The following is a 72,089-nucleotide window of genomic DNA, read 5'->3' as shown; positions in this document are numbered from 1 at the left end:
TCTCCTCTGGATGTGAAAATATTTTATTGTCACCAGCCCACATAGGGAGAAACGATCATAATAATAAAATGAGAGAAATCACAGCTCGTACAGAAACATTTAAATGTTCATTTTTCCTACGTGCTGTTAGAGAGTGAAACGGTAGAGAAATAGTCTGAGGGTAGCTCGAAGAACCCTCTGCCAAGCGTTTAAGTGTGAATTGCAGAGTAGTCATGTAGATGCAGAAATGGAGACCAAGTTGAAGTATCAAATTTGTTGCGTGATGTTTACGTATGAGTGGTATTTCTTTGGCCTTCAGTCAAATTTGATACAAAACTCTTGCTTTAGCGCTTATTATGTTTCTTCTGCACTTTATTACTTGTAGTATTTGCAGGATTTATATGATTCTTTTTGGAGAGAAATGCAATGTTTAACACAGGCCACCTACCCGCAGTAACTTCTTCAGAAAAGGAATAGGTTTCTTATTCTCGTTTTTCCACTAGCTCACACATCTTGTGCAACTGCGGTAGCTGTGTGCCTTGGCAACAGCCACTAAGCGACGGCCAGCGATCACGAAAGATGTTCCTTTCGGAATACAGCCGCGTGGCGTAGATAACGTGGAGGAACGGTGCTCCGTTGACGGAGCATTCCCAGAACTTTCCACAGTGTAACGTTTTTCGCCTTCAAAATTTGATTACAGACGAGCACCGGTACCTGTGATATACGCTCCGAGACAGAGGGTCCTTACACAATCTACCTGTTCCTGGCTCCCAATCCCAAGTCAGTTTTTGTTATAATGAGTCAGCTTTGCTCCTCGTATAGTGAAATACCAACAAATAAATTACTTGCTACCTCACAAACCCTGTTAGGAGCAGACTTCCGAGTAAGTACTTTCTGATCATGATTCGTCAGATACGTCATTACCATTAACATGTGTTCTCCTGTTAGCTACGGATAACAATATTTTCGTCGTGTAGTCTTGATAGCCCTTGAACTTGCCTAAAATAGGTCACGGAAATATCACCAAAGTCTAGAAATGACGCTTCGTTGCACATTCAACGATGCTGAGAGTGCAGTCAGTGTCTGCATTGTTTCCAGGTAAGAGCAACTACGCGAACTCGTCCACAGGTGTATCGCTAGCATGTTGTAGGAGGTTCTTAGAAATACTGTACTCGCAACAGGAAACGTAAGCTATTACTTTACTGGCACTGGAATCACTTGCGGGAATCTGCAAAACTACACCAATAGGCTCGGCTTTGCTCGCAACGAAATTACCAAACGACTGACGCATTATGAGCTTATACATTAGCTTCCCTGCCTTTGTATCACGTCTGTATTCTAAGCACAGTCGCTTACCAGTTTCCTGTTTTTCCGATTATGCTTAACACTAGTGTATCTGAATATATATGCTTCTTACGGTTGCACTATATTCGTATGTACGAGAGTTTTTTTCACATACGTTAGGACATGGTCGCGAATGAACACAGCAGATCCCGTGTAGAATTTGTTTCTTTTATTCCAGTCCATGATGACAAAAATAATCTCAAGACTATCGATTTCTTAGGATCTGTTTGAAACGTATCCTAGCTTCGCTTTTACACAGATCTATAGTTGGTTGGCACTAACCGATGTTCAAATGTTCAAATGTGTGTGAAATCTTATGGGACTTAACTGCTAAGGTCATCAGTCCCTAAGCTTACACACCACTTAACCTAAATTATCCTAAGGACAAACACACACACCCGTGCCCGAGGGAGGACTCGCACCTCCGCCACGACCAGCCGCACAGTCCACGACTTCAGCGCCTGAGACCGCTCGGCTAATGCCGCGCGGCGCACTAACCGAAATCGATAGTCTGAGGACAGTTTTTGTCACAAAAGAATGGAATAAAAGAAACAAAATTTTTAACTAAGTTCCAATTCTAAATATGGCCACTGTAATGCTGTCATTAGTAATCAGCACTTGAGTGCTGAATACCTGTATCTGTCGGCTGACCACGGCCGTTATGACGCAGTCATTTTCTCGTGCTCGGTTTTCTTTGTACTCATTTCAAATGCCTCCGGTAATTATAAATTCCAGCGCATGTGAAAGATATGTAATGATTCATTTTCTTTGTACAAAGGACGCGAAAGCGGTTTAAATTGATTCATTTATTTCTTATATTTTTTTTACTACACAATCCTACGAGCGTTCCATACTCCGGGACGTCAGCATGCACCTCGAATTCATTTTCACTGACGAACATAAATGTAACAAATTATTTTTCCCCTTTTTCTATATCACTTTGCACCCGTGGTCAAGCGGTAGAGTCTTTGATAAGCAATCAAAACGTCCTCGAAACGGGTTCGAACCCTACCACTACCTAATCATCAGTAATGGTGGCCGAAGACTTCAGGCGTAAGAAGACACCCTCATTCTAACGAAGGCTTTGTCAAAGAAGACGGAGGAACGTACAGAGATTAGGGCACTCTCTTGCCCTTGGGGTGGAAACTACCCCAGAAAAGCGAAAGAATCGGCAATGATCAACGACATGGGGACGCAGAAGGCAATGGGAACCACTGCATTAGAGACACATAACCTGTATCCACAGGAGATGTGGCCTGTAACTGAAAAAGTGTCGTGATGATCTCTTCACTGGCAAAAGATTCCGGAATAATCCCCCATTCGGATCTCCGAGAGGGGACTGCCATGAGGGAGGTGACCATGAGAAAAAGAATGAATAACCAACGAAAGGATAACGTTCTACAAGTCGGGACGTGGAATTTCAGAAGCTTGAACGTGATAGGGAAGCTAGAAAATCTCAAAAGGGAAATGCAAAGGCTGAATCTAGATATAATAGGTGCCAGTGAAGTAAAATGGAAAGAAGACAAGGATTTTTGGTCAGAATCAGCAGCAGTAGAAAATGGTATAACGGGAGTAGGATTAGTTATGAGCAGGAAGGTGGGACAGAAAGTGAGCTACTGCGAACACTTCAGTGACATAGTTATTGGCTGAAATGGCTCTAAGCACTATGGGACTTTGACATCTGAGGTCATCAGTTGCCTAGAACTTAGAACTACGTAAACCTAACTAACCTAGGGACATCACACACATCCATGCCCGAGGCAGGATTCCAACCTGCGACCGTAGCGGTCGCAGGGTTCCAGACTGAAGCGCCTAGCACCGCTCGGCCACATCAGCCGGCGATATAGTTATTCTCGTCAGAATCGACAGTAGGCCGACACCGATAGCAATAGTTCAGATACACATGCCGACGTCGCAGGCAGCAGATGAAGAGAAAGAGAAACTATGTGAGAATACTGAATAGGTAATTCAGTACGTAAAGGGAGATGAAAATCTAATGGTCATGGGGAACTGGAATGCGGTAGTTGGAGGAAGGAGTACACGAAAGGGTTGCGGGAAAATATGAGCTTGGTACTAGTAATGAGAGATAAGGAAGAGTAATAGAGTTTTGAAATAAATTTCAGCTAGTAACAGGTAATAATCTGTTGAAGAGGAAGAGATATAGTTGAAAAAGACCGCGAAGAAAGGGAAAATTTCAGTGAGATTACATTATGGTCAGGCAGAGATTTCGAAATCATATATTGGAGTGTTTGGCGTACCCAGAAACGCATGTAGACTTAGATCACAAATTAGTAATAATGAAGAGTGGGCTCAAGTTTAAGAGACTAGCCAGAAGAATCATTCCGCAAAGAAGTGGGATACGGAGATACGCTTGAAGTTGCCTGAAGTTATAGATACTGCGATAATTAATAGCTCAGCAGACAGTACAGTTGGAGAGGGATCGATAGCTCTAAAAAGTGCAAACCCAGAACTTGGAACGAAAAACATAGGTACTAGGAAGGTAACTACGAAGAAACCATGGATAACATAAGAAATACTTCAGTTGATTGGCGAAAGAAGGAAATGCAAAAATGTTCAGGAAAATCCATGAATACAAAAATGCAAGTACTTAGGAATGAAATAAATAGGAAGTCCAGGGAAAGCACGGTGATATGGCTACACGAAAAATGTGTAGAAATTGAAAAAGAAATGATTGTCATAAACACTGACTCAGCATCTAGAAAAGTAAAATCAACCTTCTGAGCAATTAAGAGTAAGGATTAAAACATTAAGAGCGCAGAGGAGAAAGCAAATAGGTAGAAGAAGTACATCGAAGGTTTCTATGATGGGGAGGATTTGTCTGATGACACGGTAGAAGACGAAACAAGAATCGATAGGGAAGAAATAGGGGTTCCAGTATTACAATCAGAATTTAAAATAGCTTTGGAAGGCTTGAGATCAAATAAGGCAGAAGGAATAGATAACATTCCATTGGCAATATAGTATCAGACTTTCGGAGAAACCATCATCCATCGACATGTGTGAAAATTATCACATAATCGGCTTAATACAGCCAAGTTCCTGACAAAAATAATATACAGAAGAATGGCAAAGAAAACAGAGTATCTGTTAGATGACGATAAGATTTGTGTTAGGAAAGGTAAAGGCATCAGATAGGTATTTCTGACGTTGATGTTGATACTGGAAGCAAGACTGAAAAAATATGAAGACACGCTCATAGGATTTGTCGGCCTGGAAAAAGTGTTCGACAATGTAAAATGAAGCAAGATATTTGAACTCCTAGGCGAAACAGGAGTAAGCTATAGGTAAAGTTAGGTGATTTATAACACGTACGAGAATCAAGTGGGAACAATAAGAGTGAAAGACCAAGAACGAAGTGCTCGAATTAAAAAGAGTGGATTACTGGGCTGTAGTCAAAAATGTCTGTGGTAATGATCGTGATGAACTGCGATGTGCACGTCTATCTCTCGTCACTGAAGACGTAGTACTGAAAGTTGTTGCAAAGGGTCGCACGGAGTGGCCGCGTGGTCTGAGGCATCATGTCACGGATTGCATGGTCCCTCCTGCAGGAGGTTTGAGTCCTCCCTTGGGCATGGGTGTGTGTGTTGTTCTTAGCATAAGTTAGTTAAAGTAGTGTGTAATTCTAGGGACCGACGACATCAGTAGTTTGGTCCCTTAGGAATTCACACACACACAGTTGATGCAAAAGTTCAAGAAAACAGATGCTTTCCGATTTCATTCTTACCTAATGAATTTCATGGCATGTTGTTTAAGAAACTGTTAGAAAATGTTCGTTCTGCAGAGGTTGGCAAAACAGGAGGGTGATTTTTTTGAGAATGGAATCCAGAAATTAGTTGTTACTTACGACAATGCTGCATATTAAAATAGATCATTTAATAATAAAGTTGTTTTAAAAATTGCTTGTTTGTTACATACAAGGCTTGGAACTTAAATAGTGGAAACTATTTATTCACAACCGATTCAAAAGAGTTACAAGTTTGTCCTTCAAAGTAGTCACCAGCGTTGTGTGGAACCCGCTGCCAGCGATGAGGAAGGCACAGCATACCGTTAGCAGAGCCTCTTCTGTTCAAAGTGCGAATGGAGCGGTCTACTGCCTGTCGAATCTCTGGAACAGTTCTGAAGCGAACGCCACGAAGTGGTTCCTTCATCTTCCGAATCAAATCAAGTCACAAGGACTTAAGTCCGGGGAGCATGGTGGATGATACAGCACTTCCCAGTCCCATCGACCGAACAGAGCAGCCACAGCTTGCGCTGTATGCGCCCACGCATTGTCGTGTAAAATGATGTGTGGGTTGCGCAGAAAGTGTCGCCGCTTCTTTCGCAAAGCTGGTCGCAGGTGATGCAGTAATTCTGTGTATTGACAGTCTGCCATGGAGGAACGTAATGCGTAAGGATAACACCATCACAGTTGTACTCGAGAATTACCACAACTTTAGACCGCTCCATTCGCACCATCAACAGAACAGGCTCTGCTAACGGTATACTACTTCCACATCGCTGGAAACGGGTTCCAAACAATGCTGGTGACTACTTTGAAGGACATTAACAGGTGAAAGCATGTAACTCTTTTGTATCGGTTGTGAATAAATAGTTGCCACTATTTAAGTTCCAACCCTCGTATAAAAACAGCACTTATAGTTAAAGAATCTCGTTCCCTAATTATTACTAATTGTATCTTAGCTGTAAGCATAGGCGTCCTAGCTTGCATTCTGTATTGCAGAGTTTTATCCATTACAGAATTCTCATACACTTGACAAGTGATTTCTCATCAGTCTGCACAATCTCTCGTTTAGCCAACGATAGCATTACATGGCTGATTGCAACGAGATAATACTACTGCTTTAGCATATCCTGTATAAATTATGCTTGTATAGTGCTGGCCCCCTACCCCTCCGATAAATTTCCGTCCGCGCCCGTTGCTGAGGGTTCATTATTCTATACACTACCGAGCGAGTGAAACATGTCCACGTATTATAATTGCCGTTTGCTCTTACGTACTGGTACGCGGTCGATAGACGTTCATTGAGGTGACTCTTATTAAAATTATTGTTTTCACTATGCTACTCTGCAGCTAGGTTCCACAGATAAAAAATGAGTTGTGTGAAATGTGTGCTCTATTGTAAAAGGAGATGCCCCTAAGGCCATGCATCGGAAGAAAATAAAAAGTAACAAAAATTCTTTTTTATCTCAATAAATATTATTTATTAATTTTATATTATATTAGCTGAGTACACGGCGTTACCTGGGCATGTACTTATTCCAATTCTATTAATCCATTTCCTCCTTCCTCTCTCTCAATTCATCACCTCCTCTCTCATCTCTGTCCATCTCCCCCTCCCCCCCCCCCCCCACGCTCTCTCCATCTCTCCTCCTGTCCCTCTCTGTCCATCTCCACCTACCCCCTCTCTCTGTCCCACTTTTCTCGCTCCCTCTGTCCATCTGCACCTTGCCCTCTGTTCATATGCTCCATCCCCTCAGTCCACTGCCCCTTCCCCCTCTAATTCCTTCTCCATCTACCCCTCTGTCTGCCCGACTTCTCCTACCCTTCTCTCTATCCATCTTGTCCTCCCCCTCTCAGTGCTAAGCTCCTGCTCTCCTCCACTTCCCTTTCTTTGTCCATCCTCTCCTCCCTCCCCTCTCTATGTTCATCTGCTCTACAATTCTCTCTGCCCATCTCCTCATGTCCCTCTCTCTGTCCATCACCTCCTGTCCCTCCCTCTGTTCATCTCCTCCCACCATTTTCTCTCTCCATTTCCTCATTCCCTTCTCTCTGTCTATCTCCTCCTCCCCCTCGCTGTTCCTCCTCAATTTCTCTGTCCGCCTCCTTCCTTTCTCTCTTCATCTCCTTCTCTCCCCTCTGTCTGTCCTTTTGCTCCTCCCCCATCTGTGTTCATCTCCTCCTTATTTTTTGTCTGTGCATATCCTCACTTACTTCACTCTCCACGTTATCAACGCACCCCAATAAGAGGCTGGTGATTTTTACCTCCATATCATTTCTTTCCAGATCGTAAATAATATGTGTACCAAATTCGAATGAAATCGTTCCAGAGCTGAAGAATGAGCTTTTTACTCGTGGCTTTGCCAGCGTACATACACGTTAAATATACACAGAAGAGGCAAAGAAACTGGTACATCTCCTAATATCGTGTAGAGCCCCCGCGAGCACGCGAAAGTGGCGCTAAACGACATGGCATGGACTCGACCAATGTCTGAAGTAGTGCTGGAGGGAACTGACACCATGAATCCTGCAGGACTGTCCATAAATCCGTAAGAGGTCTCTTCTGAACAGCACGTTCCAAGGTATCCCAGCTAGGGTCAATAATGTCCAAGTCTGGGGAGTTTGATGGCCAGAGGAGTTGTTTAAACTCAGAGGAGTGTTCCTTGAGCCACTCTGTAGCAACTTTGAATGTGTAGGGTGTCGCATTGTCCTGCTCGATTTTCCCTAGTCCGTCGGAATGCACAATGGTTGCAGGTGATCAGACAGGATGCTTACATACGTGTCATCCGTCAGAGTCGTATCTAGACGCATCAGGGGTCCCATATCACTCCAACTGCACAACTCACACACCATTACAGAGCCCAGAATGAATAGTCCCCTGCTGACGTGCAGGGTCCATGGATTCATGAGGGTGTATCCGGACTCGTCCATCCGCTAGATACTTTTTGAAACGAGACTTGTCTGACTAGGCAACATGTTTCCAGTCCTCAACAGTGCAATGTCGGTGTCGACGGGCACAGGCGATGCGTAAGGCTGTGTGTTGTGCAGTCATTAACGGTACACGAGTGGACCTTCGGCTCCAAAAGCCGTTATCCTGATGTTTAGTTGAATGGTTCGCACGTTGACAATTGTGATGGCCCAGAAATTTGCGGAAGCGTTACACTTGAGTCACGTTAAACGAATCTCCTCAGTCGTCGTTCGTTCCGTTCTTGCAGGATCTTTTTCCAGACGTAGTAATGTCGAAGATTTGATGTTTTACCGGATTCCTGACATTCACGGTACACTCGTGAAATGGTCGTACGGCAAAATGCCCACTTCGCTACCCCGGAGATTCTGTGTCCCATTGCTCGTGTGCCGACTATAACACCACGTTCAAAGTCACTTAAATCCTTATAACCACCCACTGTAGCAGCAGTAATCGATCCAACAACTGCGCCAGACACTTGTTGTCTTATATAGACGTTGCAGCGCTGTATTCTGCCCGTTTACATATCTCTGTATTTGAATACACATGCCTGTACCAGTGCTTTGGCGCTTCAGTGTATATTTCTCATATGTTTAACAATTTTCACACGTATTTTTTCACGTATTTCCCCTGCATCTCTAGCGAATTTCACCCTGCAGGTTCATTATCATGCTGCTCAACGTTTGTGACATCGTATCTCCTGTACTCTGTGCTGTACAATGACATATTTTCGTAGGTTGATTCATCGGCATATGTGGATATGTGTGCGAAATGTGTTACGAAAGGTGTTAGTAGTAAAGAAGTCATAAATTTAAAATGTCATTTATGATCGGGCAGTTTTTCACGCATCTCCATGTTTATGACGCCATATATGGTAAGCTAAGCGTCGTATAATGATATAACTTTTGTGGTGCATTTCGTGGTATATGTGAATGATGTCTGCAAAATGTATAGTAATAAAGAAGTAGTAGATTTGAACGTCATGCCTCAGGAGGCAGTTTTACTGCACGAACAGTGATAATGCAATGAGCGATAAACTTTTTCCTTTCACATTCTTTTTTTGGGGGGAGGGGCGGGGGCAGGGGGGGAGTGGTTGTTGGTTGTCAGGAAGAAAAGTTTCGTGAAGGTTTGAAAGTATGTGTAAAGTTTGTTGGAAGTCATTAAGTGGTCTCATTCTCAAATAATGGATGAATTCGCACGTGGTGGCGTACGCTGCTTTATCATCCCCCTCTAATCCCTTTTATAGTACGGTACGCGGTTCTTACACCCATAGAGATTCTTTCCAGGCAATAAGGGATATGTGTGCTAGATTTGGTTTAAATCGGTCCTGTGATTTAGGAGGAGATGTGGGATACACACATATATACATATATTTTTATAATGTTTATTGCTTAAGCTACCATGTAAAATTTCTAGTGAGCAAATGTAGCGCGTAAACGCCATTATCTTTTAAAAATATTGATTACTTGATTAAGGCTCCTTTTACTCTCTGGAAACTTGTAGCTTTACTCAAATTCAAACTGAAGCAGATACTGCTTCTGTTTCACTTTTTTGTAAATGATTTATCACTTTCAGTGTAATTATCGATCATATTCCATATTAACGCTACTCGCAACATTACCATTATTATGTCTTCAATTTTCAAAACAAATTCTGTTCCTTTTCGCTTATGAGTCTCCGACGAGCATTTGTAGCTGTCTCCATCACTGATACAAAGCTTCTACTTTTAGTGTGCAATAACTCAGTTCCACCTGTGGGAACGTGCTTTTTCATAATAAATGACAGTTAGTGTTGCACTTTAACTCATAATTAGATTGCACTCGTGTAAACTGGGGCAAGGAAATCATTAACATTTGTCTGACAGATCGCATTCTGCTTCCAGTTATTTCGTGTGTCTAACACCCGAGCTAACAAATGAAACGAACGGAAGATGAAGTCATTGATTGTACTTGCCACAGTTGGTGTCTTCCCTCATAGGGTCAAAAAATGGTTCAAATGGCTCTGAGCACTATGGGACTTAACGTCTGAGGTCATCAGTCCCCTAGAACTTAGAACTACTTAAACCTAGCTAACCTAAGGACATCACACACATCCATGCTCGAGGCAGGATTCGAACCTGCGACCGTAGCGCTCGCGCGGCTCCAGACTGTAGCGCCTAGAACCGCTCGGCCACTCCGGCCGGCTCCCTCGTAGGTGAAAGACGAATGACGTGGTGCGGAAGAGTAAGGATTGAACTCGCTCTACACCGATTTTGGGGTCATTAACCCGTAAGTCACAAGACCAATGTTATCTGCGAGATGAGAACCCATTCAGCTAAGGAGACTAAAGCAAGCAAGCTGTCAATGTTACGTATGTAGTGAACGATTTTTCTATGCACAAGTAAACCACACTAAGATAAAAAAATTCTCTCTTGTATATTTTCATTTTATTGCATTTTGTACAAGTTGTATAGTTGTGTAGACCTATAGTAGCGACACCTAACGAGTCATTGATTGTACTTGCCACAGTTGGTGTCTTCCCTCATAGGGTCAAAAAATGGTTCAAATGGCTCTGAGCACTATGGGACTTAACGTCTGAGGTCATCAGTCCCCTAGAACTTAGAACTACTTAAACCTAGCTAACCTAAGGACATCACACACATCCATGCTCGAGGCAGGATTCGAACCTGCGACCGTAGCGCTCGCGCGGCTCCAGACTGTAGCGCCTAGAACCGCTCGGCCACTCCGGCCGGCTCCCTCGTAGGTGAAAGACGAATGACGTGGTGCGGAAGAGTAAGGATTGAACTCGCTCTACACCGATTTTGGGGTCATTAACCCGTAAGTCACAAGACCAATGTTATCTGCGAGATGAGAACCCATTCAGCTAAGGAGACTAAAGCAAGCAAGCTGTCAATGTTACGTATGTAGTGAACGATTTTTCTATGCACAAGTAAACCACACTAAGATAAAAAAATTCTCTCTTGTATATTTTCATTTTATTGCATTTTGTACAAGTTGTATAGTTGTGTAGACCTATAGTAGCGACACCTAACGAGTTTGCTACACAAACATATTTTGTGGCTGCTGTACCTGAGTTTGTTATGAACAGTAGCGCTGTTAACACGACGACTCTGCCGGTACTGTGGCCTTGTGTACGCCATATTTCGAATATGTGCGACGATGTTAAGCTGACTTTGTGTGCATTTTTTGCCAACGGCTTTCATTTTATTAGAACATTTTTTTTAAAGTATGCATCATCGTTTGGAAGGTAGGAGACTAGGTACTGGCAGAAATAAAGCTGTCAGGATGGGGCGTGAGTCGTGCTTGGGTAGCTCAGATGCTAGAGCACTTGCCCATGAAAGGCAAAGTTCCCAAGTTCGAGTCTCGGTCAGGCAGAGAGTTTTACTCTGCCAGAAAGTTTCATGCGCCATCGTATTTTAAGCGTGTCTTTTCCACATGTACTGGGTCGTGATGAAAAGTAATACTTCCGAATTATTTATATGGAGACGCTTAAAGCTTTTTTTAAAAAAATGTTATTAACATTCTGCATTTCTGTCCATCATGTCGACATATTTGCAGCCCTCTGCCGCTAGAGGTTTCAGAATTGTAGCGTTATGAATTACCTGGAAGACAACGGTGTATTGACACACAGTCAACATAGGTTTAGAAAACATCGTTGCTGTGAAACACAACTACCTCTTTATTCGCATGAAGTGTTGAGTGCTATTGACAAGAAATTTCAGATCAAATCCGTATTTCTGGACTTCCGGAAATCTTTTGACACTGTATCACACAAGCGGCACGTAGTGAAATTGCGTGCTAATGGAATATCGTCTCAGTTATGTGATCATGGAATATCGTCTCAGTTATGTGATTGGATTTGTGGTTTCCTCTCAGAGAGGACACAGTTCGTAGTAATTGACAGAAAGTCATCGAGTAAAACAGAAGTGATTTCTGGCGTTCCCCAAGGTAGTGTTATAGGCCCTTTGCCGTTCCTGATCTATATAAACGATTTGGGAGACAATCTGAGCAGCCGTCTTAAGTTGTTTGCGGATGACACTGTCGTTTATCGACTAATAAAGTCATCAGAAGATCAAAACCAACTGCAAAACGATTTAGAAAAGATATCTGAATGGCGCGAAAAGTGGCAGTTGACCCTAAACAACGAAAAGTGTGAGGTCATCCACACGATAAATCAGGCTAATCTAAAAGCCGTAAATTCAACTAAATACCTAGTAATTACAATTACGAAAAACTTGGATTGGAAGGAACACATAGAAAATGTTGTGGGGAAGGCTAACCAAAGACTGCGTTTTATTGGCAGGACACTTAGAAAATGTAACAGACCTACTATGCCTACACTATGCTTGTCCGTCCTCTTTTAGAATACTGCTGCGCGGTGTGGGATCCCTACCGGACGTCACTGACGGAGGACATCGAAAAAGTTCAAAGAAAGGCAGCACGTTTTGTATTATCGCGAAATGTGGGAGAGAGTGTTACAGAAATGATCCTGGATTTGGGCTGGACATCATTAAAAGAAAGGCGTTTTTCGTTGCGACGGAATCTTCTCATGAAATTCCAATCACCAACTTTTTCCTCCGAATGCGAAAATATTTTGTTGACACCGACTTGCATAGGGAGGAACTAGCACCACGATAAAATAAAGGAAATCAGAGATCGTACGGAAAGATATAGGTGTTCATTCTTTCCAAGCGATATACGAGATTGGAATAATAGGGAATTCTGAAGGTGGTTCGATGAACCCTCTGCCAGGCACTTAAATGTGATTTTCAGAGTATCCATGTAGATTTAGATGTCTTATGTTCAAATGCGTGTAAATTCCTAAGGGGTCAAACTGCTGAAGTTAACGGTCCCTAGACTTACACACTATTTAAACTAAACCTAACTTATGCTAAAAACACCACACACAGTACACACACACACACACACACACACACACACACACACACACACACACACACGTACACACACACACGCCCGAGGGAGGACTCGAACCTCCGGCGGAAGAGACCATGCAATCCATGATGTGGCGCCTCTAACCGCGTGGCCACTCCGCGCGGCAGCCTCATATGTAGCGGTGTGTAACGTAACTATGATGCTGCGTCTGCGAAGCAGCCCAATGTAATCGAGTTTCGAATTCGAAGAGTTCGTCTACACACGCTCCTTCAGCACGACAATGCCAGACCACTCACAGCAACAACCCGACACTGTCATCGATCATCCTCCATACTGCCCCGGCCCGGCAACATCCGATTTTCATCTGTCCCAAAATTAAAGAACGTCTTCGAGGATTTCACATTGATAGTGATGAAGCGGGGCAAGCAGAAGTGAGGAGGTGGCTTGGTCGAAAGTCAAACATTCTACAGTGACGGTATCAACAAATTGGCTTGTAGTGGGGAGAAATGTGTTCGTCGCCAGGGTGACAATGTTACGAGATGCAGTCAAACACCGTTAAAAGCCAAGATTGCATATAAAATTTATTTTAGGAGACCGATTTCAACAGTCATTGATGTCATCTTCAGGCCTTTAACATTTATTTGTTGTAAAACACGTCCATTGTATGCTGATCCTACGCAGAAGATTTCCAATGGATAATACTCAGCACATTTTAAACGTTTCATATCCACTTTAAATGGCATATAAGGCACCTTACGCGACATTTGAAGTGTATTTGCACTGCGATGACAAACGTTCATAAATCTCTCTATGTCCTTCTTTTCAGAGATGGTTGCGGGATCTCGGCTGTTCAGAACAGAATGTCAAACCAAATACCTTTTATGCGTCTAATTTCCAAACTGTTATTTTACTGTGCTATCAATAAATAAACAGTTTGGAAATTCTGTTGTAAACGCTTGCAATGTACTGAGTTTTATCCGCTTGACATATTGTGCTTGAGGTTCAGTAGAATGAACATGTTTTACAACAAAAAGATGTAAAAGACCTGAAGATGACAGCAATGACTGTTGATACCGGTGGTCTTAAATAAAAAAAAATTACGCGGTCTTGGCTTTTGAATGGTTTTTAACAATTAAAACAGATCGCCCTTCAATACGCTGAAAATGAGGAAACTCATAAATGTGTAGACAAGAAGAATAAATATGTAGAATGTTAATACCGTTTGTTTCATTTAAAAACCTTTAAAAGTTTTCACACAAAAAATCGGAGGCATTACTTTTCAGCACGCCCTCATATAAAAGTAATATTTTTCACATTCGCAGATTTCATTAATTTAAGATATAGACTGCCCACCAGTCGTACGAGGGCTATTCGGAAAGTAAAGTTCGATCGATCATGAAATGGGAACCAAACTGAAAAATCCGGAGAAGCTTTGCATAGATGTGTTGGACAGTGTCTCTAGTATACCTGTCAATCGCGCCACGCCTCTCTTCTCAGTTCTGAGCACGTGAAGATGCTTAGGAAATACTGTCTCCCCCAAGTATGAGTGCCTGTGAGAGATTTCCCCTGATTCCATGCAGCTCACACAATGTAACTACAGGCATTTCCTTCTTCATCACAATTCTCGGCCGCACACTGCAGGGGCAATGACGATGCCGCTACAGCGATTTCGATGGAAAGTGTTTGATCCTCAACTAGGACTAGGCTCCCCCTGATTTTCACCTCTGCTCACAAGAACCGCTGGCTATGAAGACAACAGTCTGGTACAGACAACAAGCTGCAGATTAGAGTAGATGCTGCTGCTGATGATGATGATGATGATGTTTGGTTTGTGAGGCGCTCAACTGCGCGGTTATCAGCCCCCGTACAAATTCCCAGCCTTTGCTCATTCCAAACTCGCCATGTTTATGAATGATAATGATGTGATGAGGACAACACAAACACCCAGTCATCTCGAGGCAGGTGAAAATCCCTGACCCCGTCGGGAATCGAGCCCGGGACCCCGTGCTCGGGAAGCGAGAATCCGACCGCAAGACCACGAGCTGCGGACAGATTAGCGTAGAGAATATGCGGAAAACACAGGCGGCTGCCTTCTATAAAGAGGGTATTGGAAAGCTGGTACAACGCTACGACAAATGTCTTAGTCGGAATGGCGACTATGTAGAAAATGAACTTGAAGTTGCAGATAGCAAGACATGTTCATTGGCTTTACCGACCTATAAACAGCGTTCGATAATGTAAAATGGTGCGAGATGTTCGACATTTTGAGAAAAATAGGAGTTATCTGTAGGGAAAGACGGATAATATACAATATATACAAGAGCCAAGAAGGAACAATAGGAGTAGAAGACCAAGAACGAAATACTCGGATTAAAAAGGGCGGAATGTAAGTGTGTAGACTTTCGCCCCGACCGTTCAATCCATGACGGAATTAAAAGAAAGGTTCAAGAGTGGGGTTAATCTCAAGGCGAAAGTATATCAATGACATGATTCACTGATAGCACTGCTGTTGAGTGAAAATGAAGAAGAATTACATAATCTACGGAATGGGATGGTCTAATGAGCACAGAATACAGATTGAGAGTAAATAGAAGAACTACGAAAATAATGAGAGGTAGCAGAAGTGATAACAGCTATTAACTTAACATCAGGATTGGTGATCACAAAGTACATGAAGTTAAGGAATTTGCGACTTAGGTAGCAAAATGGGCCATGGGGACGGAGCAAGGAGGAAATCAAAAGCAGACCAGCACTGCCGAAAAGGGTATACCAGGCAAGGAGAAGTCTACTAGCATCAAACATAGTCCTTAATTTGGGGAAGAAATGGTTGAGAATGTAGCTTTGGAGCACAGAATTGTATGGCACTGAGACATGGACTGTGGGAAAACCAGAACAGAAGAGAATAGAAACATTTGAAATGTGGTGCTATAGAAGAATGTTCACAATTGGGTGGACTTATAAGGTAAGGAATGAAGAATCGGAGAGGAAAGAAATATGTGGGAAACACTGACAAGCAGAAAGGACAGGATGATAGGACTTGTTTAAGACATCAGGGAATGACTTCCATCGTACCAGAGGGAGTTGTGGAGGGCAAAAACTCTAGAGGAAGACACAGATTGGAATACATCCAGCAAATAATTGAGACGTAGGTTGCAAATGCTATTCGGAGATGAAGAGGTTTGCACAGAAGAGAAATTCGTGGCGGGTCACATCAGACCATCAGGAGACTGCTGAAGAGAAAAATAAATGTGTTAAGATGTAGATTGTTGATTACTCGTATTTGGTTTGTCGGTGTTTTGCTGTGTATCTGGACATGGTCCTCATGGGTGACCGAAACAGGTAGTGTAAGGACTACCGGTGTGAATCATATTGTGTCCGGTTCTGTGTAACGGAGCTTCCAGCCAGGATAAATACACTACTGGCCATTAAAATTGCTACACCAAGAAGAAATGCAGATCATAAACGGGTATTCATTGGACAAATATATTATACTAGAACTGACATGTGATTACATTTTCACCCAATTACGGTGCATAGATCCTGAGAAATCAGAACCGAGAACAACCACCTCTCGCCGTAATAACGGCCTTGATACGCCTGGGCATTGAGTCAAACAGAGCTTGGATGGCGTGCCCATGCAGCTTCAACACGATACCACAGTTCATCCATAGTAGTGACTGGCGTATTGTGACGAGCCAGTTGCTCGGCCACCATTGACCAGACTTTTCAGTTGGTGAGAAATGTGGAGAATGTGCTGGCCAGGGCAGCAGTCGAACATTTTATGTATCCAGAAAGGCCCGTACAGAACCTACAACATGCGGTCGTGTATTATCCTGCTGAATTGTAGGATTTCGTAGGGATCGAATGAAGGGTAGAGCCACGGGTCGTAACACATCTGAAATGTAACGTCCACTGATCAAAGTGCCGTCAATGCGAACAAGAGATGACCGAGACGTGTAACCAATGGCACCCCATACCACCACGCCTGGTGATACGCCAGTATGGCGATGACGAATACACGCTTCCAATGTGCGTTCACCGCGGTGTCGCCAAACACGGATGCGACCATCATGATGCTGTAAACAGAACATGAATTCATCCGAAAAAATGACGTTTTGCCATTCGTGCACCCAGGTTCGTCGTTGAGTACACCATCGCAGGCGCTCCTGTCTGTGATGCAGCGTCAAGGGTAACACAGCCATGGTCTCCGAGCTGATAGTCCATGCTGCTGCAAACGTCATCGAACTGTTAGTGCAGATGGTTATTGTCTTGCAAATGTCCCCATCTGTTGACTCAGGGATCGAGACGTGGTTGCGCGATCCGTTACAGCCATGTCGATAAGATGCCTGTCATCTCGACTGCTAGTGATACGAGGCCGTTGGAATCTAGCACGGCGTTCCGTATTACCCTCGTGAACCCACCGATTCCATATTCTGCTAACAGTCATTGGATGTCGACCAAAGCGAGCAGCAATGTCGCGATACGATAAACCGCAATAGCGATAGGCTACAATCCGACATTTATCAAAGTCGGAAACGTGATGGTACGCATTTCTCCTCCTTAAACGAGGCGTCACAACAACGTCTGACCAGGCAACGTCGGTCAACTTCTGTTTGTGTATGAGAAATCGGTTGGAAACGATCCTCTTGTCAGCACGTTGTAGGTGTCGCCATCGGCACCCACCTTGTGTGGATGCTCTGAAATGCTAATCATTTGCATATCACAGCATCTTCTTCCTGTCGGTTAAATTTCGCATCTGTAGCACGTCATCTTCGTGGTGTAGCAATTTTAATGGGCAGTAGCGTATAACCAAACGAACAGCGTTCGTGAAACATTGGTAGCGTCCTCGTGCCGTAGCACAGCGTGGAAGGCGAATTAAGCCGAGAAGGGCGACAGATGCAGTGGGCAGGAGACGGAGGGTGGTCCCTCGGCGACAGCCCAGCTGTGCCGGCTGCTGGCCGGGTCAGCGACCGCACGCCGTGCGGCGGCATGGCCGACGCCTCGAGCCGGTCCGGGCAGCGCTGGTGCTGGGCGCGTGAGGGGAAGGCCCCCAGGTGACACGCGCGACCCCGCTCCCGCAGATAGCGACACGGGCGGCTATAAGAGCGGGCCGCGCCGCCTCCGCGCCAGGACTCGCACTCCAGCCCTCCAGGAGACATGAGGACCGCCGCCGCCTTGGCTCTGCTCGCTCTAGCGGCCGCCGTCGCAGCCGTGCCCGCTCGGCTGGTCGCCAAAGAGGGTGAGTCTGTCGCTAGTAACACAACTGTTTTCGAACTTCCGGCACACTGGAGTAGCTTCGGTCAGCAGCTTCTGTTAACCAGTAGAACAAAACTTTAATCCAAGTTGCAAATTTTTACTTTTTATTCATGACTACTTTCGGCCCGAGAACCATTTTCAAATCATCATAACAAAACGGAAAACTTCCGAAGATTTCAGAAATGCACTATGAACATAACGTACATTTACCTGTATGCACTGTAAATGCTCATTGCACATTTTGACATCATCGGAAAGGCCATTTTCGACTTTATTATCTACATCTACATCTACATGATTACTCTGCAATTCACATTTAAGTGCTTGGCAGAGGGTTCATCGAACCACAATCATACTATCTCTCTACCATTCCACTCCCGATCAGCGCGCGGGAAAAACGAACACCTAAACCTTTCTGTTCGAGCTCTGATTTCTCTTATTTTATTTTGATGATCATTCCTACCTATGTAGGTTGGGCTCAACAAAATATTTTCGCATTCGGAAGAGAAAGTTGGTGACTGAAATTTCATAAATAGATCTCGCCGCGACGAAAAACGTCTTTGCTTGAATGACTTCCATCAACTCGCGTATCATATCTGCCACACTCTCTCCCCTATTACGTGATAATACAAAACGACCTGCCCTTTTCTGCACCCTTTCGATGTCCTCCGTCAATCCCACCTGGTAAGGATCCCACACCGCGCAGCAATATGCTAACAGAGGACGAACGAGTGTAGTGTAAGCTGTCTCTTTAGTGGACTTGTTGCGTCATCTAAGTGTCCTGCCAATGAAACGCAACCTTTGGCTCGCCTTCCGCACAATATTATCTATGTGGTCTTTCCAACTGAAGTTGTTCGTAATTTTAACACCCAGGTACTTAGTTGAATTGACAGCCTTGAGAATTGTACTATTTATCGAGTAATCGAATTCCAACGGATTTCTTTTGGAACTCATGTGGATCACCTCACACTTTTCGTTATTTAACGTCAACTGCCACCTGCCACACCATACAGCAATCATTTCTAAATCGCTTTGCAACTGATACTGGTCTTCGGATGACCTTACTAGACGGTAAATTACAGCATCATCTGCGAACAATCTAAGAGAACTGCTCAGATTGTCACCCAGGTCATTTATATAGATCAGAAACAGCAGAGGTCCCAGGACGCTTCCCTGGGGAACAACTGATATCACTTCAGTGTTACTCGATGATTTGCCGTCTATTACTACGAACTGCGACCTTCCTGACGGGAAATCACGAATCCAGTCGCACAACTGAAACAATATCCCATAGACCCGCATCTTGATTAGAAGTCACTTGTGAGGAACGGTGTCAAAAGCTTTCCGGAAATCTAGAAATACGGAATCAACTTGAGATCCCCTGTCGATAGCGGCCATTACTTCGTGCGAATAAAGAGCTAGCTGCGTTGCACAAGAACGATGTTTTCTGAAACCATGCTGTTTCCGTATCAATATATCGTTCCCTTCGAGGTGATTCATAACGTTTGATGCTTAGAAAAGGGTCTCGGCCCGAAGCTAGTTATCGAATGAATGAGAAGTAGAAATTTGCAACTAGCACTGGTTTTTCCTTCTACTGACAAGTGTTTTCGTACGGACTTCATATGCTTCTAGAGTAAAGGGCGAACAAAGACCAGATGTCAGCAAAGTACCAGTGGATTTCTATTGATAGTTCCAAAGTTTTATGCTAATTACTTCCTTCTAATACTCTTTGTACGCTGTGCGTTCCTCCCAGTCCCTATTCTACTGTACTAGAGTCTCATAATCGTAAACCATTAAAGTAGTGCTTCCAGGTGACCTGCCAAGTTATTGTTTCCTTTTTATGCACAATTATTCGACGTATAAATAACTCAAAAGCCAAGATCGATTAAACACTGTTTACTAGATGACCGGTTTCAACACACTAAAGGTGCCATCATCGGATCTGTGAAGATATAACATGACAGGTTTGAGGGAGGGCTTACATGACTTACACTATATACGTTACTACTAGTACAGCACCACACACCTGAATGTACCTTAACATGCATAAATCATTTGGATATAACGATACACGAGGCAGGCCAGCAGATTTAAAAGCATTGTCGCATAAATATGGTTACTTCGGTTTTATATATCTGATGGAATAGTATGACCGTGAGAGCAGTTGTTTTTTAATTTTTATTTCTGCGACAATGATTTTATATCAGCTGGTCTGTGTCATGTATCGTTATATCCAAATTATTTATGCATGTTAAGCTACAGTCAGGTATGTTGTGCTGTACTAATAGTAACGTATATAGTGTAACTTATGTACGCCCTCCCTCAGACCTGTCATGTTATATCTTCACAGATCCGATAATGGTACCTTTAGTGTGTTGAAACCGGTCATCTAGTAAACAGTGTTTAAGCGATCTTGGCTTTTGAATTATTTATACAACAGAGTGATCGCCCCACAACACACTATGTGTTCACTGCAAAATCATTCAACGACCGACCCAGGCGCTGCCCGTTCTGCCGTTACGTGAACTCGCTGCCTAGATCCCATTGCCCAGCGAGCGGGCATACCATGGTTCGACTCAAGCCCATAATAAGGTCGAAAGATCAATTTAGGATTATCCCTTCCGTCATGTGTGTAAGTGGAATGAATATGATTTCAGAACCAGAATTGGCGACTTATAATCTTGGACTGATTGGTTCTAGGTTATCTTGCTGATATTGTCGTCTAGGCAGGATATCAGCTGGTAGGGAGAGGAGGCTGATCTGCTGAAAGAGGGGCTTTAGTATGGATATAAGGAAGATGGGCAGAATATTATTATCGTGAATACTATGATTTATTACATATCATGGAGAACAGGTTATGATTCGTACAGCTTCACTTTGAGTGATTTGAATTCAATGGAAGTTTCTATCCGAGGTAGTGCCCCAGGATTCCGACCCGTAGGTTGACTCGTAAGCCATGTTTTTTACCAGAGCATAAATTTGGTATGTATTGCTAATCCACGTCCTTTCAGCACTGGCTTGAGTTGAAGGAGGCGATCGGATGCTATTGTGGACTGACGTTTGACATGCGGTTTCTAAAAAAAAAAAAAATGGTTCAAATGGCTCTAAGCACTATGGGACTTAACATCTGAGATCATCTGTCCCCTAGACTTAGAACTACTTAAACCGAGCTAACCTAAGAACTTCACACACATCCATGCCCGAGGCAGGATTCGATCCTGCGACCGTAGCAGCAGCGCGGTTCCGGACTGAAGCGCATAGAACCATTCGGCTGCGGTTTCCACGTAAGATGCGTGTCGAGTATGTGACGGTACTTTTCCAGGGAAGTGGGTTATTGTCCAATTAGATTTACCGCACTTGTTGACATTGTTGATATATGAATTTGAAAGCCTTTGTTTTAGTAGGACTTTTTTTTATTTAAAAGTTGCACCGCTGTGTGTTCTTTTCTAGCTGTCGAATCGGATTCGACGCGATATATTTGAGATTGTTTTGTGAGTTGAATATCGCGCTATCATGTCCAAATAATGCTACTTGATTGTTTGGTCTGGTTGGAATATCGTTAATATGATACAGGATAGGGGCTAGCAGGAAGCCATGCGGAACTGCGGCTTCTATTCTTTTTAGGATACTTTTGAATTTATGTACCTGAACGTAAAATTTAGGGGTTGATAGAAATATTGATACGTTTTGGCTTACGTGCAGCACACATCCATGACTGTAGCATTTGTGTAGCAATCCGCTATGCAATTCGATGTCTTTTTCTATATATAGTAATTCTAGACCCGTACTCTCTCTATCGGTTATTGCTATGGAATGATCGGAAAACAAATTTTTCAGGACTGCTTATATTAGTGTCTTGAAGAAAGGATGGAAGAAAGCTCAGGATAGTTTTTTCGAGAATTTTGCTTAGGAAATTTAAAAGAGCTATCGGTCTATCATTCCGAGGAAATACAGTATCTTCGTAAGTTTTGTCGGTGAAAAAAATGTTCAAATGTGTGTGAATTCCTAAGGGACCAAACTGCTGAGGTCATCGATTACTAGACTTACACACTACTGAAACAAACATATGCTAAGAACAACACACACACACCGATGTCCGAGGGAGGACTCGAGCCTCCGGCGGGAGGGGCCTCGCAGTCCGTGACATGGCGCCTCAAACCACGCGGCCACTCCGCGCTGCAGGTCGGGGAAAGCAGTTTAACTTAAGAATTGAAAATGCTGCTGAGATAGTTTGCTCCTATTGGATGGAAGTTGCTTTAAGTGGAGTGACTGAATGCCATCCGGGCCTGGAGACTGTGTGCTGCAGTGTCTTTTAATAATGCAGATGTCTCCGTCTGGCGATGCTACTTGTAGACGAGTTCGATCCCACCTCCCTTCACCCTTTGTTTTTCAGAGCTCGCGCTGACATTTTGCAGAAAATAAATTCTGACAGCGATTTGCTGCTCTGGTGGATATAATGGCCAGCGAGAATTTAATAAACTGTGTGCCGCACCCCAAACGTTACTAAACACGTTGCCGCCGGCGTGTACCACGAGTGGATCGCGCTACATCATCCCATAGGGCGGCGTGTACCGCCGGTGGCTCACCCTCAACTCTACAACTTATACTACCAGCAACGCAGTAAAGTATGGTGTGTTATCTATCAGCCAGTTGCAAAGAACGTTGTGAATACAATGTTGTGTAACACTTCAGCGAGAGAGCTTTCTGAATAAATGAAGTATCTCAGATTAATTTAATGAACAATTATTTTATGTGATATGTCGTTGTTTTAAAAAGAACAGACTCATGCAACTTTCAAAATAGTATCCTAGGACGTTTGAACGCGCTCGCTGCCCCACGGCGAGTAAAAGGAAACGCAGCGCCTCCAGATGAAGGAAACCATGCATATATGCGTCGCCCTACAGCGAGAAACACAATTCTCAGCGCCAGCGTGAACGTGTAAAATTGAAACCTCCGTCTCTGTTTATTAGGTTTTCTGACATCTTTATTACACAGCCTCCAAACTCGGCGTTTACACCCCGACATTGGTCTGGTCGTATTTCATTTCATGATTATATCCGAGGCAGTGCTAGGCGGCAGCTGATTTGCTTGGTTGTTTTAGTAAGGTGTTTTGGTGATGTTCATCGCATCTCTCCTCGACTGTTCTGATTGCCCCTTGTAAGACACGCCACATGCGCATGGAATGCGACACACACCCGACTTTCAGAGGTCTACACCGTCTTTAACATTATAAAGAATACTTTTTGTGTTAGTCGAAGGGAGTGGAATACGCCGAATGCCATATTTCCACAGAAGTGTTATCTTTCCCGATACTGCGCTAGCATAAGGTACATAAGCCACTTTTTACTACTTTTCCTTAGTCACAGTCTTAGCCTGTTTCCCAGAAGTTCTAGATTCTTTTCTTATGGCTTGTCCTGCTCAGCAAATGTTTCGTTTCTCATCTCCTTCCACTTCTAGGGAAAAACCCGCCCGACTTCACCATTCTCGTTTCTACTCTGCTAGATACTCGAATTCATCTACATTTTTTTTGCGTAACATTTTTTCTGCAGTTTTCTTTTGGTCTGGTTGTTGTTCGTGTGGTCTTCAGTCCGATGTCTCTTTATCTCTCTATAACTGTCGTAGAGTACATCCATTCCAAACTGCTTACCGTACTCAAGCCTTGGTCCCCCTCTCCTACTTTCACACTTCATTACCAAATTGACGGTTCCTTGATACCTCACGCTGTCTCCTACCAATCGCTCAACTCTTTTGCTCAAATTCTGGCACACATTTCTTTTTTCCCAATTCGACTCAGTGCTTCCTTTTTAGTCATTCCATTTACCTATCTAATTTTGAACATTATTCTGTAGCGTGATATTTCAAAATCTTCTTTTACTTCATGTCTGAACTTCTTATCGCCCACAGTGCACTTCCGTACATGACTACATTCCAGAAAAATATCTTCAGCGTAGACTTCCTAACAGTTAAACCTACATTCAATATTAACAAACTTATCTTTTCAGAAACAATTTTTTTTTCTATTGCCAGTCCGCATCTTATGTCCTCTCCACTTTCACTGCCGTGAGTTATTTTGGTGCCAAATTCCAAGACTCGTCAACTGCTTCTAGTGTATCATTCCCTAATCAAATTCTGTCAGCATCATCTGATTTAGTTCCACTACATTCAATTGCCATTGTTTAATGTTTTTTAATACTCAGCTTCTAACCTCTTTTCAAGGAACTATTCTCTCCTTTCAACTAGTCTTCCATGTCCTTTGCCATCTCAGACGCATGATTTTAATTCCTTCTCCTTGAACTTTAATTCCATTTCCAAATTTCTCCTTCGCTTCCTTTACTGCTTGTTCAATGCGCAGATCGAATAACATGAGTGGCAACAAACTTGTCTCACTTTCTACTCATCTACTGCTTATCCTTCATGGCTCTTCTAACTGCAGCGTGGTTTCTGTACAAGTTGCAGATTACTTTTTGCTCGCATTTTACCCCTGCGACCTTCAGAATTTCAAGATGTGTTTTCCTGTCAACGATATGAAAAGTTTTCTGTGAGTCTACAAATACTATAAAAGTAGGATTGACTTTTTCAGTCCAAGTAGTGGCCTCGCATGTTTAAATACTTCTCCGGAACTCAAAGCGATCTTCATCGAGATCGCCTTCTACTAATTTTTCAATTCTTCTGTAAATAATTCTTATCAATATTATGCAACTGCATGAGGCCTAAATGCTTTTCATGCTCTTTTTCAGACACTTAGTAACTGTAAGAGATCCTCCAAACCAGAAATTTATAAATGATTGATTGTTTCATTACATGATGCTCATTTAACACAATTTCTTTACAAAAATTTCACCGTCATATTGTTTCTGGAATACAGGCAGCTTCAATGTTCTTCGATTTCGCTCACTGTAAGCAGTAAATCCAGATCTTTTGGGAGGCAGTAATTACTTGATCTGCTGGTTTGCGCAAACCATTCTTCAATAAACCTGCCCGCTGACGGTTTAACTTCGACTATTGCTATCGTACTTCGCGAAGATTCTGATTGCTTCCCACGTGTTCCTTGAAAATTGTTTGAATCTCAGTTGAAGTATCGATTTTCTTGAGTCTTCTTTTGCGTATAGTGTCGGTCAGAGCTCAACATTTCGTCACATCGCCCCCATATCGACACTTGGACATTTCTACAAATCTCTTAACATTTGTTAAATGAAGAAAAACACAGCTTTACTGTCACGTCGATGAGATCAGAAGAAACGTGGCAGGAGCTCTGATTTTACAAGGGTGATGCGGGGAAACGGTTGATGTGCCTTGAAATAAACTACCGGCCATTCACCATAAGTGACCTAGGGAAGATCACAGCAAACGTGAGTCTGAATTACCAGGTGCTTGAAGCCCGGCCCTCCACAGTAAGAGTCCGGTCTCTTAACAAGTCCGCCATCTCCATTGGTTCACAGTTGAACAGTTCTTTGAACTAAATACTGATTACACTGTTACATATTCCTGACATACTGATGATTGGAACAGCGACCAGCACAATCAGAAAAACTTATTCGTTTTTGTGTACAGCCACAAATTCGTTATTTTGCTAATTCTTTTTTTGTTACACTACGGAAAAAATGTCGTATTCGCTGTCAGTTGATGTTACAGAGCAACAGTCCACCTTTATAAACCAATGAAAGTGTGTTATTTTGTTTTCGTTTTTAAGCGATTACTGTTTTAAATTATTCAAAGCAAACATAATATAAGATTGTGCTCCGGCTCTGTCGCTGACGGAACTTCAACCTTTAACCTTCCCTTCTGTTCCAGTCAACCCTCGCTATAAATGAATGACATTCATAATAGAAATAACCATTTCGTAATAGGCGTCGTGTAATCCGGTGACAAACGCTGCCAGAACGAACCCAACTTAACTGTAGTACGTTTTCCTGCCCGAAACTTAGCGGGGTGTCAGAAATAATTAGCAGTGCAGGCATTTTCGGTAGCAACAGGTACCTGCTGCGCCTCTTAATGGAGAACCGCTGTATGGGTGTCAGGCGCCATTAACTGCGGTAGATTCAAAACAGCGACGATACCATTGGAAACTTCCCACACAGATCAGTTTAAACACTGCAGTTACTGGGGTTACAAATGTTGTTCATCTCCAGGTGAAGAAACAAAATTCTTCGAAAGTGAAATCTTATTTTTTCTTCAAATCACCAGTACCCATCTGTCACGCCCCAAGCCACATAATAAAATCAGTTAATTACGTGTTTCATTGAACATTTGCACAATTTCTATCGAAATGATGTGGAAAGTATCAGTTTACACGCTTTGGTCTGTTGTGATTGCGGCTGCATTTACCGATTTCTAAACAGAACATTGGCTTAAATTTAATAAAAATTTACATATTAGTCTTTGTTATGTTACAAGTGAAAAACAAAGTATACGTTTCTCTCCTATTCTGCACGTGCTGCCGGTGTTTAATAAAATAGTAGTTTATGAAACAAAAGAAGCTGTCCAGCAAAATTGCTTCAGATTATATTTAAACTTTACTTTGTTAGCAATCAGACAGTTTATGTTATTGGGTAAATGATCACAGATGTTTGTGGTTGCTTATACGGGGGTGCGGCAGCGTTCATAGTAGGATATTAAAAACACACCATCAGGCAGTAACTGTAATTTATATTACCTTTTATGTCAATTAATAGGTAAAGGTATACCATTTACTAATGTGTAAGTCATTGTCCATTGCGTGGATTACTTTTTGAATATGACTCCTGTCAAATGATGCCCCCTCTGCACAACACATTCATCGAGGCAGCGTTGGGAGCTTTCCATAACTCGGCGTGGCGTAATCCCTGGGACATTGCCGACGGCAGTTCTCATGCGATCCTTCAACTCAGGAATGGTGGCACAACGTGTTCGGAACACTTCTTGCTGCAGGTAGCCCCAGAGGAAAGTCTGCACATGAAAGGTCAGGTGAGCGAGGCGGCCAGGAAATGTCACCAAAACGGGAAATTACTCTACGGGGAAATGTCTGTCGCAAGAAATCCATGAAAATTCTGGCCACCATTCCTGAGTTGAAGATCGCATCAGAACTGCTTCGGCATTATCCCAGGGAATACGTTATGCCGAGTTAACGAAAGCTTCCAACGCCGCCTACAAGAATGTGTTGGGCAGAGGGGGCCTCATTTGACAGGAGTCATATTCATAAAGTAATCCACGCAATGCACAGTGACTTACACATTAGTAAATGGCATACCTTTAACTATTATTTGACATAAGAGGTAATAAATAAATTACAGTTACTGCCTGATGGTGTATTTTTAGTATCCAACTATGAACGCTGCCGCTCTCTGTAGAACTCGTTTTTCAATCACTCACAGCTTTAGCAGTCAGAGAAGAAGCTAATTTCTTCTTCTGTTGTTGTGCACATTACCAATATTCTGAAATAGCGATGGATTATTCATGACGAATTTTCTTAGCTGATCCCGTAATGAATACGATTCTTGAAGGATGTGGAACGAATCAGTGCTTTGCTCCTTGTCGAGGGGCTTACGAAATGTCTAGCTCTACCAAATGATGTTAGGTGGCACGCTGTACACGCATTCGGCAACGTTGGGAAAACGACGGTTAGAATTCCTCTCGAGTAATCAAGATTTAGATTTCCTGGGGTATCCTTAAATCTCTTAAGGAAAATGACAGTATATTTGCATTGGCGCAGCGCCGATTTGCTTTCCCCATTCTTCCCCAATCAAAAAAATGGTTCAACTGGCTCTGAGCACTATGGGACTTAACTTCTGAGGTCATCAGTCCGCTAGAACTTAGAACTACTTAAACCTAACTAACCTAAGGACATCACACACATCCATGCCCGAGGCAGGATTTGAACCTGCGACCGTAGCAGTCGCGCGGTTCCAGACTGAGCGCCTAGAACCGCGAGACCACCGCGGCCGGCCCCAATCAAAACTTGTGCCGTCTCTCCTGTGAATTCGTCGTCCACTGAACATTAAAACCGTAATCTAAAACAATTATCATTTATTCTTTAGCCTCAGTTGCACATTTACTACATGACATGTTTCTATCTCTCTGAATCATCTTCAGTTCTATGTAGCTGTGTCAGTGACCCGTAGAGTGTGTCAGAACCTCGTATCACAGTACTTTGCCCCATATCACAGTACTGCACTCAGATTTGAGGTTGTTACTCAGGCATGACGGGTTTCTGACGCAACTACGTTGACCTGCAGATGATCCAGAGAGATCGAAACATGTCATGTAGTAAATGTGTAGCTAAGAGCGACGAATAAATGAGAATTGTTTTAAACTACAGTACAGTTGCTGTTCTCGAGCAAAGTACAAAAAGTATGAAAGTATATAAAAGCATAAAAGTATATAAAAAGTATAAAAGTGAAAACCGTAACTTCCCTCCCGTTGATTAACACCAAATACTGCTATAAGCACGAAGGCTGTAACGGCCAGTGCCAATTTAAATAAAATTCTTTTGCACATTAGGCCGCGAAATTTTAAATCTGAAACGACTTTTAAAACCGCCGTTTCGACCGTCTTTGCAGCGGTGACTAAACCGACAGCCAAGAAGAGGACCACCACAGATAAGTTAAAATGTCGGTTTTAATGGTTTTAGTTTCAAAATGACTCGACGTGATGCGCAAAAGGATTTTATAAAAACAACACACATTATTGTTACTATTCGCTTTTGCGCAATCAATGCTTCATTCTTAAGTCATGTGTTAGTGCATAAAACTTAGTCATGAGACATTAAACGATGGAAATAAGCAGATGCTGAGGGGATTAGATTATAAATGAGACAAAGTAGTAAAGGAGTTTTGCTATTTGGGGAGCAAAATTACCGATGATGGTCGAAGTAGGAAGGATATAAAATGTAGACTGGCAATGGCAAGGAAAGCCTTTCTAAAGAAGAAAAATTTGTTAACATCGAGTACAGATTTAAATGTCAGGAAGTCGTTTCTGAAAGTATTTGTATGGAGTGTAGCTATGTACGGAAGTGAAATGTGGACGATAACCAGTTTGGACAAGAAGAGAATAGAAGCTTTCGAAATGTGGTGCTACAGAAGAATCCTGAAGATTAGATGGGTAGATCACATAACTAATGAGGAGGTACTGAATAGAATTGGGGAGAAGAGGAGCTTGTGTCACAACTTGACTAGAAGAAGGGATCGGTTGGTAGGACATGTTCTGAGACATCGAGGGATCACCAATTTAGTACTGGAGGGCAGCGTGGAGGGTAAAAATCGTAGAGGGAGACCAAGAGATGAATACACTAAGCAGATTCAGAAGAATGTAGGCTGCAGTAGGTACTGGGAGATGAAGAAGCTTGCACAGGATAGAGTTGCATGGAGAGCTGCATCAAACCAGTCTCAGGACTGAATACCACAACAACAACATGTTGCAAAATGAGAATTAAATCATGTGTAACATCGTGCGAAATTCAAACTTACTTCTTTTGAAATAATTAAGCAATACCCCTGCAAAAATAGAACAGTTTGCTGTAGAATACCAATTGCGCTATCTGAGCAATTCTCACGGAGTGTCTCAACGCTTCAGTTTGATGCAGGATTCTCAAATAGTTCAAATGGCTCTGAGCACTATGGGACTTAACAGCTATGGTCATCAGTCCCCTAGAACTTAGAACTACTTAAACCTAACTAACCTAAGGACATCACACAACACCCAGTCATCACAAGTCAGAGAAAATCCCTGACTCCGCCGGGAATCGAACCCGGGAACCCGGGCGTGGGAAGCGAGAACGCTACTGCACGACCACGAGCTGCGGACAGGATTCTCATTTCTTGTAAAATTTTGCAGACACAGGGAGAGCCTGTGAGGAATTTAGAGGAAACTAGGGAAGGCGTATGGCGTACTGACACAGCCGTTCAGCGAGACGTGATTCACGGTCCGCGAAAGGCAGATATCTGGATTACTTGCGGGAAGCATACAGATTCAGCTTGCCACATGCTGCCAACTCAATGTACAGTCCGCAAAAGAGAAAAATAATTGCATCTCGCTTTCTGAATAGCTTCATGATGGTACTTGTGCCTCCACATTGCGTATTACAGATCTTGTAGCGAGTTACTAGCAAGGAACATGCTCCGGGCTCAAACTCTATAATGCATGCGTGTAGATGGGCACCCGACATGCAGACATGCAATTCGTATTCTAAGGGTGCAAGAAAGTTTCACTGCCGGTATGTGGTCTGCAAAGAGAGGAGGCAATGGCGTATTACTCATGATCACCTGACTTCCCGCCGACGTCGTGGATTAAATACCAAACCACAGAATGCCATGGAGTTATGGTATAATATTGTTAACAGAGGGTATGTCAGCCAGATTGAGACGTCACTACACTACACGCTGATTGGCCAGAACATTACGGCCACCATCCTAGTATCGACATAAAACCATCCACGCGATAGCAGTGTCACTTGGCAAGGAATGACTGCGTCAGACACACATACGGTGCATGTGGTGGCAGCGAGTGTTGTGTCACTGAGTGTTCTGTCCGTCTGTACAACGGGGAAGGCCCTAGAGGCTTGAAACTTTCAAAATAGATCAGAATTCGTTGGCGATGCAATATTAACTGACATTCTTGTTTAGTTTGTGTTGGAAGATACATTTTTTACTATTGCTACTTCCCCCTTAATCTGTTCCATTCGCTAACGTTTGGCGATAAGAGCGATTGCTGGTAAACTATCACGGTATTTTCACCACATATACGTAGCAGAAAGCAGTATGTAGTTGATCCAAAGAAACTGAAAAAATCTGAAATTTTCCATGTCTGTTGGTTGTAATCTCATCAAAATGTTTGAAAATTTCACACACCCAGGACCAAGAAGCAGAAAATAGTTATTTAAATAACACAAATTTTTAACATAACATGACGAAAAAGGATTAAATAATTTCCCCTAGCCCCATGCAGACTCCTATTCCTTTACGGACAGTCTTCGAAACTTGTGCTTCAGAATTTTCAGTAGCTACAACAACACTCGTGATGTTTAAAACGAAACACGTGCAGTGCATGCAATAGATAATAGTAAGGAGTGTAGACAGTTTCTGTCGTTGTGAAAAATCACACAACAGTGCAGTTTGCAGTACAACGAAACTGTTAATGACGCTGGTGAACTGTTCCATGCATCAATAGTCACTGCATGCGCTTCACATCTTTCGTTTTAAATTTTATAAATATTCTCACAGCTATTAAAAATTCACAAGCCTGAATTTTCAGGACTATCTGTATAGGGTTAGGATTCTCTATGTTATTAGGAGAATTTTTTTATGGTTTCTATACCGTGTTGAAAACGTGTTACATAAAAAAACTTATTTTACTTAAATAATTATTATTAACGTTGCATTGTTCTGCACAAAAATGACCAAAATTACTCCTTTGGGACATCCCAGTCAGTGGCGACAAATATTTACAATTTTGTTACCGGAAAAGATATAAAGAACCCGTTTGCACATGTAGTCCTATCTGTGTCGTCCTTCAGGAAACGAAGTCCTCCTCTGATTTTGATAAGTGGCTTTACTTTCTTTCTTTCGCAGCTGACCAGGTACAATTGACGCGCCACAAGGACATCATACGACTGCTGAAGCATTACCGCCAGTCGCCGCTATGGGAAGACATGGCTACCATCGCCAGGGACTACAAGCTACAGCCCGAAAACTACCAGGTAATGACACGGAAGGCCGGCTGTACTCGCAGCGGAGGAATTAGTAATGTGGCGGTAGGAGATTGTACTGCCGCGCGTTTCCTCTACTCACCAGCAGCTCTAACGTGAACCTAAAATTAGTGTGTCTTAAATATTCAATATGAAAATTAAAAAAGTCAAGCAAAGAAAATAATCGGAAAGGGCTTCCATTATTACCACATTTCCTCTCTCACATAGTGAAATTTTTTGCTGGAGGGACTGATGATAACTTTGACTCTGTAGTTCTCTACACAAAATTTTTAAAGTCACATTAAAAAAAGTACATCCCTCCACTTCAAAACAGCCACTGTTGCTTTACTAAGCATGTTAATAAAATATTTTTTAACCACGCCGTATAACACTTGCCCCTTTGAGTAGAATCATCTCACGAAAACCTTCCCTCCGCAGCAAACTCATCATCAATTGGTCGCTATACGTTACTCTTACTTCCCGCCTTTCTCAGCTTTTGTTAACAAACTGAAAATTTTCTGTCTTGCAAACCACAGAATTAACTGCGATAATACTACTACGGTACTGAATGAGGAAAACCGGAAGTAGGGTGTTCTTATTTTCACTTAACGGTAGATTATAAACTCATTTTTTTTTTTTTTTTTTTTTTTTTTACTGCATTTTGAGGTCGTGTCAACGATGTTTGTGGCGTAGAAGCGCAGGCTGTCAATACATTTAAGTATATGTAAGTTATAAATAATGACTGTTTCAGTACATTTTTAATACTGTTTCGAAAATTTTCCGTTTGTAAATAAAACGTCAGGATATTAGTTCTGAGGTTTAAAGTGAAGTACTACACGGAATACCATCTCTACGGATAAAACCAACTGACTTGTTACAGGTGCTGCGGAAAATCGAGAGGTAGTTACGTGTTCGAGCATTCGCCGCAGCTGTGCAAGAGTTTACGCAATTGTATTTGTTGTAGGCTCACAGTCTTAGACTTTTTAAAAGATTTCATATTCGCCGTTACTGAATATTTATCATTTTCCGATCCTGTGGTCATTTTCGAGTGGTTTGCGGCCACACGATCGCGCAGGTTGTCCATCCAGATGGTGTGCACCTGGCAGTAGACTATTGCTCTGCTTGAGGCGGCAAGACAACAACCCGCATGCGAGTTGTCCCTTCTGGTCGCTTGCCTACATCATACCTCTCATCACTTGCGATGCAGCTACGCGTGGCCAGAGAGTGAAACTTCCCGTGCAGCGCACCTGATTGACAGACTTCGTAAGCGTCCGCTAAAGTGCGTTCGACTGTAGCAGACACAATGTATTTTTCACGTGACTTCATTTTTTACACAAAGTAGCCATTGCTAGAAGTATTTCGAAGTAATTTGCTTGCACCTAATAGTGCCACGCGTCCCACTTTTGTAAGGACAATACGACTCCAGCTAGGATGCTGCTCCAAGAAACAGCGGAATTTCTTTTCCTAAGACTATGTATTAAATACAAGAGTTAAAAATAAATTATTGGAACATGAAATCATGACTATAGGTCCAGAATTTGAGTGTAACGGGATATTTTGTAATGCGTTGTCCAATAAATTATTTGTCCCATTTTCTGCGAACATGCGAATGCTTTTTTTTTTTTTTTTTTTTTTAAAGTTCCAATCGGTGGTGAAATTACGACGACAATGAAAGTCCGATGAAGCTTTACGCCGGTATGTTGTGCAGTGTCTCTACTGTGTCCGTCGATAGCGTCACGCCACAGTTAAGAGTGCACAATAGTGTCTCCAGCCAAGTGTGAATTGCGCTCCTGACATTAGATTTCTTCATGCTGAGGGGTACCGCATGGTTTCATGCAGCCCAGATAACGGACAGATGTTCATGATGTAAGCAGTCACGAAAGGAAGCGAGTGCCAACCGATGACCTTGTTCTGCGAGTGTATCAGGCAATTCCAGAAAATCGTCTACTAAGTACAATTTAGAGCAAGGGAAGAGGAATGTTGTCATCAGGAATCGTTCTTCTGCATGAAAATGGCCGGCGACAAGGTGCTGCTGCAAGAAGGACATTCCTGGAGCGTTTTCTATAAGAAGTGTATGATCATCTACCATACAGTACAGACGTGAAATTGGAAATTTGTGGTAAGGACTAAGGAAGCAAACCGCTGAGGTCATCAGTCCCTAGGCTTACGCTCTACTTTATCTAACTTACGGTAAGAACAACACATACACACCCATTCCCGAAGGAGGACTCGAACCACCGACGGGGGAAGCCGCGCGAACCGTGACAAGGCGCCATAGACCGCACGGCTACCCGCTCGGCAGTACAGACGTGACTCCCTCCGATTTTCATCTCTTTGCTCACATGAACCGCTGGCTATGAGAACAGCATCTCACCAAGCTGTAAGCCAGAGTGGAAACTGGCGAAAAGCGCAGGTGTCTACCTTCTACGACGAGGGTATTGGAAAGTCAGTACGACGCTACCACAAATGTCTGAGGCGGAGTGGAGAACATGTAGAAACGTAGCTGCAAGGTTGTAGATGAAATATTTTTCATTTTCTCTGTGGTTACCACTTCGCGACAGATCGGACCCTGAAAAAAATAGCCGTTGTATATGCATGGAAAAATGGCTTTCTATGCATTCAGTTCTTTTTTAAGCGATTATGAAGTGCTCGAACCGTTCTTTTTCATAACAATTGTCAGCAAGGGGTCTTCTTATAGAACAAACCCACGCATATTATCTGAGTATTTTGGAATAAAAGACCCTTGGTCTCCGATGGCTCATTACACGGTGATTGCATTTCGTTTGATTTATCACTCCCATTTATACTTATTCCTGCACTGCACTGAAAATATCTGCACAACAGTGCAAATGTGCAGTGCATGTGCTGACTGACTCGTCTGGACATAATCTTGTCATTAAATTCAGTGCAAGAGCGGCAAATCGGCGCTATGCTAAGCTGTTCGCGTCGCGACAGCAACCACATCACAGTGCTTTTGAGGCTTTCTGAAGTTTGTTGCATTACTCCCTGTCTTGTATGTTTTGATGATTACATATTATAGGCTTTTTCGCTGTTGTCAAGCTAATTTCACAAAGAAATGGTAACTGATGTAACAATCCGAACTAATTATAGTTACATTTTTACTCTGTAACGAGCTGTGCATGCAGTAATAATATCGGCTGTTGTCAGTTATTTCAACTCCTCACCTCCTTTCTGTCCCTGTCGTCATCTAAGTATGCCCTTTGGATCTCTTACCCAAAGCGTAATTCGTTTCACTTGATATAAGTCACATAGCTATCGAGTTTGATCGAAATCGCTCCAAGCGTTCCAACGTTGTGATCAGCTTCACAATTCACCCTCTTACCACCCACACTCCCTCATTGCGGATGTTTTGAGTTCTTTACCTCCTCTGAATTTTTTCTAGTTATTACGTCAAACGTGTACCAAGTTTGGTTGAAGTGGCTCCACGCACTCCAGAGTTCCAATCGCGCACCCCTATCCTATCCCTAGAGTTGTTATAGGTACATTAACATATTTTACGGTTCGTAGGTCCCACGTGTTCCAATCACCCCTGCTGCTCCTCTTAGGAGCGATAACGGTGCATCACACACAGATTTTTTTTTAAAGTAGGAGTACAGTGTTTAGTTGAAATAATTATATACAGTCTAAAGTTTGAACTCTTCCTCCCTTGAGATGCTAGATGTATCTTAACAACACAGCACTGTTTCCCAGACACAAACTCAAATGTGAACGAAATTCAGTTGCAATAGCTCCAGGAGTTCCACGGGTACACTGTGACATACGCACTACACACGTCAGTGTGCTCCCTGCCGCCGTTGGATAAGCAGCTGAGCAGCAAGTCGTATACTCCTAGCTCACTCATTTGTTACATAGTTTAATTCTTAATTTCTTTGCGTGTTTTTGGTACTTGCATTGTTTAATTCATAAATTTCGGGCGTATTATAGTATTTGAGAGTTGTAGCAGCGCGTTTTAGTACCTGAATAGTGTAAATTCGCGTAGTCGTTTGTCTACTGTTTTTGTTTTGAACGGCCAGTGTCGGTTGGTCGCAGTCAGTGTGCTCCCTGCCGCCGTTGGATAAGCAGCTGCAGCAGCAAGTCGTATACTCCTAGCTCACTCATTTGCTACATAGTTTAATTCTTAATTTCTTTGCGTGTTTTTGGTACTTGCATTGTTTAATTCATAAATTTCGGGCGTATTATAGTATTTGAGAGTGTAGCATCGTGTTTTAGTACCTGAATAGTGTAATTTCGCTTAGTCTCCTTCCGCCGCCGAGCAGTGTCAGCAGTGCGCAAGTAGCAGCATTACTGCATTTACTAGGTAATCTTGTATTTTAATAACCGTTTAAATTTTGTCGATTTGTTTGCGCTCTCTGTAGATTAGTTCAGACGTTCTTTGCAAAACAGTTTTTAGCATGGATAGGGACTGCAACTGCTGTGTTCGGATGCAGGCTGAGTTGGCATCCCTTCGCTCCCAGCTTCAGGCAGTGTTGGCTTCGGTCACACAGCTTGAGGCTGTTGCCAATGGGCATCACTGTGGGGGTCCGGATGGGGGTTTGTCGGGGACGGCCAGCTCGTCCCACGCATCCCCTGATCGGACTAAGACTGTGGTTGCCCGGGATACTGCCCGCATTGAGGCTGATCCCTCACCTGTGGTAGAGTGGGAGGTCGTTTCAAGGTGTGGCAGGGGGCTGAACGGAAAGCCTCTCCAGTTTGTCTGACGAACCGGTTTCAGGCTCTGTCTCAGGCTGATACTGATCTTCGGCCTGACATGGCTGCTTGTCCTGTTCCAGAGGTTGCCCCTCAGTCTGCAAGATCCGGGCAGTCGCAGAGGGTGGGCTTACTGGTAGTTGGGAGCTCCAACGTCAGGCGCGTAATGGGGCCCCTTAGGGAAATGGCAGCAAGAGAGGGGAAGAAAACCAATGTGCACTCCGTGTGCATACCGGGGGGAGTCATTCCAGATGTGGAAAGGGTCCTTCCGGATGCCATGGAGGGTACAGGGTGCACCCATCTGCAGGTGGTCGCTCATGTCGGCACCAATGATGTGTGTCGCTATGGATCGGAGGAAATCCTCTCTGGCTTCCGGCGGCTATCTGATTTGGTGAAGACTGCCAGTCTCGCTAGCGGGATGAAAGCAGAGCTCACCATCTGCAGCATCGTCGACAGGACTGACTGCGGACCTTTGGTACAGAGCCGAGTGGAGGGTCTGAATCAGAGGCTGAGACGGTTCTGCGACCGTGTGGGCTGCAGATTCCTCGACTTGCGCCATAGGGTGGTAGGGTTTCGGGTTCCGCTGGATAGGTCAGGAGTCCACTACACGCAACAAGCGGCTACACAGGTAGCAGGGGTTGTGTGGCGTGGGCTGGGCGGTTTTTTAGGTTAGATGGCCTTGGGCAAGTACAGAAAGGGCAACAGCCTCAACGGGTGTGGGGCAAAGTCAGGACATGCGGGGACCAAGCAGCAATCGGTATTGTAATTGTCAACTGTCGAAGCTGCGTTGGTAAAGTACCGGAACTTCAAGCGCTGATAGAAAGCACCGAAGCTGAAATCGTTATAGGTACAGAAAGCTGGCTTAAGCCAGAGATAAATTCTGCCGAAATTTTTACAAAGGTACAGACGGTGTTTAGAAAGGATAGATTGCATGCAACCGGTGGTGGAGTGTTCGTCGCTGTTAGTAGTAGTTTATCCTGTAGTGAAGTAGAAGTGGATAGTTCCTGTGAATTATTATGGGTGGTGGTTACACTAAACAACCGAACTAGGTTAATAATTGGCTCATTTTACCGACCTCCCGACTCAGCAGCATTAGTGGCAGAACAACTGAGAGAAAATTTGGAAGACATTTCACATAAATTTTCTCAGCATGTTATAGTCTTAGGTGGAGATTTCAATTTACCAGATATAGACTGGGACACTCAGATGTTTAGGACGGGTGGTAGGGACAGAGCGTCGAGTGACATTATACTGAGTGCACTATCCGAAAATTACCTCGAGCAATTAAACAGAGAACCGACTCGTGGAGATAACATCTTGGACCTACTGATAACAAACAGACCCGAACTTTTCGACTCTGTATGTACAGAACAGGGAATCAGTGACCATAAGGCCGTTGCAGCATCCCTGAATATGGAAGTTAATAGGAATATAAAAAAAGGGAGGAAGGTTTATCTGTTTAGCAAGAGTAATAGAAGGCAGATTTCAGACTACCTAACAGATCAAAACGAAAATTTCTGTTCCGACACTGACAATGTTGAGTGTTTATGGAAAAAGTTCAAGGCAATCGTAAAATGCGTTTTAGACAGGTACGTGCCGAGTAAAACTGTGAGGGACGGGAAAAACCCACCGTGGTACAACAACAAAGTTAGGAAACTACTGCGAAAGCAAAGAGAGCTTCACTCCAAGTTTAAACGCAGCCAAAACCTCTCAGACAAACAGAAGCTAAACGATGTCAAAGTTAGCGTAAGAAGGGCTATGCGTGAAGCGTTCATTGAATTCGAAAGTAAAATTCTGTGTACCGACTTGACAGAAAATCCTAGGAAGTTCTGGTCTTACGTTAAATCAGTAAGTGGCTCGAAACAGCATATCCAGACACTACGGGATGATGATGGCATTGAAACAGAGGATGACACGCGTAAAGCTGAAATACTAAACACCTTTTTCCAAAGCTGTTTCACAGAGGAAGACCGCACTGCAGTTCCTTCTCTAAATCCTCGCACAAACGAAAAAATGGCTGACATCGAAATAAGTGTCCAAGGAATAGAAAAGCAACTGGAATCACTCAATAGAGGAAAGTCCACTGGACCTGACGGGATACCAATTCGATTCTACACAGAGTACGCGAAAGAACTTGCCCCCCTTCTAACAGCCGTGTACCGCAAGTCTCTAGAGGAACGGAGGGTTCCAAATGATTGGAAAAGAGCACAGATAGTCCCAGTCTTCAAGAAGGGTCGTCGAGCAGATGCGCAAAACTATAGACCTATATCTCTTACGTCGATCTCTTGTAGAATTTTAGAACATGTTTTTTGCTCGCGTATCATGTCATTTCTGGAAACCCAGAATCTACTATGTAGGAATCAACATGGATTCCGGAAACAGCGATCGTGTGAGACCCAACTCGCCTTATTTGTTCATGAGACCCAGAAAATATTAGATACAGGCTCCCAGGTAGATGCTATTTTTCTTGACTTCCGGAAGGCGTTCGATACAGTTCCGCACTGTCGCCTGATAAACAAAGTAAGAGCCTACGGAATATCAGACGAGCTGTGTGGCTGGATTGAAGAGTTTTTAGCAAACAGAACACAGCATGTTGTTATCAATGGAGAGACGTCTACAGACGATAAAGTAACCTCTGGCGTGCCACAGGGGAGTGTTATGGGACCATTGCTTTTCACAATATATATAAATGACTTAGTAGATAGTGTCGGAAGTTCCATGCGGCTTTTCGTGGATGATGCTGTAGTATACAGAGAAGTTGCTGCATTAGAAAATTGTAGCGAAATACAGGAAGATCTGCAGCGGATAGGCACTTGGTGCAGGGAGTGGCAACTGACCCTTAACATAGACAAATGTAATGTATTGCGAATACATAGAAAGAAGGATCCTTTATTGTATGATTATATGATAGCGGAACAAACACTGGTAGCAGTTACTTCTGTAAAATATCTGGGAGTATGCGTACGGAATGATCTGAAGTGGAATGATCATATAAAATTAATTGTTGGTAAGGCGGGTACCAGGTTGAGATTCATTGGGAGAGTGCTTAGAAAATGTAGTCCATCAACAAAGGAGGTGGCTTACAAAACACTCGTTCGACCTATACTTGAGTATTGCTCATCAGTGTGGGATCCGTACCAGGTCGGGTTGACGGAGGAGATAGAAAAGATCCAAAGAAGAGCGGCGCGTTTCGTCACAGGGTTATTTGGTAACCGTGATAGCGTTACGGAGATGTTTAGCAAACTCAAGTGGCAGACTCTGCAAGAGAGGCGCTCTGCATCGCGGTGTAGCTTGCTGTCCAGGTTTCGAGAGGGTGCGTTTCTGGATGAGGTATCGAATATATTGCTTCCCCCTACTTATACCTCCCGAGGAGATCACGAATGTAAAATTAGAGAGATTAGAGCGCGCACGGAGGCTTTCAGACAGTCGTTCTTCCCGCGAACCATACGCGACTGGAACAGGAAAGGGAGGTAATGACAGTGGCACGTAAAGTGCCCTCCGCCACACACCGTTGGGTGGCTTGCGGAGTATCAATGTAGATGTAGATGTAGATGTAGATGTATATTATTCAATGAGCTACCTGTCCCAGCCTTAAATGAGTGGAACTGAGTATTCAGCGCTAGACGACGTAGCGGTAAATTTGTTTACAGGTCACAGCGTAGAGTTATGATTAAAATTCAGAGAACGACGTTAAGTAGTTGAATTTTAACAACGAATTCTAATATAACTTAAACGATTTAAGCAGCGCACACCAGGAAAGTTCTTAGGAGGTATAACTTACTCGGCAAGCATCATATTTCAGAAAATTTACAGGAAATATTTATGAGTTATATAGGGTGTCCCAGAAATGTTGCGATGAATTTTGAAGGAGTTAGTAAAATTTTCTCGGGCTTCCAGCCAAGTCAGGTAGTTAAAATCCCACGAGCTTTCGACCGAGCTCTCCTCAGTCATTGTCAAGTGGTAAGACTGACTGCTGTGTCGCCGTGACCGCGTCGTTATATAACCGCACTGCTGGTTGTGACGTCACTAGTGCTCTCTTCCTCGACATATACGGAATGTTTTCATCCCGCGTCCGCCCCGCCCGTTTTAACCTCGCGATGGCCGGGTCCCAGGCTGTGTTGAGCTGCAAACCGCCGTTCTTGTTGATGGTGTTTTTATTTTTATTTCGATAGTTTCTCTTATGACGCTATACCAAAATCCCTTCGGCCTCATAACGACAGATGTTTCGTCGAACAGAATTCGCTGTCCATTTTCTAAGACGTGTTCTGCCGCGGCTGATTTTTCTAGACAGCGAAACGTAAGGACCTCTCGTGTTCCATCCGGCGTTGCTCCACAGTGTGTACTGTTTGGTCGACGTAGTAACAGCCACACTGACATGGTATCTTGTACACTCCAGGCGTTCTAAGCACTTGATCTTCCTTCACAAGCCTCATGAGCTGTCGAATTTTTGCTAGGGACCTGAACACCGATGAAATGCTTTATCTCTTCAAGAGCCGGCTAATCTTCCTCGACACTGTACCACAGCAAGGCAAAAACACAAGTTTCTTGCTTTCTTCTTCGGCGATGTTCTCTTCTCTGATGGTGTGTTTCTTGCGTGTCACACCAGATATAGCCTGTGACACCTGTCCGTGGCTGTTCCCGTTTTCCCGGAAGACTTTTAGGAGGTGGCTCAGTTCTAGCGGCAGACTTTCAGAGTCTGAGACGACTTTAGCACGATGGAGTATTCAGAACGCCACGTTTTTGTGCAGGATGGTGGTGGCTGAGAGCGTGCAGGTACCGATCTGTGTGTGTAGGTTTCCTGTAGACACTGTGGCTGAGGTGCCCATTGGTTTTCTGTCGAACGAGGACGTCATGGAGTTGTAGAGGGCGCCTTGAGGAATAAATCCAGGATAGGAATCCATGTCCAGAAACATCATCCAACGACGTTGCAGAGTGTCAAAGTCATACGTTCCGGCGCCAGCCATTAGGCTACCCCTTCAGCAGCAAACGTGACTTTGTACGCTGACGAACCATAGGCGGAACGTCTGTGGTGATTTTTTTTTTTTTTTTTTTTTTTTTTTTTGTTATTCAGTGATCGCAACTGATTGCCACGATCACCAGTGGAGGGGATGGAGCTAGTTGCTGTGTAGAAATACTTTGTCCCCTATGAATGCAGTACTCTGTTGCCTTCGTGGATGACAGTTTTCGACACAGGTTTCCATCTGCAGCTTTTTTTCTACTGTATACCGAAAAACATTGGAGATTTTCAAGCTATCCAGGAGGAAAAGAAACTGTGGTTGGAAACCCATGTCCGAAACCGTCGTCCACCGATGTAACAGAGCATCGCATTCATAAGAGACAGGGTGTTTCTACTCAACATTTAGCTCCATCTTTTCGACTGGCGAGACGTTCCACCTACGTTCTATCAGCTTACAAAGACACTTTTTATGTTGAAGGACCCATAGCGTCATTGGATGATGTTTCCAGACACTAGTTCCTATACTAAATTTGTTCCTCAGGACACCCTCTACAACCCCTCGAAGTCTGTTTCAACGTTTCTGGGACACTCTGTATAAACAAACTTTCCTCGTGAGCCGGTGTGTCTGTTAGTGAAAACTTCATCAAAATATCTAGGGTAGTTCCTGGGATTATCCTTCACACACAGACAGAGAAACGCTGAGGGGGAACTTTAAATTACACATACGTATAGATTATGTCTGCTAATGATCTGGTTGAGATCAGAACATCCACTAACGTGATCTCTCAGGCGTTTTCGGCATCTACATCCATGTTGTTGTTTCCGTTTTATGCAAAAGAAATTGGACGACTGATCAGTCGTCTTCTTAGTGTGCTGTAAGCAGTGTTATGCGTACGATAATGGTCGAAGCAAACGAAATGAATTAAAATTTGTGCTGCGGCCGGGTCTCGAACCCATTACACCAGCGTAGGACGGTGGTCAATATTACTACACGAACTACCTAAGCTAAGTACCCTCCCTAACACAAACTTCAATTCATTTTTCCCTTACATATTGTCACTACAGCCAGGGCTCTCCGATATTGGCAAGCACCCCAGCATTGGACGTAATGGGACGTCCTTGTACCAGTTGGTGATCTAATAGATCTTATAATTAAATGTTTCCCTGAGATCATTATCGTAGATAATAAAAAGAGACTTAAATGCCTCAGGGAAGCATTTAATTATAAGATCTATTAGATAACCAAATGGTACAAGGACGTCCAATTACGTCCAATGCTGGGGTGCTTGCAAGTCTCGGAGAGCCCTGGCAGTAATGACAATATGTAAGGGAAAAATGAGTTGAAGCTGGGGAGGGTACTCAGCTTAGGTATTTTGTTCAGGAATGCTGGCCATCGTCCTGTGATGGTGTAGTGGTTAGCATTTCTCCCTGCTAAGCAAGAAGACTCTGCTTCGAGTCCCGGCAAAGCACAAACTTTAATTCATTTCGTTTCTTCGATCATTATAGTAGATAATAAAAAGAGACTTAAATGTCTCAGGGAAACATTTACTTATAAGGTGTGTTATGTGTATTCACTGTGTATTAAGCTTCAGTCAGCGAATATGCATAACACAGCTTACAGCACCTGAAGAAGACGACTGGGAAGTCGACATGGTCGATCGCCGAAGTATTATGCATGCAGTTAATCAACAACCCAGCTGTACACCAGAAAACACGTCATACATCCACTAATTGCCTGAACTATAGTGTAATCATTGTTCGGAGATGACACTTGGCCTATAGTGCCATTTCATCTCGGTACGGTCGTTCTGAAGAGCCTGACAATGTCGTACAATCTCAAATTCACTGATGCTGAGGACAAGGGGTATCTGACGTTTATTTACAAAGTTTATGTTTCGGTTGAAACCCTTTGTCCTTTTGCTCGCTCTCAAAGAAACAGATCTACCCCAGTAGAGCCTGTGTTTTGTAAACGAGTAACACAGCCGATTGGTATCGTATATTTGATACAATCTACGCACTGCTTACAGGTGCCAGAATTAGTGGAAGAGTTCACGCGGATGGAGCAGAGCGGTGAGTTTCTGCCCATGCAGCAGCCCAGTTCCGTGTTTGATGACCACCATTTGGATCAGATCAAGCTCTTCTTCGACTTGCTGTACCACGCCAAGGACTACGACACCTTCTACAAGGTACGTAGAGCACCATAGCATGTGTGTGGTGCCGCATTAATAATTAATGTAATGATTATTTGTACATGAGGCTAGTAACAATTTCATGTACTTGCACTGCTTAATTAGAGAGCTAGATTAATACTTCTGCTACAAACGTCTGATTTATTGGCCTTACAGATTCAAGGTTTGAAGGAAATAACAAAACGGTAATTTATAAATTTTCTTTCCTTCTCCGCTCCTTATGTTACTGGCATTCTTCATCAAGGACGTAACCTTCGGCAACAGTTGAGCAACGCAACCGTGTGAAATACTTCCCTCTGAAGCTGCCTTCTACGCGCCACATTCGTTTTTAATATAACTGATATTTTGCTATTCGCCGTGGTCTAAGATTCAGACAACCAGCTCCACCGTTATCAATTTGAAAGACGGTGCTGTCTTCTCTCAAAGAATTCCTCGACCACTATAGTGTGCTGAGTTCGTTATCAGGAATTCAGTTCGACAGCAACTGCATTAACGTCACGGTTATATTCGTTCAATTTCCTGTATAAAACTCGACAGATTATGATTATATTGTCTATCATTCAGGTGCTCCTATAGTATAAAACTGTTGCCTTTGTTTCAGAATAGCGATATTAGGGAAAAATTACTCTTATAGTAATAAATACACATCTGCATCCACATTTTGTACCACCTAGTCTTCGTTTCGGTTATAAATTTTTTCAGGCAATTTTTAGAATCACATAAATATACCCTCTCTCTCTCTCTCTCTCTCTCTCCTTCTGTGTGTGTGTGTGTGTGTGTGTGTGTGTGTGTGTGTGTGTGTGTGTGTGTGTGTGTGTGCGTGTGTGTATGTGTGTGTGTGTGTGTGTGTGTGTGTGTGTATGTGTTGTGTTGTGTTTGTGTGTGCCTGTGGTTCAAATGGCTCTGAGCACTATGGGACTTAACATCTGTGGTCATCAGTCCCCTAGAACTTAGAACTAATTAAACCTAACTAACCTAAGGACAGCACACAACACCCAGCCATCACGAGGCAGAGAAAATCCCTGACCCCGCCGGGAATCGAACCCGGGAACCCGGGCGTGTGTGCCTGTGTTTCGACTATGTGGTGCATTTGCTGTATTGATGCTGTTGATACTGATGTGTGCATATTTGTCTCTCTACGCACGTGTGTCATGTACGCTCACTTTGTCTTCGATCATTTACTGGTTTTTAAGTGACTGTCTAATACGTACGTTACCTCCAATAGCTCCAGAAACAGATAATTTCCTTGTGACAATAATATATACTGTACTTGTCGCCATTGTCTTTTCTGATACTTTTCATGACCTTTCACTTGCCTCCAAGTGTTCTATGTTCTTTGCTTTATATCGTATTATTACAGCCGAAGCTGCGCCTAAGATCATGAAGTAGCGACTACTCCAACATTACTTTACGTTTTGCAGACGGCCCTGTACCTCCGCGAGCGAGTGAACAGAGATCAGTTTATGGTAGCATTCCTCACGTCCATAAGGATGCGCCAGGACACGAAGGACTTCGTCTTGCCTCCCCTCTACGAAATATATCCGGAGCTCTTCATTACCTCTGACGTCATCCAGCAGGTCTACGACGCCAGACTGGGAGGTAAGGAGGCACTGCTTAAGGCCAGCGGCGGATCGAAAAGCGGCTTTAAGACGAAATGTACTGCATGCACTCGTACATGTATATGTTTTCCTTCCTATAAGTACTGAAGTGGCGTAAGTAAGGAATTAAACCTGATCCATGAAATCAGATATTCACATGCTTTACTGTTGTTCGCGGACAGGCATTATTCTGCCGCGCGGGATTAGCCGAGCGGTCTGAGGCACTGCAGTCGTGGACTGTGCGGCTGGTCCCGGCGGAGGTTCGAGTCCTCCCTCGGGCATGGGTGTGTGTGTTTGACCTTAGGATAATTTAGGTTAAGTAGTGTGTAAGCTTAGGGACTGATGACCTTAGCAGTTAAGTCCCATAAGATTTCACACACATTTGAACATTTTGAACAGGCATTATTTTGAGGAAAAAAGAGTGATATTCATTTAACCAACTGCTCAATTACAATGAATTCTTAAATGGACCAATGGGCACACTACCTTCCCATACATCAAAAAGGCTGTCACTCAACACCTGAATGATGGCAGAACACTGTGCCCTGATTGATGTCCATCACAGACAAACATTTCGGTGACGGACGAAGTGACTAGTGATAGCAATTTCAATTGTTAAAATAATTTCTTTACAGAATATGTTGTCCCCCAATAGTATCAATAACTATTTGGAAATCTAAATGAATTAGTTCTGTAATGGGCTCCGATGATCTCACGCTGTAGTAAGCTTCGCATTCCTACAACATTTGAACTGCGATACTCAAATCAGATTATAATTTCAGGAGGAGGAGGAGGAGATTAGTGTTTAACGTCCCGTCGACAACGAGGTCATTAGAGACGGAGCGCAAGCTCGGGTGAGGGAAGGATGGGGAAGGAAATCGGCCGTGCCCTTTCAAAGGAACCATCCCGGCATTTGCCTGAAGCGATTTAGGGAAATCACGGAAAACCTAAATCAGGATGGCCGGAGACGGGATTGAACCGTCGTCCTCCCGAATGCGAGTCCAGTGTGCTAACCACTGCGCCACCTTGCTCGGTATAATTTCAATCCACACTCCATTCAAAAGTCAAAATTCGTATAGATGGCATACATATTACTCTAGAGTGGAGCGTTACACATCCAGAAACAGCATGCCCTTCACTACTGCCACGCCACGGCTCTGAGCACTATGGGACTTAACTTCTGAGGTCATCAGTCCCCTAGAACTTAGAACTAATTAAACCTAACTAACGTAAGGACATCACACACATCCATGCCTGAGGCAGGATTCGAACATGCGACGGTATCGGTAGCGCGGTTCCAGATTGAAGCGCCTAGAACCGCTCGGCGCCCTTCACTAATGCAACATATGAGTGACCCCTTTTCATATGGAGTGTGTTCAGTTGGGAGAGCAGTGCACTAAGCACATTTCACTTAAGCCGTTGGTAGAGGAAGAAACAGCTGTCGTTCGACAACATGATATCCATGAGAAGTGATCTTGGAGTTATTAAAACACCAAAAAGGTTGGTTCAAATGGCTCTGAGCACTATGCGACTTAACTTCTGAGGTCATCAGTCCCCTAGAACTTAGAACTAATTAAACCTAACTAACGTAAGGACGTCACACACACCCATACACCCATGCCCGAGGCAGGATTCGAACCTGCGACCGTAGCGGTCGTTCGGTTCCAGACTGCAGCGCCTAGAACCGCACGGCCACTCCGGCCGGCGAACACCAAAAAGTTTCCTGTAATGAAGCACTTGTTGGGGGTTCTTGTCAGAGCGTCTTAGGTGTGTTCCAAAAACCGAAGCAGGAAACAATCATAGAGGAAATACTCCCAGTTTTTCCTACATAAACAATCCGTCCAACCACAAGGATGATTCGTTCTAGTGTTGTCGCTTAGCGCAACGAGTTGGCGTAGTGGCGAAACACTATAACCGTTTTCGGCAAGTGGTGTAACCCTGTTGGCCAAAGCCTTGCCTGCATCTAGCATTCAGTGCATTCAAGGTGTTTGCAACGATAGATGTCACAACAACACCGAAGATTAAACTTCCTGGCAGATTAAAACTACGTGCTGGACCGAGACTCGAACTCGGGACCTTTGCCTTTCGCGGGCAAGTGATTTTCCATCTGAGCTACCCAAGCACGACTCACGACCCGTCCTCGCAGTTTCAATTCTGCTAGTACCTCGTCTCATACCTTCCAAACTTCACAGAAGCTCTCCTGCGAACCTTGCAGAACTAGCACTCCTGGAAGAAAGGAGCTTCTGTGAAGTTTGGAAGGTAGGAGACGAGGTACTGGCGGAAGTAAAGCTGTGAGGTCACGGCGTGAGTGGTGGTTGGGTAGCTCAGACAGTAAAGCACTTGCCCGGGAAGGCAGAGGGCCCGTGTTCGAGTCTTGGTCCGGAACACATTTTTAATCTGCCAGGAAGTTTCGTATCAGCGCACACTAAGCTGCAGAGTGGAAATCTCATTCTGGAATCATCACCCAGGCTGTGGCTAAGCCATGCTCCGCAATATCCTTTCTTCCAGGAGTGCTAGTTCTGTAAGGTTCGCAGGAGAGCTTCTGTGCAGTTTGGAAAGTAGGAGACGAGGTACTGGCGGAAGTAAAGTTGTGAGAACGGGTCGTGAGTCGTACTTGGGTAGCTCAGTTGGTAGAGCACTTGCCTGCGAAAGGCAAAGGCCACGAGTTCGAGTCTCGGTCCGACACACAGTTTTAATCTGCCAGGAAGTTTCTTAACAGCGCACACTAAGCTGCAGAGTGGAAATCTCATTCTGAACACCAAAGATGACTCTTTGTTATATCCTTGACAACATTATAATGTTCTGCTATAACTTTACTGACAGAGCAAGTAATGTGACAAAACATGATAATGTACGTGATACAAGAAATATCTGTCAGAACCAGATAGCACTATTTCACTCTATGTACCTGGACTGCGTCACTGAAAGGTGTGGTGTCTGTTCACAGGATACGCCTCCGGCGGGAAGCCCTACTACATCCTGGCCAACTACACTGGCTATCCGACTGCCCACACACCCGACCAGAGGCTCTCGTACTACCTGGAAGATGTCGGACTCAGCGAGTTCTTCGCAGACTTCAACTACCGCTTCCCGTACTTCCTCAGCGCTGCCAACTACACCATGGACTACGGAAAAGTCCGCGGTGAGGTCTTCTACCACGTCCTGCGCCAACTGTTCGCCCGCTACTTCCACGAGAGGTTGTCGCTCGGCCTGCCAGATGTCTCCCCTATCAACGACGACAAAGTCTCACTGGTAGGCATTTCTTTACAAACTCACCTCTGACGGGCATTCACAAGATGGCTACGACTGTCTCCTCTCGTCTCGTGTTCCATGCAACATTCCTCCCTTTTCCCCATCTTCCCCCAACATAACTATTTCCATCGTCCTTACGATCTATTTGTAAGACCCCTACAAACCATGGATCTTAGCGTGATGGGGTGGCATGCATCCCTCAGCGATGCACGTGCAGCCACATGGGGAGGGGATACTTACAGAGATGTTCCTGAAGAGGGGTAACAGCTTTTTCTGTAGTTGCAGGGGCAGTCTGGATGATTGACTGATTTGGTCTTTGACGTTGACCGACATGGTCTTGTCTATGTTGGTACTGCAAATGGCTGGAAGCAAGCCATTACATTTCCCGAGGACATGGAGCTCTGCAGTGGAAAGCTGCACTGAACCAGTCTTCGTACTGAAGTCCCCGACAACAACAATTGCCTATGAATTCTTCTGTTTGTGTGTATACCAATCCTACCTACTGACACCTGCACACCTCCTCTGTACAGCTGCTGTGATTCTGCCCTGGTCTCCTACCTGATGAGATCTTGGCATTATCGCTCTAGACATTATTCAAAAAAAGCACACACTTTGCACCACCTTCTGTATTTCTTCACCCTTTTATAATTTTCATTTACATGAAATAGCTCCTTGTGTCTTATGTAACATTCTCTTGGAATACATTCTTCGTTCTCTACACACTTCACACAATATTTTCGCTTCATAATTCATTTCTTATATTCACAAGTCTCCCATCACTGGGTCGCACTGGACATATATTTAAACTGTAAGAGCTAGCCCGTAAAGGAATAAAATCTAGATAATTGAATACATCATTTTTCTGCCCTTACAAGCTTCACATTTACAGGGTGTTTATAAATGAATATTGGGGTTTTAATGCTTTATAATATTTATTACATTAAACTTACAGTTATAAATGATATGTCAAATGAAAGAGCAACGCAAACAGTTGTGTTTGGCACCAGTGCGCATGCGCAGCGTGCAATGTTTCCGCCGCAATCCGCTAGACAGCGGTAGTAGCGAAGATGGCGACTAGTGAACAGAAAGCGTTTTGTGTTTTGCAGTTTGCAAAGACAGAATCTGTAGTTACTGTGCAACGCGCGTTCCGGCTGAAGTTCGGTCGTGATCCTCCAAGTGATAATAGCATTCGTAGATGGTATCATCAATTTGAAAATACCGGCTGTCTTTGTAAAGGGAAGAGCACATGACGACCAAGAAATAGTGAAGAGACTGTTTGAGCAAGTGAGAGACTCGTTCACTCATAACCCAAAGAACTCAGTCCGGAAGGCTAGTCATGAATTACAAGTCCCCGTGTCGACTGTTTGGAAAGTTTTAAGAAAATGCGTACAACTACGTCCTTACTGTTTACAGTTATTACAGGCTTCACAAACGAAATGTTGTTTCATGACGATGAAGATTTTCTGGATCATGTTGTCTTCAGTGATGAATCGTCCTTTTACCGTAGTGGGCATGTTAACACCCACAATGTGCGCATCTGGGGCTCAGAAAATCCTCACGAGGTGGTACAAATGTAACGAGATTCCCCTAAAGTGACTGTTTTTTGTGCCGTATCCCAGCGGAAAGTTTATGGGCTTTTCTTTTTTGGTGAACCTACTGTAACTGGCACTTCCTACCTTGACACACTAGAGCAATGGCTCTTCTCTCAGTTGGAAGAAGATGAGTCAGAGAACTTCATTTTCCAGCAAGATGGTGCACCACCTCAATGGTATAGCGAAGTACACGATTGGTTGAACTTCACTGTACCCAAGCACTGGATAGGCCGCAAGGGCCCCAATGACAGGGCTTTCTTTGCATGGCCTCCACGTTCACCTGACCTAATGCCATGCGATTTTTTCCTTTGGGGCTTCATCAAGGATCGTGTGTACGAGCCTTCGCTACCAGCAGATCTCCCTGAATTAAGAAACCGGATTGAAGTAGCTGTTGCTACCATCACTGAAGACATACTTATCAACATTTGGCAACAACTCGGCTATAGACTTGATGTGTGCCGCGTGACAAATGGTGCTCACATTGAACATTTATAAGGTTCTTGGTAAAACTGTGAGTTGCTCTTTCATTTAACATATCATTTATAACTGTAAGTTTAATATAATAAATATTATAAAGCGTTAAAACCCCGATATTCATTTATAAACACCCTGTGCTTTTGTCCACTGTTGGGTCTTCAGTTCCACGAAATCTTTGCAAATGTATCATTAACCTGTCTTTAACTTTGGTAATGGTTTCTCATACACTGGCCATCTAATTGCGCGGTGTAGTCCAGTCCTTTATTTATCCCAATTTTCTTATATGGGCAAAGGGCCTATGTACAAAAATTACATCAGAGCCATTTTATTTTCATGTTTCAAAGAGAATAAGTACAGCGCACGAATTGTAAAGTAAAACCATTCAAAAACTCGTAATACAAGTAACTGAATACAAAATTTGATTATAAACCCACTATTCTGCAGGAGAGACGCTCAGTAGCTCGGTACGGGCTTTTGTCAAAGTTTCGAGAACATACCTTCACCGAAGAGTCAAGCAGTATATTGCTCCCTCCTACGTGTATCTCGCGAAGAGACCATGAGGATAAAATCAGAGAGATTAGAGCCCACACAGAGGCATACCGACAATCCTTCTTTCCACGAACAATACGAGACTGGAATAGAAGGGAGAACCGATAGAGGTACTCAAGGTACCCTCCGCCACACACCGTCAGGTGGCTTGCGGAGTATGGATGTAGATGTAGATGTAGATTCTCTTTTACTCATCCTACCTTATGTATGTGTGTATGGGGCTGAATGGTTTATCAGAAAACTGGTTTCTTGCACTTCAATTCCTTCTAGAAGGTTTTACTACCTTCATGCCCTTTGTACTTAAATGCTCTTGTACTGCATTTGTAATGCATTTGTACTTAAATGCTCTTGCGAGTGCCACCAATGAAGCTAAAGATTCTATACTAATACCATTTGTTTTTCGATAACTTTTCCATGTCATATTCTTCTCAGTCCCGCCTTCGCAGTTAACAGGTTGCTACAACTATTTTTTTCATATAGTTAGTCAAATGCGTTCCACACTCTAAACTTGGATACTAGCAAATTCTTGATTTAAGGGTAGTTTCTTCGCCCCATTCAAGAATGCTGCTTTATCTTTTCTTCATAACACGTTCACGCTGGCGCCAAGAATTATGTTTTTCGCAATGGGGTGACTCGAATATTCATGCTATCCTTCTTTTGGCAGCGCTGATTTTCACGTTTTCTCAGTGATGCGGTGGCCGTATTCAAACGCCACAAGCTACTACTGTTTTAACATACTGACTTTTTATTTTGAAAGTGGCGTAAGTTCATTTTTTCAAACAACAGCTATCACATAAAATAATGGTACATTAAATGAATCACAGATTATGAGATATATGATTTGCAGGGGAAGGTCTCTCGTTGAAGGGTCACACAAAATTTTACTCACAGTTGTTCGTTGCGCCTACGTGAAAGGCAATACACCATGCGTTAGTGTATTGCTAGTAGCATAATTGGTAGAATCGACAGTAAGCCACCGGTGGTACACGCCAGCTTGAACGAGTTAAATACACTGAAGAGCCAAAGAAACATCTGCCTCATATCGTGTAGCGCCCACGTGAGCACGCAGAAGTACCGCCAGCACGTAGCAAGGCATCCCAGATACGCTCAATAATACTCATGCCTGGGGAGGTTGCTGGCCAGCGGAAGTGTTTAAACTCAGAAGAGTGTTTCTGGAGTCACTGTGTAGCAATTCTGAACGTGTGGGGTGTCACATTGTCCTGCTGAAACTGCCCAAGTCCATCGGAATGCACAATCGACATGAATGGATGCAGGTGGTCAGACAGGATGCTTACGTACGTGTCACCTGTCAGAGTCGTATCTAGACGTATCAGGTGTCCTACATTACTCCCGATGTACACGTCCCACACCATTATAGAGCCAAGAGCAGGGTCCATGGATTCATGAGGTTGTCTCCATACCCGTACACGTCCATTCGCTCGACACAATTTGAAACGCGACTCGTTCGACCAGGCAGCATGTTTCCAGTCATGAACAATCGAACGGCGGTGTTGACTGGCCCAGGCGAGGGGTAAAAGTTTATGTCAAGCAGTCATCGAGGGTACACGAGTGGGCCTTCGGCTCCGAAAGCCCATATAGATGATGTTTCGTTGAATGGTTCGCGCGCTGACACTTGTTGATGGCCCAGCATTGAAATCTGCAATAGTCTGCGGAAGGGTTGCACTTCCGTCACGTTAAAAAAATTCTCTTCAGTCGTCGCTGGTCCCGTTCTACAAGGATTATTTTCCGGCCGCAGCGATGTTGGTGATTTGACGTTTTACCGGATTCCTGATATTTATAATATCATCGCTACCTCCGAGATGCTGTATCCCGTCGCTCGAGCGCCGACTATAACACCAGGTTCGTAATCACTTAAATCTTGATAGCGTGCCTTTGTAGCAGTAACGGATCTAACAACCACTCCAGACACTTTTTATCTTATACTCGTATTGGTGGTGCCGAGCGCAGTGGCGTATTTTGCATGTTTAGATATCTCTGTATTTGAATACGGATGCCTATACCAGTTTCGTTGGCGCTTCAGTGTATTATCACACTCTAAATAAAGCATCGAAATCTGTACTTCACACACTCTACATATACGGTCCTACTTAACGTATTACTGTCAGATTGTGGAGATATATCAAGCTAAAGAAGGGGAAAAAGGTAATTATAAAACTATGGAAACGTTAAAAGGTAAACCTGTGGCAACATACGGCTGAGTGATACTAATAATCTAATTGGTAGTTCATCAGTTACTGCTAGATGTATTTGTAATTTCCATTGAGTCGCGATAGGCACAACAAAAAGATTCACACAGTTATAGCTTTCGGCCATTAAGGCCTTTGTCAGTAGTAGACACACACACACACACACACACACACACACACACACACACACACACACACGTACACACACACACTCACGCAAACGCAACTTGCACACACGTCTGCAGTCTCAGAGAGCTGAAACCACACCTCTGAGACTGCAGACGTGTGTGCAAGTTACGTTTGCGTGAGCGTGTGTGTGTGTGGGTGTGTGTGTGTGCGCGTGTGTGCGTGTGTGTATGTGTGTCTACTACTGACAAAGGCCTTAATGGCCGAAAGCTATAATTGTTTGAATCTTTTTGTTGTGCCTATCGCGACTTAGCATCTCCGCTATATGGTGAGTAGCAACTTTCCTTCTCTGGTATTGTTATAATCCATCCTGGATTTTCCATTGTTTGATTTTTGTAAATTCCGTTATGTAGTTTAAATGTAAGAGTTGAAAGATGGTGCCACTTTCTGTGGAGAGCTGTTATGAGTTGGAGTTTGCGCGTGCTATTAAGATCGACTTCGTTTCCTTTCCAGACTGCCTACTACCCTGAGCTCAGGCTGCAGAACGGCGTCGAAATTCCCGCGCGTCCTGCAAAACTAAACATTCCGGAGGGTGACCTCACCGCCCTGCAAAGGATCTGGTTTAGCGAGTACAGAGTGCTGGAGGCTATCGACATGGGCCTCGCCATACACGTGAGTACCTGAACTCCCTTCCTCTTTTGTCTCTGTGTAACAGATTCGCAAGTCAGACTTCCTGACGAAATTCGTTTTCTGCCGCAGGCAATAGACGGCAGGTTTAGGTACAAGCCAAGCGAAGCAGTCAACATGCTGGCGAACATGGTCCAAAACAACGCCGACTCCATCCACCCCAGGTACTACGGTTCCGTCTACAACGACCTCCTGTCGTTCTTTGGCAAATACCTCGAACCCGCACAGCGATATGGAGTAAGTGTCTAAGGCATGGTCTAACAGAACCGCACAGAAATTACCAGCTTCAAACTAGACATGGAGAAAACTGTCATTCATTTCTGTTCGCAGGTCGCCGGCACAATATTTGGGAAATATGAAACCATGCTCCGTGACCCATTGTACTACCAGATTGCCAAGAGAGTGTTGAGAGTTTTCCAGGAGTACCAGAACTATCTTAAACCGTACACGAGACGAGAGGTAAGTTAGAGGTACTTCTAGAACAGTCTTACCGCATGTTCACATCCGACAGAAAATTCCCTACCGGGAGAACTATTGTTAGCCTTACCAATTTTTTTGAAAATAATACAAGTTTCAGTCTATGGCAGCAATTTTTTTATTATTTTCCCTAGTGGCCACCAGCTTCGGCACATAGTATCATCCTCAGGCCATTCTCTGGCATTCAATCGTCATTGTCGCTTCCCAAGCAGATGTGTCAAATATTTGACAGACCTACTTGGAAAGCGAGCCTGGCGACTGTGCGTGACTACGGGATTGCCTGAGGATCGTACTATGTGCCGAAACTGGTAGTCAATAGGCAAAATAATAATAAAAAAATGCGACTAAAGGCTGCTGCCTACATTTTGTAGGCACTTTGCAAAATGCCGGGGTTGAGAGGTGGACATGTCACCCAAATTCATTAAATAAATCCGTATTATTTCGGCTAATACTCTCAACCCCACTTTAATTACCACAGTTCCTATCACACAACAGACAATTTATGGGGAAAATCATGTTATGGCCCTGTTTGTGGTCAGTTGAAGAGTTGCGCCTTCGACATAAATCTGTTTGTGATCATTTAATAGCTAATCACTCGTATCGGGCAACGGGAGCTGATGATAAAGGTGAAATTCAACTTTTAAGTAACACAGAGATGTTGGTATCACAAAGTGATTTATTGCGAGAATTCCTAAAGTACTACAACACACAAATATTGAATAGAATGTAAATAAGAACAATGTAACTAGAATTAAATATTTACTCTGCAGCGACGAGTGCGCTGTTATGAAGCTTCCTGGCAGATTAAAACTGTGTGCCATACCGAGACTCGAACTCGGGACCTTTGCCTTTCGCGAGCAAGTGCTCTACCGACGAAGAGACGAGGTACTGGCGGATGTAAAGCTGTGAGGACGGGTCGTGAGTCGAGCTTGGGCAGCTCAGTCGGTAGAGCACTCGCCCGGGAAAGGCAAAGGTCCCGAGTTCGAGTCTCGGTCTGGCACTCAGTTTTAATCTGCTAGGAAGTTCCAAGAACAATGTAACTTAGATATTGAGATGTTGGCTGCATTTACAAAAAAAAAAATGGTTCAAATGGCTCTTAGCACTATGGGATTTAACATCTGAGGTCATTAGTCAGGCAGGATTCGAACCTGCGACCATAGCAGCAGCGCGCTTCCGGGCTGAAGCGCGTAGAACCGCTCGTCCACAGCGGCATTTGCATACAGGAGTGGGATCAACTATCACGTTATAGAGCCCTACAAACTTTGTGAGTAAGAGTATGCCTTAACACGTTACCCCTGACTATTATGAACAATGTTGATCGGGAATGAGAGTCCTTGGAACAGATCATACACGCAAGCAGTGTCTGTGTTTGGCGACAAGACGAAAGCGTAAGCTGGGAGGGGTCCAATTAACTAGACAACCTGCTGCGCCAATGCTGCAAATACGTTACCAATCTGCAAGACTGGCCACTTACCGACAGCTCGGAGCACGGGTATTATGTTGCGTGCAGTTGCTCTCAGTGGGGTCCGCGCCCATGGTTAATGACCCGGCCGAAACAGCGCAAGCGCGAAAGGACAAACAATCCCGACTGTTGTCACCAAATGGTAACAGATAGGCGCTTCCCGGATTACCGTAACAGTAACTCTTCTGACTATGATCACCTTCACTCTGGGTGACCAGATGTGAAGAACTTTGCGGTTCGCTTTGGCGGTCCAGAAGCGAGACACGACCGATCTCTCCAGCTGTCCATTAGCAAATGCCAGAAAACTCCTCACTTCACCCTCACACCGTAATATTAGTGCCTTGTCCCCCACTGCGCAGGAAGACCTTCAATCGTGGGACGACACAGAAACAGCTACTAATCACACTCAGATTCAGCCGCTCCTTTCCCATCCAAGCCATTACAACAAATGTTCCTCCTATCGTGGGTTGTCTCTCCAGATTTGGAGTGCGCTCTTTTGCGTCAGCACGCGTCAATCAGATGGCGTTTTTCGGTCTATACGTGGGGAAGTATAGGCCTGAAACTATATCTGGCCGATGGACGGCACTGTTCCCGTGGGCGCCGTATTGTCGACCCCTTTGGACGCAGACATTACAATTCTCCGAGCTGATGCAGGCAATGCAGCCATTTGGACGTCATCTGGTAGGCGTGCAGCGGACCCCAGTGCACTAGGGCCACATCGCAGGTGGTACCCATGTCCCAGATAACTTGCTCGTACCGCTACAAAGAAAGCTAGGCATCCACTGTGTTGCGACGAGTGAGAAGTTACACTCCTCCTGTCGCTCAGATAGCTTGCCACCTCACATCGTCCCATGCCTAACAAAGTACGCCAGCCTTGTCATCCATTTTCTGTCTTCATAAAATCATAGCTGTCATTCCAGATTTCACTACTCCAGTGACCTTAATTCGCCGTCACCACTCGGGAACTTCGCGAGAAAAAATTGATGTTTGGATTATGCGGCGCTCAACTGTGTGGTCATCAGTGTGAGAAAAAACTGAATCAGGGCAAAAAATGGAAGGGGACAACCCAGGAGAGCTTGGCGTCTTTCAACTTGTCGTAGCCTGGCACGAGGATTTGTATGCTTTCCTCATACAACGCTGCCGCCTTCGTTGTCTCACAACCATGTGGTAATATGGTCTTCGAGATCGACGTTGTTGTTGAATTTTTAACCACCAAAGAACGTTTTCAGGTGCGGAAAAGTGGAAGTGCATAGGGGCGACGTCAGAGCTGTACGAATAGCGGTCAAATCAGCTCCAGTCGAAGTCGGTTGGTTGGTTGGTTGATTTTGGGAACGGGACCAAACAGCGAGGTGTGTGAAATCTTATGTTCAAATGTGTGTGAAATCTTATGGGACTTAACTGCTAAGGTCACGAGTCCCTAAGCTTACACACTACTTAACCTAAGTTAGCCTAAGGACAAACACACACACACCCATGCCCGAGGGAGGACTCGAACCTCCGCCGGGACCAGCCGCACAGTCTATGACTGCAGCGCCTGAGACCGCTCGGCTAATCCCGCGCGGCAAAACAGCGAGGTCATCGGCCCCATCGCATTAGGGGAGGACTGGGGAGAGAAGTCTGCCGCGCCCTTTCAAAGGAACCATCCCGGAATTTGCCTGAAGCGATTTTAGTGAAATCAGGGAAAACCTAAATCAGGATGGGCGAACGCAGGTTTGAACCGTCGTCCTCCAGAATGTGAATCCAGTGTGCTGACCACTGCGCCACCTCGCTCGGTCCAGACCGAAGTACAGTGAGAGCTGTTCGCAGGGTGAGTGACGTCGGATACTGACGTTAATCAAAACAGTACTGTATGTGAGCTTTCCGCAGCGCTCATTCTCGTCTCAAAGTAAGCATTTGCAATGATTGTTCGACTCGCAGTAAAAAAAATGCAACATTAGGACGCCGCGTCTGTGCCAAAAGACTGTAAACTTGACTTTCCGAGGTGTCAAGAATTGATTAGGTTTAATCTTCACTGGTGATGCAGTGAGCCTCCATTTCATTGGTTGTTGTTACGACTGAGGGGTTTCATAACCGATCCGAGACCGAGACTCATCCCTGGTCACTGTCACTATCTTGCTTAGGAATTCATCCCCATCTTTATTGTAAAGCGCCAAAAAAGCAACTGCACTGTCCAGACTTTTTTCATGTGTGTGTGTGTGTGTGTGTGTGTGTGTGTGTGTGTGTGTGTGTGTGTTTGTGTGTGTGTGTGTGTGTGTTTCTGAATGTTGCTCTGTAAGGCTTTAGTCACCCAGCGATCGCACAGTTTTCGATAACTCACTTTTTCAGAAACAATGTTATGAAGAAGCGACCTTGAAACTTGTGTAAAATTTTTAGAAAAGTCGGGTAGTGTAGAAATAACGGTTCCCCTTTACGAGTTCTTCATTAACCTTTATATCTCAACAATTTCAAGCGACATAGCTAAAATTATGTTCTTCAGCAGGCATGGTACGAGGGAAAAATAATTAAAAAGGTCGTTGCTTTCGAGTAACACTATTTTTATTGACAAATGTGAGTGTTGCAGTTATTCTGCAACATTGCGATATCAAGCCATAATTTTTACATGTGAAAAACATAGCACTTCTGGGGTGTTAGTCGCTATGAGATCTCTTGAAACAATTGTTGTTGCAACAGAATTCAAAGCAACACTTCTCACAAGCGGTTTGCGCATAACTTGAACGTTTCAGGAATTTTCATATAATCCTCTTGTTTGTCCCTATTGTCTAATGACCAACTTGGACCTGATGTAGAGGTTTTGGCGGCACATATTGTGTGGGGCGTTTATGTTTCTTTTCTTGAATATCCTCTTCCACTGAACACTTGTGTTTAGACTGCGCAATAATTCTGCGAAATAATGTCGAAATTCCGCTAAAGTCATTGTTTTCCTTGAAAGCGCTTTCTCTTTTTACACACACTTATGTAACAAACAAGAAAATGGTAAAAAATGCATACAGGTCATTTCTTGCTCCTCTTTATCTCCCCATAATACTGTCGGTCAGATCACCCCACCAGTATGTCGATTACATTCACCAACAATCAGTGGCCTGTAAATGGAAATATACTTTTCCTGAGATTTGTCATAACGCGGCACTTGTCATTTAGGCGTTTCTCACGCAAATGTTAATGCCAGATTTTCTGTCTTACTATCCGTCCAAATAATCACAGAAACTTCTCCTCCACTGACGTCCTTTTTCCGTATTTCATTCACAACTGGTATATTACAGTTCGGAATAGAGTTTCTTCTAAGAGTACAAAGGGTAGGAACCTCCCTCGGTTCACATAACTTAACAAAGGAATTGAAATAATTATCAAAAAAAGATGATAATTCTGATATCTTGGAATGTCCTTTGCTAGGCATATATCTATATTTGAGGAAGCTCCCATATGTGGAATCTCTATCTCTTACCAAATTCTGTTTGCCTCTTTCAGCCTGTAATCAAAACCTGATACAGCATTATGTACAAACTCCTTTTTATAACCCTAATAGTATGGTTTGTCTGGCATGCGCCGGCTCATGCTGTTACGAGGGTTTGCTGAGCACATGTATTCACTAACAGCCAAGTATTGCTCAAGAGGTCCTTTACCAAATTTTTCACTGAGTTTCTTTGTCAGAGATATTTTAAACAATCTGTTCCAGATAGGGTCTGTAACAGGAAGCAAATTACTATTTTCTGTCTCTCATCTTGAGCGTCTTGCATGAAATAGTGGGTTTTTGAGGACCGTATTCACGTAGTGTTGCATTACTGCAATAAAGAAATAACTTTACTTATACACGTAAAATTACCTATTAAATACACCGGCAGTTCAGTCTCACTTAACACTTCTTTCCGATTTTTCCCTCATCAAAAACAGCTGACTTCAGGTACATGTATCCTTGGAAAACAACTGACGAATACTCGCAGCAGAGATATTTGGTGGAGGTTGAGAACTTAGAAAGGAAGAGGAAATGTCGGAGCACTGCAACGCTGAAAATTTCGTGCTCTAATATTCGAGAATAATTATTTATGGAGACTTGAATGATATGTTGCTGAACTACAAAGTGGCGGTACAAAGGGTTAACTAAATACGGACGACCACTTCCTGCGTCACCATGTACAACACGTCCTTCTTTGAAATGGCGGACCCATCTCCTTACCACTGAATCAGACGTCCAAGTTTCTCTGTAAACCTCGGAAATACAAGTATGTCGGTGACTATCGACTGGTTTAGAAATCTTCACATCCAGTAAACAAATTACATATCTAATTTCGCAGACAGCGGTATTTTCAATCAACTTTGCCTTTCTAAACAAGCACCATGTAGTATTAAAAAGCACCCAGAGCTCAACGGCCATCATTCCTCCTTTACTCAGCGCATCTATCATGCGACTGTATCGCTGCTGCGGAAAGAAATACAAACGGAACTTGCTTTCCGGACGTGCCTCATATGTTTAAAGTAATTTACGATTTCAATAACTTCACAGAGCTTTGTCTTTTCCAGTTTCTCCATTGCAGCTGGTGAACAGCGTCAGTTTTCTTTCTAGAGTAACGGAAAGACATACTACACTGCTTTCATCTCAAGCACAGATAACACAGAATCGACTGCTCTTGTTCCATACATGTATTAGGTGCTGTTTCTCCACTGTATGTTTATGAGTCACAAACCAACTCTGCTTCTTTACAGCTGGAATTCCCTGGAGTCAAAATCGAGTCTGTGGACGTCGACCGACTGGTGACGTTTTTCGAGAACTTCGATATCGAGGTGGACAACACGCTCAAAGTATCCAGCGCCGAAGAAGCCGAGAAGGTGAAGATCTTCGCCCGCCAGCCACGCTTCAACCACAAACCCTTCACGTACCGCATCAAGGTGTCCAGCGAGAAGCCGACCAAGGCCATCTTCCGTACCTTCTATGGACCACGCTACGACTCGTACGGCAACGAGATGACGGTGGACGAGGCTAGGCAGTACTTCGTTGAATTTGATCGCTTCGTATACGAAGGTAAGTGCACATTACACTTTGCCGCATAGGATTACAAATACAGCAAAACTGAACAGCGGGTAGTGAACACATTGTTTATCCGCACAACTAATTTATCAAGCGTCATATACACCTTATGGACGCATTAGAAATTTCATTTGGCTTTAAGCTAACAGCTTATCTTACATACATTATCCCACGTGCATTAGATGTTAAATTTACTGCAGTAAAACCTTCGGCGGTACGTACACTCTTTCTAAATAATGTGGACATCATTTCCCCAGAGTTTTTTTCATAATTTTACTAACCATTCGCCCAGTCCCATAATGTCTTAAATTGGATACATTACATATCTCCACATCCGGTTTTCACACCTTGTGCCCTTCCGAAAACAAATATAAATTCAAGAACTAAGGCAGCATATGTATTATCCTTCGGGCTCAGAATTGCAGGTTAAGGTTTCTTCATATACATGGTGTAAATTTTAAGTTGACAAACCAGAATAACTCGAAAAATAAGCTTCACACGAAAAAATGTGTAGAATCCAAAGTTGTTTATTTTCGAGGGGGACATTTGCTGGTGCTAAAATTAGCCCGCTCCCCAGCCCCTAGGGGGTGGGGCGGGAGGCAACTTTAAAATTTCAAATGGTAACCCCCATTTTTATTGCCGAATCAGATTCTACATTAAAAAACTACGTATATTTTGCCTTAAACATTTGTTTTGATTCTTGGTAGTTGGCGCTGTAATTCAACAAAATCCATGTTCTCATTTTTGCGTGGAAAATGGTTACTGATAAATAAAATATACTTATTTACGTCGTAAATTTTGATTTACGGAAACTCTCACTCTCTCCCCATAGGGTGGGGTCTGAGAGAGAGGAATTAGAGTTTCACAAGTGTTGACCCAAATATTAATTTCCCCCACAGACGAAAAAAACTACACAGAACGAAGGAATTATGGAACGGGACGGAAATAGGTTGATGTGATGTACATGTACGAACAAACAAACGATTACATTTTCTAAAAAAATTGTAAAGATTTATTCAAGAGAAAGAGCTACACAAACTGAGCAAGTCAATAACGCATTGGTCCACCTCTGATCCAGCTATTCGGCTTGGCATTGGCTGCTAGAGTTGTTGAGTGTCTTCCTGATGGATACTGTACCAAATTCTGTCCAGATGTCTGAAGGGCCCTGCCCATAATGCTTCAAACATTCTCAGATGGGGAAAGATCCGGCGATCATTCTGGCAACGGTAGTGTTTGGCACGTAAGAAGACAAGCAGTAGAAACTCTCGCCGTGTGTAGCGAGGTGGCGCAGTGGTTAGCACACTGGACTCGCATTCGGGAGGACGACGGTTCAATCCCGCGTCCGACCATCCTGATTTAGGTTTTCCGTGATTTCCCTAGATCACTCCAGGCAAATGCCGGGATGGTTCCTTTGAAAAGGGCACGGCCGACTTCCTTTCCCATCCTTCCTTAATCCGAGCTTGTGCTCCGTCTCTAATGACCTCGTTGTCGACGGGACGTTAAACACCAATATCCTCCTCCTCCTCATCGCCGTGTGTGGGCGGCCATTATCTTGCTGAAATGTAAGTCCAGGATAGCTTGTAATTAAGGGCAACAAAACGAGGCGTTGAAAATCATCTACGTACCGCTATGTTGTACGGGCGCTGCACATGACAACCAAAGAAAAGAAATGGCATCGCAGGCTATCACACCCGGTTGTCGGGCAGTATGGCAAGCGACAGTCAGTTTGGTATACTACCGGTGTCCGGGGCGTCTCTAGACATACGAGACAACCGACTTAGACAGGCCTTTTGCATAATCTTTGGGATAGTAGACATAAAAGTCTTCTCGTGTCGTATCACATCATAATGTAAACAACTATGTTGGAGAAATCAACGTTTCAGTCACGATTACAGTGGCCTTCTTCAGCGCCTCCAGTATAGTTCTTTTTCCACATTATTCCGCCGTATGATACTTAGAAAACTTTTATGTCGACTGACTCTAGCCAAGGAAGCCTATGCACTTGCATATATGGGAAAGCACTTTTCAAAACTTTCTTGAAGTACCTCTAAACGTATATCTCGAACTAAATCTTCCATCGGAGTTAGTTCATCATCTTCCAACAATGATGTAATAGTAGGGTACCTTCCAACAATGATGTAAGAGTAGGGAATGCGAAAAAGTTATTCTTCAGTACTTGTAACTTAAAGAGTTTTCATCATACTTGCGGTTAAGTGTCGGTTTATGTTTTCTAACTGCTCCCTTGAATTTAGAAGTGGCTTCCTGGGTTAAAAATTGCTTTGTGGTTAACTGAAAATAGAATCACGTATAAGTCACACAGTCAATTTAAGCTTCATATGACAGTCAAGAATCAACTCGTTGTAGTATGCTCATTTCTGTTCCAGAAGAAAGCTTCCTTCGTATCACGATGCCATTTACCATCAGCAATAAACGATGCACTGCGTAGTGATAACACACACTGGCACATCGTGTAAGTTGGCAGCAGTTGCAAAGCGGCATCAAAACTTTCGAATAACCACCGTCAAGTCCCTATCAGAAATTCGCTGACATCAAAACAAAAAGAATCATTCCCTGCCAAGGCAGCGACGACTAATTAAGGAAGTGGGAGTGGTAGGCAAGTTACAATCCGATCTTCCTGTGTCGTACATACAGTCCAAAACATTCTGCGTGAATGTATTTTCTTTATGATTATACGTAGATGGGCTACTATTATTAATCAGTTTTAGTCACTACCATTTTGCTTTAAAAATAAAGTAATGGAAGAGAATAATTTTACTTATATTAATGCGTGTTTTGTCTGCTTGTATGCGACCACCTGAAATGTACTTGCGTACCACCAGTGGAACGTGTACCACTGTTTGGGAATCCCTAATGTGGTACTTATTTTAAAAGAGGAAAAACACATTTTCACCATTACTAAATCTATATTTCTGAAAGGTCTCGCAAAAAAAAAAAAAAAAAAAAAAAAAAAAAAAAAAAGTGGTGTTGGGCAGAACAAAAGCAACAGCAACCGTGAAATCAATGACAGCGTGCGACGCTGTCAAACAGATTTGCAATTGTCCTTCAAAGGTCGATTATTTTGTTATAACTACAGACGGTAATAAGCACAAAGACGAGAAAATGCGCTGAAGAGCCAAAGAAACTGGAACACCTGCCTAATATCGTGCAGTGGCCCGCAGGCACACAGACGTGCCGCAACACGACGTGGCATTCAGTAAAACAATGTCTGAAGTAGTGCTGGAGGGAACTGACACCATGAATCCTGCAGGACTGTCCATAAATCCGTAGGAGTAAACGGGATGGAGATCTCTTCTGAATAGCACTTTGCAAGGCATCCAAGATATGCTGCATGTCTGGGGAGTTTGGTGGCCAGTGAAAGTCTTTAAACTCAGGACAGTGTTCCTGGAGGCATTCTGTAGCAATTCGAGACGTGTGGGGTGTCGCATTGTCCTGCTGGAATTGTGCAAGTCCGTCGGAATGCACAATGGACATGAATGGACGCAGGTAATCAGACAGGATGCTTACGTACGTGTCACCTGTTACATTTGTATCTAGGCACAGCAGGGGGTCCCACATCATTCCACCTGCACACGCCCCACACCATTAAAAAGCTTCCACCATACTGAACAGTCCCCTGCTGACATGCAGGATCCACGGATTCATGAGGTTGTCTCCATACCCGTACACATCCTTGCGCTCAGTACAATATAAAAGGAAACTCGTCCGACCAAACAACATGTTCCAGTCATCAACAGTCCAATGTCAGTTCTGATGGGCCCACGCGAGGCGTGTGCTGCAGTCTTCAAGGGTACCCGAGTGGGCCTTCGGCTCCGACAGCCCATATCGATGATGTTTCGTTCAAGGTGCACACGCTGACACTTGCTGATGGCTCAGCATTGAAATCTGCACCAATTTGCGGAATGGTTGGACTTGTGTTACGTTGAACGATTCTCTTCAGTCGTCGTTGGTCCCGTTCTTGCAGAATCCTTTTCCGGTCACTGCGATGTCGGTGATCTGACGTTTTACCGGGTTCCTGATACTCAAGGTACATTCGTGAAATGGTCGTAGGGAAAATCCCCACTTCATCGCTACGTCGGAGGTACTGTGCCCCATTCCTCGTGCGCCGACTATAACACCACGTTCAAACTCTCTTAAATCTTTGATAACCTGCCATGGTAGCAGCAGTAATCGATCCAACAACTGTTGGTTTATATAGGCGTTGTCGGCCGCAGCGTCGTATTCTACCTGTTTACGTACTCTGTATTTGAATACGTATGCCTACGCCAGTTTCTTCTTCCATTAACCAATTCACTCTGTTTAAGCTTTAGAGAAGTGTCCCAGTTTCAAATGGTTCAAATGGCTCTGAGCACTATGCGACTTAGCTTCTGAGGTCATCAGTCGCCTAGAACTTAGAACTAATTAAACCTAACTAACCTAAGGACATCACACACAACCATGCCCGAGGCAGGATTCTAACCTGCGACCGTAGCGGTCACGCGGTTCCAGACTGAAGCGCCTTTAACCGCACAGCCACACCGGTTTCTGCTTCCCAGGTTAAGTCCATTTTCAGTCAGTTTAAGACAATCGTCCCGGTTTCTCAGACAGAAATTATGGATACATACATACATACCTACATTAATACTTGTTCCGTAGATCATGAATACCACATTCCGTAATAATGTAGAACGCGTCACTTTAACATAAGTTTTCTTTACACAAAATAATTAATTAATTAATTATCTTTTTAGTTACTACTTCATATCTAAGAATTCATCTATTGAGTAGAAGTTGTCATTCAGAAATTCTTTTAATTTGCTTATAAATGTTAGTTGGCTATCTGTCAGACATTTAATACTATTTGGCAAATGACCAAAAATTTGTGTGGCAGCATAATCCACCCCTTTCTGTACCAAAGTGAGATTTAATCCAGAATAGTGAATATCATCCTTTCTTCTAGTGTTGTAGCTATGCACTTCGCTGTTATTTTTGAATTGGGATAGGTTACTAATGACAAATTTCGTAAGTGAATATATGTATTGCGAAGGTACTGTGAATATTCCGAGTTCCTTAAATAAATGTCTGCAAGGTGATCTTGGGTGGGCTCCAGCTACACGCTTTTGTGCAATGAATACTTTCTCTCTTAATGCCGAATTGCCCCTAAATATGATGCTATATGAAAGCAGTGAATGAAAATAGCCATAGTAGGCTAATTTACTGATATGTTTATCACCAAAATTTGCAATAACCCTAATAGCATAAGTAGCTGAACCTAACTCTTTCAGCAGATCATCGATGTGTTTCTTCCAAATCAATTCTTCAGCAATGCACACACCCAGGAGTCTTGAGTATTCTCCTTAGCAACAGACATCCGTTCATAGTCTATATTTATCAATGGTGTTATGCCATTTACTGTACAGAATTGTATAAACCGTGTTTTCTCAAAATTTAGTGAGAGTCCATTTGCAGAGAACCACTTAATAATTTTCTGAAAGACATTTGCAATTTCCTCAGCTGATTCTTGCTTCTTGGGTGTGATTACTATACTTGTATCATACGAAAGAGAACTAACGTTGCATCTCCATGAATATAGAGTGGCAAGTCGTTAATATATATTATGAACAATAAGGGACCCAAGACTGAACCCTGTGGGACACCATTCTTGATACCTACCCAGTTAGAGGACTCTGCTGGTTTTTGTAGACTATCTGTACTGTTAATTTCAACCTTCTGCATTCTTCCAGTTAAGTATGAATTAAACCATTTGTGCACTGTTCCACTCATATCACAATACTTAAGTTTATCTAGAAGAATTTCACAATCAAAAGCCCTAGTTTCAAGAGAAACAGTAATTACGTTTCGCTTGTTCCGCTGTGCAGTGCAAGCCGGGGAGAACGAGATCTCGCGCAGCTCTCGCGACTTCCCGAGCGTGCGGCCCTCGCCGCTGTCGACGAGCGAGCTGGAGTCGGCCGTGAACGAGGCCCTGCAGGGCAAGCAGCCCTTCAGCCCGGCCGCCGCGGCCCGCCGGGGATTCCCCGAGCGGCTGGTGCTGCCGCGCGGTTCCCGCCAAGGCCTGCCGCTGCGCTTCTACGTCATCGCCAGCTACCTGCCCTCGAACGCCACCGCCGCCTCTGCTGACGCGCAGTCGCTCGTCGCCGGCTACTGGACCGCCGAGCTCGCAGATGGCCGTCCGGTCGCCTTCCCTTTCGACCGCCGCATCCCGCACTACTACGACTTGCCCAACACCCACATCGGGGATGTCGTCGTCTACCACAAGACCATCGACGAGATCAATCGACCAACTGTCTAGTCATGTATTCACCAGCCGCTGCCAATTCCTAGTGCCAAATAAATATTCGTTGTTTACGTAACAGTGTTTTATTTTATGATGACATGTTCATTTATAAAGACCTCATGTGGGGTTTGCTCCTCCCTAACAAGAATTTTGACACCACCGTTCACGGTATTCAAATGCATCCACAGCACTGGCGGACCAGACTGAGCCGACCCCAGTTACACTGTGCGCAGTAGCTTCAAAAACCTCAAAACTCATACTTTTCGTTACAGACTCCCCTGTGCAGCTGAGATTCTTACACACACTTGACACAGGAGTAATCATTTCAACTCTTCTGAACAGAAGAAACTACCTGCAATTGAAATACGAGGGTGGGACAAATGAAAACCTTAAATTTGTAATAACAAATCGAAATTTCGCGCCGTTATCCTGTAAGTTGGTAAGCCTGCTGCAGACAGCGTGCAGAATGTCCTGTAAGTGGCAGCATAGTGCAGATGCACACATACCGTCGCAGTATCAGTATAAAGATGGCAGCCCCACTTGCGACTTGCATCAGGGAAGAACAGCGTTCTGTCATTCGGTTTTTGCGTAGTGAAGGTGTGAAACCTATTGAAATTCATCGACCAATGAAGGTTCAGTACGGTGATGAATGTTTGTCACAGCAGCAAGTCTACGAATGGAGTAGGAAGTTCGCAAACGGTGTGACTTCAGTGGAAGATGCTCCTCGTCCAGGTCAGGCACAACGAGCTGTGACTCCACAGAACATTGCAGCATTTGAAGCCGTAGTGAAGGAAAACCGCCGAGTGACACTGAATGACATTGCAGCATGTTTACAGATTAGTCATGGGTCAGCACACACATTGTGCATGATGTGCTCCAGTTTCACAAAATGTCTGCAAGATGGGTGCCACGGCAGCTGACTCCTGAAATGAGAGAACGGCGTGCTGATGCTTGTGAAAATACTTGTAAAGAACTTCTTCGATGCGTTGAACGAGAAGGTGACGGCTTCCATGAAAGAATCGTTACTGGGGACGAAACCTGGGTTCACTTCCACCAACCGGAAACGAAGAGAGCGAGTAAGGAATGGCGCCATTCTCATCACCAAAACCAACAGCAGGGAAGATTATGGTGACTCTTTTGGGACGTAAATAAAGTCATTTTGGAGCACTGTCACCAGTGCATCATACACGTAACTCATAAAAAATCATCTGCGGCCAGCAATCAAATCAAAGCGACGTGGATTGCTGCCAGCGGGTGTTCTTTTGCAACATGACAATGCAAGGTCCAACACTGCCCGTACAGCAGTTGCAACAATCACAGACCTGCATTTTGAGTGTCTTCCTCATCCACCATACTTACCAGACCTTGCCCCAAGTGATTTCCATATGTTTGGAGCACTCAAAGACGCAATGGGAGGTAAGAAGTTCCGTTCTGATGAAGAGGTACGCCACGCGGTGCATGAGTGGTTGCGTGGACTATCAAAAGAATTTTTTTCCAAAGGAATTTATGCACTTTGTAAACGCTGGAGGACTTGCATTGAGTTTGGGGGAGATGATGTTGAAAAGTGATACAGCTTTATACCACTTCTGCACAATAAATAATATTTTAAAAAATATTTAAGGTTTTCATTTGACTCACCCTCATATCTGTACTAGCAGAATATAAAAGCGGAAAACAAGTCCTAAACAATTTATTGGACTCACCAAAACGAAACAATAATACAACTCCAAAAGAACAACAAACTCGATCCCAACTGCGGGTCGTCACAAATAGAAAATAACAAATAATAAAAGAAAAGACCCGACTCATCACCGGGAGAGATCACAATCAAACAATTCTACAATGTCTGGACGTTCGTCGAATATACCAAGTTCATCCATAAGAGATCGACCAACTTGGCGTCTGGCCGTGGCTGCCGAGGTGGCAGCTCGGTACGCTTCCAAGCAGTGCGTCGAACGGCATTTTCCCGGCAGTACGCCGCACTATAAAGCCCATTTGGCGGATGTATCTTCCGGAACTATTTGCGATCACGTGCCTGGCGTATCAAAGTAGTTCCTGGGCTAGCTGCGACCTCTGGTGGAGCTGTTCTGCAGTCTCCGCAAATGGATAGTGGTCCCTGGTGGCCGTTGGTGGAGACCTGGTGTTGTGTTGTGCTGTGGCCGCCGGCAAATATTTGTGTTGACAACACAGACGACTTACGTTTTCCTGGAGAATATACACCCTGTAATGCAGGCATCCCGTGTTGGCTGCACGTGAAGGGGGATGCCGATGCAGTAGGCGCTACGATGTCTGAAGTGGACCGCCACAGCAGCAATAGTACTTCACTATCTTCTTCACTGCGATTAAGCGCAAGTACCTGGTTTGCATTCCAAATCTCTCTGATCATGAAAGCATGATACAAAGTGCAATGTGGCCTTGGCACACACTCACACATACCACGTTGTCCCAGAGATATATTAAATTAGTGTGAACCAACAACCACCCCACACTTCCGATTCGTTAGGGGAATCTAATTCCCATACGCACATTTATCCACTGATCTGCAGATCAGGAAGTTTCTGATACCTCTGTGAATACACAGCAGCTAACGACGCTAGGCTCCTGATTCAGTTATGGCACTGCACTTCCAGAGGTAACCTCCATGAGATCTACCACTCCTCTAATCTTTCTGATCCTAACTGAAGAAAATTTACATCATAATCATGATTTTACGTAGGTTTCTTTACATATAAACATTATAGTCATCCATGAAACATATATACAGGGTGAGTCACTAACTAACGCCACCAAGAATAGCTCTGAAAGTATGATAGTAGTTGAACATTTTGTGGGACTAATGTTGCATGGAACAACGGGGCCATTTTTTTTTAATGGGATGCTGTAGTTTGGTACTTATTTCCTGATAGCGGCTTTCGAGACGAATCCAATGATGTGTAACAGTAAGGCCTCTGAAGGTCAACGGTCAAAAAGGTGGCATGAACGTCCATTTACAGAAGCTGTTCGAAGTGATGACCATTGGTATAAATGCAGTACTGCAATCTTCTAATCATGGATTGAGTGGTATTCCTAATCACTTTGGCACTTAACGAAACACATGCTGCGAAAATTCTCTCGCGTATATCGGACAAATAGTAAATATTCGCCGAATACGGCGAATGCATCTAACGTGCCATTGACATGTAAACGCCATTTCGTAATACAACACTAATAGGAGCGGTAAGGCTATTATCGTCGAATCAAGCGAATGTGAATGATGTAGTGCTTCGAAGTACAAGTCGGTATGCTTCTGTCGGTATGCCAATGAAATTCAGTGAGAGCTAGAGACTTATACGCTGCAAGATATCCTCAACTTACTCGCCTTACAAGTCGTACGTTTAAATACGTGTATGATAAACTGAGAACAACTGGATCTTTAACGTATCGGAAACATATCCGGCAGAGGGAAGTTACTAATGAGGAAACGGAAAATGGTACTCTTGCCACTGTGGTTCGAGATCCTTGTGTTAGTTTGCTTCAAATCGCAAGGGAATCTGGCATAAGCCAGAGTAGTGTTGTTCGTGTTCTGCATCGCCATAAATATCATCCTTACCATATCACTCTCCACCAAGAATTGACTGGTACGGATTGTATGCGTCACATTGAATTCTGAGGAATGACATATTCATTAATTTGATTTTATTTACTAACGAGGCTTGTAACCTCCCAGCAGAAATATTGGAATGGAAATGGAAATGGAGCCAAGTGTAACCTCCCCACACAAATAATAATTAAATGAATTTTTCTAATATTGTAACCTCTGAACAAAATTGGTTCCCATTTATTGTCTGTGTGCAGAAGTGCATTCACATTTAATGTTACCACAAAAATTCTTTTCTCATTTAATGTCAAGTTCGAAACAGAAAAATTCCTAAACACCAAAAATAATAAAAAAGTTTTGTAACCTGATGAATTTATAAGGACAGCGGCGCTGACCTTCGGCCCTGTATTCTGAATAACAAAAAAAGCAAAAATTCTTACCTCAATAAAACTGCAATTGTATCTGCTCTTAATTAGTCATTTTTCGACACAGCTTCGTGCAATGCTGGCCTATATATTTTTTTTTTTTTTTATTCTTGGAAGCAATGATAATGTATTGGAAATTCTTTAAATTGAAATGAATGCTTTTCTATAAAAGAGTTGCTTTATATTATAAAAATTATTATTGGGGCATTTCTTTGAACAAATTAAATTACAATTAACATACATTATTAAATATGCGCAAGGCTGCTTCTTTACCTTCTACAACAATACTCATCCTCCAGAATCCTGACCAGAGTCGCGAGCAGAGCACACAGCCGACGCATGCCGACTCCCGCAGACTCACGCAGACTACACCAGACAACTACCGACTCGCTACTAAAGCCGACCGACTACTGTCCACTCGCGCAGTCAAGCGCAGACTAGCGACAAGCAACAACTAACGATAAACTACTCTCTGGTCAGAGATTCTGTCATGCCTCACCCATCGCCGGCAAAGCATACGTCTTACAGGCTATATTCCCGAACCATGGAAATATTAATTTGCAAAACATGCATTATTGGGCAACTGAAAATCCATTTGGCTGCGGCAAGTTGCACACCAAAAAGCGTGGTCGGGCAATGTATGGTGTGGGATTCTGGAGG

At 43.6% G+C, this 72,089-nt stretch overlaps 1 protein-coding gene across 1 annotated transcript; it reads left to right on the top strand.

The window, feature by feature from the left end:
- The first annotated feature begins 18,043 nt into the window (after positions 1-18,043).
- On the top strand, positions 18,044-67,498 carry LOC126456842 (hexamerin-like). The gene is made up of 10 exons (XM_050092655.1): positions 18,044-18,161; positions 31,720-31,847; positions 43,527-43,685; positions 45,110-45,287; positions 48,234-48,538; positions 54,003-54,161; positions 54,249-54,413; positions 54,507-54,635; positions 60,814-61,129; positions 67,012-67,498. The coding sequence occupies exons 1-10, from the start codon at positions 18,080-18,082 to the stop codon at positions 67,440-67,442; spliced, it is 2,052 nt and encodes a 683-aa protein (XP_049948612.1). The 5' UTR covers positions 18,044-18,079; the 3' UTR covers positions 67,443-67,498.
- Positions 67,499-72,089: the final 4,591 nt, after the last annotated feature.

Source organism: Schistocerca serialis, chromosome 2, assembly GCF_023864345.2.
Source record: "Schistocerca serialis cubense isolate TAMUIC-IGC-003099 chromosome 2, iqSchSeri2.2, whole genome shotgun sequence".
Lineage (NCBI taxonomy): Eukaryota > Metazoa > Arthropoda > Insecta > Orthoptera > Acrididae > Schistocerca > Schistocerca serialis.
This window is presented reverse-complemented; position numbering and strand designations above follow the sequence as displayed.

What these genes read in the sequence shown, in the direction of transcription:
- LOC126456842 (XM_050092655.1), top strand. Translation starts at nt 18,080, where the DNA reads ATGAGGACCGCCGCCGCCTTGGCTCTGCTCGCTCTAGCGGCCGCCGTC. An exon ending in AACCCGCACAGCGATATGGA is followed by an intron (nt 54,414 to 54,506) that starts GTAAGTGTCTAA and finishes TTCTGTTCGCAG; the next exon opens with GTCGCCGGCACAATATTTGG. An exon ending in AACCGTACACGAGACGAGAG is followed by an intron (nt 54,636 to 60,813) that starts GTAAGTTAGAGG and finishes GCTTCTTTACAG; the next exon opens with CTGGAATTCCCTGGAGTCAA.